The sequence below is a fragment of the Hyalella azteca genome, unplaced genomic scaffold (genome assembly GCF_000764305.2).
Source record: "Hyalella azteca isolate HAZT.00-mixed unplaced genomic scaffold, Hazt_2.0.2 contig12772, whole genome shotgun sequence".
Taxonomy (NCBI): Eukaryota; Metazoa; Arthropoda; class Malacostraca; order Amphipoda; family Hyalellidae; genus Hyalella; species Hyalella azteca.
The window spans coordinates 1-71,900 of record NW_025942719.1 but is presented as its reverse complement, the minus strand read 5'-3'; the positions used below and the strand labels follow the sequence as shown (position 1 = coordinate 71,900).

Below are 71,900 nucleotides of genomic sequence, written 5' to 3'. Positions count from 1 at the left end.
AACAACAGTCTGTGCTACAAGAAGACCTATCAATTTACCAGGAAGAATTTGATGCTATTTTCGAGAGGCAACAGTGGAATCGATGCTTGGGCACTGAAATTATTTTAACAATTTAGCCGCGAATATTGGAGGAGGAAATTGTATCGTGTAATCCTAATTATTTAATTATCTTTGCAGGTAGTATTGCGGGAATACCACACGAAGCACAATACTATCCTCGTAAATTACGAGATAAATCTTCAATTTGCATTCAGAGTTCCATTTAAGCCCCTGAAAATTCCTTTCAAAACATGTAAAGCAGTGGTTCCCAAAGTGGGCGATATCGCCCCCCTAGGGGCGATGGGAAGATTTTATTGGGGGGCGGTAAAGAAGAAGAGGGCGATAGGGGGGCGATAATGGGGGCGGCAGTCCGAGGCCGAAGTCAGAAGTTCGAACGTTTGTTTGACGATTTATACACAACACGTGCAGCACATGACGCCCAGCCATGGTTTTTTCACCCAGATCTGTTTTTAGCGCATTTTCTCATTTATGGAAAAAATGCACTATTGTGTTCGCCATGTCCGTCCGTCTGTCTGTCCGTCCGTGACTTCACCTTTTCGTCGTCGAGAAAATGCGCTCTCTGTCACTCACTGCTGTTAGTACTGAGTTATATTTTTTAACCTCTCCTGGGTTTAGGTCTCCGACAAATTAACGGCCGGACTCGCGGCCGGTCTCACGGTTAATTTCCAAATTCAATGATCAAGGAATATCTCTCGAACTAATGAACGTAACTCGATGAAACTTGGTACACGTATTCATTAGGACCTAACGGTAATTTAAACTTCGTAAAAATTTTTTAATTTTGCCTTCAATTGTTTTTGCCGTAGTTATATGGCAATACGGGCCGTAATTCACAGTGATAGAGGAATTTCTTCCAAACTACTGAACAGATTCAAACGAAATTTTGAATTTATAGTCCTAACTACCGATCGGTGATGTTTAGCTCATGAAAATTTTTTCGATTGTGCCCTCGTTCGCGAGTTTCATTCGTGATTTAAACAGCAATACGTGCTTAAATTCGCAGTAATCAAGAAATTTCTCCAAAGTACTGAACAGATTTGAACGAAATCTAGTATTTTAATACCTAACCTCAGCAACGGTGATGTTTAGCTTGTTACAATTTTTTCGTTTTGCTTTCTTTTGCGAGTTATACGGCTATACGTAAACGGCTCTTGGTTAAACCAGCCGGTAGAAAAGCCGGACGTTCCTCGATCCTATAAGGCTATATCTGTATAACTCGCGAAAGAAAGCAAAATAGAAGAATTGTCACTAGCTAAACATCACCGTTGAGAGGTTAGATATTTATATACAAAGTTTCGTTGAAACCTGTTCAGTAGTTTAGAAGAAATTTCTTGAACGCCGCGAATTTAAGCGACAAATTACCCGGCGATAAGGGCCGAATATAAGGTAGTGTGAAATCAAGAATGACTTTGAAATGAAAAAGTCTCGCAAACGAAGATAAAATCCAAAAATTTTTTTAATCTAAAAAACACCATTTGGTAGTTAGGAATGTATATTCAAAATTTCGATCAAATCTGTTCGGTAGTTCGGAAGAAATTCTTTGATTCCCTGCGAATTTCGGCCTGTATCGCAATATAACTCACGAATGAAGGTGAAATTTAAAAAAATTTCGCAAGCTAAACATCACCGTTAAGTTCTGATGAATACGTGTTCCAAGTTTTATTGAGGTGCGTTCATTAGTTTGGCAGATATTCCTTGATAACTTAATTTGGAGATTGGTCGTGAGACCGGCAACGAGTCCGGCCGTAAATTTGCCCGAGACGCCCTAGGTTTCTAGTGCTGAAACAGTTAAAACAGCTGAAAAACATATTGGTTCACTAAAAGGTGTTCTATTTGTGAAATACACATTTGTGTTTAACCTTTATCTTTTAAAATTGCAGCGTACTAAATTTTATAGAAAGAGGCGCATGATTATATATGTGTCTGTGGGGGGCGATAGAAATTCACTAGGGAGCCAAAGGGGGCGCCAGCCTGAAAAAGTTTGGGAACCACTGATGTAAAGGAATGATCTGTCATTTCTAATACCGTTCAATATATACTGAACTGCATAAGTGCTACCCTGGTCGTCATCCTTGTGGTCTCGGTTAACTGATTGTAGTAAAACGAAAATATGATGGATGAAATGTTAATGAAGCCAATGGCAAGCAAATTAATGCTCCATGTTTGCATTGAAACATGAATGCCATCTCTGAATGGCGTTCAACTGACAAGTATGCATTACAGTCCCGAGCGTAATTTGTTTCTCTCAATTGTTTGTTTCTGAAGAATTGATTTTTATAGTTCCCTAGGGGATGGTCTTTCTGCCGATAACGGCAGCGACGAAACTGAATTTTGTGATAAATGCTGCCGGTTTTGTCTATCTCATAAAAATATCGTAAATTCGACTACGAAACAAATAATTTTTGGGTATCAAGTCAGTGAAATTTTGCAAAATTAAGAGAATAATGAATGCTTGAAATCTTGAGAAATCTTAAAAACCTACGCATGCTTGAAATACCATGAGTGAAATGTATTGAAGATTCGTAATAGACTTTAATGTAAAATATTATACCGTTAGAATACCCCAGTATAGAATTCCAACTTTGGAAAACTGAGTTTTTTTAATTGAACTGCATTGCTATAATGCAATTTCAAACATCGTCAATTAGGAAAACATTTATTTATTGCTGGATGAAATATCTGAATGAAACATGTAATATCAAAAAAAAAACGATCATATATTTCAGCATTCAGCATGGGTCCAATTTCAGCATCGCATTCTATTTATTGGGAAATATATTAAGCCAATCAAGTTGGAACGGCGTGAACGAACAAACTTTAAAAGTTTTATTTGAAAAGTCGTTCCAGTAAGGGAAGTATCAGTTCAAACTGAAGCAAATAATTCTGAATGCATTAATATTATAAGAATTTGTAGCGAGTTCCAAAGCTACAATTAAATAGTCAAATGATAATTGCGTAAATGCTTGGCCCTGTGAACCTACGCGGCTTGAAGAGGCCTTGGCTTCAAGGCCAACATTTCCGATAGGTCACGCGACCGACGCTCCTAGCTCCGTCTCAGCACAGCTCGCTTCTTTCAATTTCTCATAGTAAACATTCAAACAATGTGAGATATTTTTATTATGTTGATGCAAAAATATTATAAAATTTATTTTTACCGGAGGCATTTAATGATATGATATCTGCGTAATGCTCAGTTCTGATGATGGACATTACAGTAGAGCATTCTAATGCGACAGGAATATCGGACTGGATATTTTTATTACGTTGATACAAACAATATAATAATCTTCATTTTTACAAGAGGCATTTAACGATATGGTGATGTCTGCGTACTGCTCAGTCTGATGAAGGACATTACAGTAGAGCATTCTAATTTGACAGGAATATATAGTATATAGGAATGGTTGATCACTTCCACAAGTTGTAATGACAATTTCACGTAGACTCTTCTCGTAATATTCTTGTTTTGACGGACCTTTACTTCAGTCACAAGTTTTCATTATACCGTACCTTACCTGACAGTGTCTTACCTGTAGTTTATGCGTGCCTTTGGAGCGAAATATTTCGCTAAGTTATAGCTACACAACCCCGCATATTTGACCATAACTCATTAGGTGGATTGTATAAAAAATTTCGTGCATTAAAATGTATAAATTCTAATATCTTGTGTTCTCAATTTCAGAAACAACAAGTTGTCAGAAGACATTGAACATACCAAAACCAGTTTGTTTAAATTTCTCCTCAGCCTAGGGTTTACACAAGTCTTTAGAAATTATACGTTATGGCAAGATTATTTTATCACATACTGGGCCTGATTGTTTTGCCCAAAATATCCTGCTGTAACCCAGTCATCCTCCTGTAACATATCAGTGCTGTCATTCAGGTAAATCAATCCACTTTTAGTCACAAGCAAATTATATGTGGTTAAAACACAAAACATAGACGCTAAGTTTGATACTGAAACAGGCTCGACAGTCCATGGTTGAACTAGTATTTATATATATTTCAACCATGAGGCAGCCTGTCCCTCTCGATCACAATCTCATGGGCTCTTGCTGCAAATTACACTTCGGAAGCTCATACTTTTAAAATCAAAATAATTTATTAATTTTGAAATTAAAACAAGACATCTACAGGCGTCAAATTTCTAAACCGCTGTCTCAGTGCCTAGATAATACTAGCTAAAAATTGTGAAATCACGATTCATGAGACATTGATGCTCCGCGTAATCCGACTTAAAAAAGTAAACAAAACCCAGCATGCTGATTGGCTGAGAGCCGGAGTGTTTTTGAAAGTACGCCTTTAGCTAAGTCGGTCGTACGGAAGTTTTGAAGGTGCCAAAATCCGCTGATCGTACGCTCGGCGTATCTTCTTGAGCTTAAGTTCAAGAAGTTACGTCCACTTGGCAATATTTGAAAGTACCTGCCCAGGTCACCAATCATATCACCCACGCAAATGAACAAACTCCAAACAGTCCAGAACGCCGCACTCAGGATAGCTACAGGCTGTACCGCAGACACCAACATCCACCACCTTCAACAAGAAACCAAACTCCTACCCCTAACACAACACCTCAAACTTCACGCCTCACAACTCAGACAGAAAGCACAATACCCAACCCACCCACTACATACCCTCACCCTTCAGCCGCACCCACACCGTCTCATGAAACAAACCATTTTCCACAACTCATGTTTCACCACCAACATAGATACTCCGCCTGCACAAGCTACACAGGACACAATCAAACAAAATCTCAAAACAATCCACACCACAATTACAGAAAACTATCTTGCAACCCTCCCTCACAATAAAATTTTAAACATGCCCGCACCACAGATTCACCCATCTGAAATCAACCTACCTAAACCTGCACGCAGGAACCTTGCCCAACTTCGCACAAATAAATCACCGCTACTTCTCTCATATCTAAATAAAAAAGACCCTGCCACACACCCTTCTCCACTTTGCCCACTCTGTCTGTCTAACACACACGACACCATTCATCTTTTCTCCTGCCCTGAAATGCCCACATCCCTGTCGGTGGGTGACCTTTGGTCGGACCCCGTAAACGCTGTAGGGCTGCTGGCCCGCTGGGGCGACCGACTTGGCTGGCCCCAGAACTGGGTCTAGGCCCCGCCTCGCGCCATGAAGCGAGGCGGGGAGGGTCAACAACAACAACATCTAACTCTACCCAGTGAAAATTTGCAGACGCGTCAGCTTCTGGTTTGGACTACCAGAGGCTGGGGCGACTCTAAATTTTGTTAGGGTAGAGATGCGTCGGAAAATCTTTGAAGATTTCTGGCGCATGGGAAGCTGGATCGCTCAGTCCTCATTTCTTCGGTCTACAACGACGGGGATATTACATGTGACGAAGAAGATTTATTTACATGCAAAATTAACCTACACTTATAAATCCTGCTATAGTTCTAGTTCGTGTCACCCTATTTACTTGGTTGTACTTTTCATTGCTTTGAATAAGGGATGCTAATTTTAGTGGCCATCAAAAATTACTACCCAAGTAGAGAAAATGTTATCATGATCACTAAGAAGATAGTTTGGCAGCATGACGTATTTCGGGACCTTCTCTGAAAAGACGGGTATTGTCAAAACTCCAATTGTTAAATAAATTTACTAGTTATACAATATGCAGTAAATAATTGTTATTGCTAAAATAGTTTTATTGAATTGGGGCCCTATAGTCAAATATGAGCCACTTAAACATTTTCTCTCTAACATTATTATTTATGAATCAATCGATGTTGTTCAAATTCGCTACTAATGTTTACTAGTAGAAATATCATCAGTTATTCTCACTAGGTCGAATAGAAGTAACTTATGTTCATATCAATGCATAGAAATAATTCATGTTCAGGTCAATGCCATTTCATGGGCTTTAATTTTTTTTCACTATATTGTATTTCTACAGGTCAGTGTTAAAGATCACAGACACACGCCAAACACTCAGCAAGTATGCAACGCTCAACTGTAATGAAGTATTCACTGACTAATGGGGTTCGTGTGTGCAAGGTCTTATAGAATAGAATAGAAGTGTCGGCGTTGAAGAAATAGGCCCATGGTCGCTTCTTTAGGCATCAGTCCAATGCGCTTGGCCTATTGGACTATATCCGTACAAAGAAAACCCATGCAACTGGAATAATTTTGCCTGATAAACGAGGGAAGAACCCGACTAACAAGACCAATTCCGGTATCATATATCATGGTGATGGCGCTGAAGAATAGGCCTGATGTAGCCTGTCGCCGATTCCTGCAATTTTCTTGACTCGTTCACAGGAGATCTAAAAACAGGCCTTTTGAATGGATCTTTTCCAAACTGTCGATAGCCTGAAATATCTACTAGACTTCTACATGGTTAGATAAGGTGCTATGCATTTCAAGTCTGAACATATATTTCTCCATAGCTTTATCTAGTCTGTTCTTGCACGCGTTTATACTCGGAGCGTCAACGATGTAATCAGGGAGGCTTTTCCACATGTCGGTGATTCGAAGCGAGGAGAAATTTTGTCGCGTGAAAATGTTTATTTATCCGAGTGTAGAAACTAAAATATTTTTCTCGGTATCATGTAAATTATATTGGAATGAAACAATGGTAGAAAGTTATGCATTATATTATTCAAAAATGCCCACCAACTTCATTTTTGATATAAAAGTACAAAAGATCATAAAAAATTTATGAAAATATATCTAGGACCGTTCTTATTTTCTGAACTAGATTCATTTGGCTATAACAACTAGAAGATACTGGAAGACCAATATTAATAAATGAAAATACATCAAGTTTGAGTCAATACTATGTGAGCATTACACTTATATTTAGAAAATTTTGAGCAGTTCAACAAGAATAAAGAACTAACCAGCAGAGTAGCAGGAAACTGTTTCTGCGACTTATTAACACGTTGACTACGATTGCTTCATCTTGTACTTTTGTTTCATTTTTCTAGTACTATTATGGAACAGGGTTGCCAGACTTTCTTTTTTTACCGGACAAATTCCACGATTTAGTTTTTTCAATTTAGGTTTTCGGCTAAAATTTATGATAGGGGTTGTAAGGGGCGCTTCCTAATTAAATAAAAAATTTAATTTTTACACCGGAACCTACAAATATACTAGTACATATTGAGTTATAGGCCTTTTTGGCCTTTTTGTTCACGGACTTAATTGGCCGTTTTTTAGGCCATCTGGCAACCCTGAATTATGTACCAGGAGAAATACATTTCGTGGTACGCATATGTACCAATACGTAGTCAACGTGTTAAGCACTGTAAAACGGCGTGACTTGGACCATTTTAGCACTAGTACAATTTGTCATAGAATTAGTCACATATTGGACGTATAAAATACATCTTTAATGCATTTGTAGTTCATCTCATGGTACTTCAAGAGCCATCAACACAAATTTTTTAAGGCAAGAACTTTTAACTTATTGGGTTTTATTTTCTTAAATGTCAAAACGGTCCAAGTCACCATGTCAATGGTCCAATTTACCCCATTTTAGGGTAAAGTTTAATAAAAAATGTCTAAAAAATAGCGGAAATATCACATAAAAATATCACATGAACAAGACCCTCAAAGGGTATATAAAAATGACTCGAAAAATTATATAATTATGGAGTACACATACCACCATTTTTTCAGTTTGTACTGTTAATGGTAATATAACAGTTGTTGATGCACGAATGAAATACGAACGGGTCGAACTATAGTGACCCCTGCACAGCAGAGAGATGACGTAGCACTGATACGTCCTTTGCCGGGACAAACCGGGTCGAGATTTTACTCAAGGGTAAAAAATACATCACTGCTTTTACAAAGTTTCACTAATTTCAATGAGAATTTAGTTTGCTGCAAGATATTATGGCATTTCAATGAAGTAAGAAATTGTAAAATTTAATTTTAAAGTGAGAAATTGTAAAATTTAATTGATTAAATCTTTAATGTATACTTGCAATTTAAGTAATTTAAATAAATCTACTTCACTTTAATCAATTTTATATAAAAAGGCAAACAAAGTGAAAAAATATAAGCATAAAAAATAATTTGTGACAATTTTGCTGGTAACTCAATTAAATGTAAGCCAATATGTTTCATTTTCTTCCTATGAAAAATAACGACAAAAGCTTTAAGCAGACAGAAGGTGCCGACATAAAGGAAAAAATTAGAAGTTATTTATAGTTGAATAACAATATATGTTGCTTTAAATTTATGAAATTGCATTTTAAACAGATCAACATACGCAGACTACATACATACATACGCAGATCAACATTCGCAGTCCATTATTAACTAAAGATAGACACCAATTGATACCTACATGATACGTTAACAATGTAAACACTAGCAAGAGTTTCAAATTGTGTTATGAATCATGTGTTCTTATCAAGCTACTAAACGCTAAACTAAAAGTACTTATTTGAAAGTATTAATTATTAATAACTATGTAGGATAAATGAGATAAGTGTAAATATAAGGGAATTTTTCTGCTTGGCAGCTAGTATAGTGACCACATGGTTTGCTAGCACTTCAACTCCTAAACTATCTGGCACAAAAAGCCAAGCCTAAAAATCACCACTATACATACGAAAGTTATCATATTGCTAGCATGCTGACAAAAATTAGGCAGCGTTGTCATCCAAGACGTGTAAGTGAAGGAATAAGGAATAACATGTGAACAGCAATGTAAATAAAGACACTCGTACAAGAGTTTGCTTACACGAGACACTGGCCAACCGCAAAAGAGAAAGGTTAGGAATCCTGCCTACATGATAGCTTAACCCCACAACTGCCCTGCCTACACAACAACTTGACCACACAGCTGAGACCTGCTGTCAGACACCATGTCCTGTGGTGATACAATCAGGAGCAATGCCACTAGGAACACAAAATCTCATAGGACTTTGGGCAAGCATAGACATGGGTCAGAAGTCCCCCTTGATGGCAGGCCGGAAATAGATTCCATACACACACTTGTCTGCTTCCGCTTGTTTAGTATCCTCTATCAAATAAAAATGTGCATCTCTTGGATCTTGAAATTAAAATATAAAAGCCTTACTTCATGAACAGTGCAAAAAACAATGGCATTTCCAAGAATTCACAGTGTGAGGGTGGAAGATCTATTTACGATTACACGAGGCTTGGTACATTCAACGTTTTCTTCTTTTCTTCATGATGTCAACACTACATGATTGTCTGTGATTTTTGTGGTGCCTTGTTCCATCTGACAATAGGTCATGAATTGTAAAGACAACAAAAAGCTACTGAAAATGTAGAAAGTCAACGCAAATCTGGTTCAGACTCTTCGCCATCTGATAAAACGATTGGTGGTAGAACTGCGATGCTTGCGCTGCGAAAAGAGCTGCGGTGGATGCGCTGTGCGGTGATTGCGGTGGTAGAGCTGCGAAAAGGTATAATGATTGTTGCAAGCCCCACGTTTGGGTTTCGTTCCCCTATTGGGCCTTGCGCCCTTGTTGGGTTGTGCTCCCTTGCTGGGTATTGCTCCCTTGCTGGGTCCTGCTCCCTTGCTGGGTCTTGCTCCCTTGCTGGGTATTGCTCCCTTGCTGGGACTTGCTCCCTTGCTGGGTCTTGCTCCCTTGCTGGGTTTGCTCCCTTGCTGGGACTTGCTCCCTTGCTGGGTCTTGCTCCCTTGCTGGGTATTGCTCCCTTGCTGGGTCTTGCTCCCTTGCTGGGTCTTGCTCCCCAGTTGGGTCTTGCCCTTTTTCTATTGGGTCTACTGGGGCGAGTCTGCTGTCGGTGGCCGAACCCACGAAAGTGGATGAACCAATGATGGTGGAGGAACCAAAAACAGTGGATGAACCCACGACGGTGGATGAACCCACGACGGTGGATGACCCCACGACGGTGGATGAACCAATGATGGTGGAGGAACCAAAAACGGTGGATGAACCCACGACGGTGGATGAACCAATGACGGTGGATGAACCCATGACGGTGGATGAACCCATGACGGTGGATGAACCCATGACGGTGGATGAACCCATGACGGTGGATGAACCCATGACGGTGGATGAACCCACGACGGTAGCCGGATCCACGTCTGCCTTCAGCTTCAGATCTGTATCCGACTTGGTGTCTGCAAGGAAGTTCAAAAATACTACATTCACTAGCTTTGAAAAATTCCTGAAAAAATGGTAAAAAACAATATTTTGAAAAGTTACTTCTGCTAAGGTCTGTAGTAAAAAAAATTCACTATATTAAAAAATTTTACTTACATAAAAGTTGAACCCAGGTGTCGGCTTGAAAACGTAATTGACAGATTTTGCCTATCTCATTTAAAAAAAATGGCGGTCATTTCCGCACGGCGAGGCTACTCAGGACACCCCCAAAAGCGCATTTATAGTGGAACCTCAGCAAAGGCTCCAGTTAAGAAAAAAATTGATTAAAATCAAAGAATATTGATTACATTTACTTTGCTGAGCGAAAAAAAGTTCACTCATCAAAAAATTAGTGCATCATCGGTCATCACAAAATTGTGCATAGAATGTCATATATAGAATTGTGCACCAGGCATCATAGAATGAAAAGTAATTGACCTAAACTATGATTTATTTCTCCAAAACATAAATGATGGTTGTCACTAAAACATTCCTTTCTGTTTCAGGTATGTTTTTCATGATCTTTTCAGCGCATTTTCTCATTTATGGAAAAATGCACTATTGTGCTCGTCATGTCCGTCCGTCTGTCCGTGACCTCAAGTTTTCGTCCATGAGAAAATGCGCTCTCTGTCACTCACTGCAGTGAGTACTGAGTTATATTTTCATAGTAAATTCACTTAACCCAATTAAATTGGTGTGAAATTACAAGCCGTCCTGTGAGCTTATAGATACAGAAAAAATGCTATAAGGCTGCTGATATGAAGCTTGCAGTGTACAAGGTTGTTGTAAATGCTCAATGGCATGTTCATGGATATGGTAATATTGCATCATAAATACAGTAATACGTATCACATCAATAATACGGTACCGTCAACTGGGGTGACTTGGGCCACGTTTTTTATTTTGTTTCGCAAACAAAAGCGAAGTCATAAACGATGGCCATAGTCACTCCGGCGTTTATGACCTCATTTATGACCCTGGCTTTTAAGACCCTGCTTTTGTTTGCAAAACAAAATAAAAAACGGGGCCAAAGTCACCCCAGTTGACGGTAATTAATGTTTATGGTAATATCATATCAATAAAGGAAAAACGAGTAAAAATCACAGAAAATTTCATTTATTCTACCTCTACATCATCTACAATGAAAGAGGAGGACTACAGAGTACTGTTAGTAATGGAAGAGTACACTACTACTCAAAATTTCACGGAGCAAAACCAGCACTAACTCGGTTGACTTATTATCAGCCATCATAATTGAACTCTTCTTCAATTCATTATACATCGAATTACATTGCATGCATCCATTGTAATTACTCCTGTATTTCGTGCAAATTAGAAAAAATATTGCTATTGGAAGTGGCAAAAAAATAGTGACTGAGGAGCATTATATGCAATTGCCAAAGTAATCACTAAAAATATTAAACAAATAGGTTATACTAGGGTAAATGTGTGATGAGGACTCACCGACTCTGCTGTGATGAAGAAGTTCAATGGCAGCAGAGTGCCGAGACCAAGGCACAGGAAGCAGCCGTACACCACCGCGGACCTGCGGTGAACAATTTAAAACTTTACTAACTATGCTCCGAATAACAAGGAATATCATAACGGCATTAAAATTGTCGTCGGATTTCATAGGTTCAATTGTACCCGAAATCGGCATTATTATGTTGGAAAATTATGCCATTATACAAGAGTTAAGTCACAAAATAACGCAAATTTCACGACTACGAAGTCTATATTTTTCATTAACATGGGAATGAATTTAGCATTTGAAGTTGTACAAGAAAATATGAAATTGTAAAAGTAAGTTTGAATAAGTCTAAGATGGGATATCAACTTTGAATGCAAATGTGGAATAATTTGATCTTAATTAATTCACCACAACAATAACACATACGTTACAAATAACATAAGTAAAATTGTTTCAATTTTGAAGTTAAGAGAGCTCGTCAAGAGCTACACTTACACGTTAAGCCAAATGGTGACAAAAGCGCGCGCTAAACCCTACCACACGTGGTAAGAGAAGCAACTGTTTGAAAGTCGAACTTCTCGTAAAACGCAACTTCAGACTAACAAACAACGGATACTTCACTAAGGCATCCACTAATGACTAAACATGAGAAGTCACACGTTGAAAATATATTAAAAGTAAATCTTTGTAATAGGACAAAGACCAAATGGTTATGTTCGAGTGTCGCACACTGTGCTGTCGCTAGAACTTCAGGCTCTTGGATGCGTCTGTGGAAGCTTATCTCGCTCAGTGAGATAGCATGAGGCCAACTAGAGTATGTTTTGACTGACCGTCCCGAATTTTGAATAATTGGAGTTATATAGGAACATCAGTTAAGTGCGCAGTACAGCACAATACTTCTATATGAAATTATGAAGAGAGTAAAGTTCCTTACAAAATGAAGGTATGGTTACAATTTAATCGCCCGCTTTCTTAACGACATATTGATCGTGACAATAAATTGACAAATTTTTTCCAGACGTGAAATAACAAAAATCGTGAACAGACAACATTCCACGATCCCACAGCCAACAACAGCACTGAATTACATAATCCAAATAGCTTTGATGAAATAGAGTTTTCCAAGAGGCAGTAAAATCGAGAGTAATGAAGAAAGCTAAATGCACACGCGAGAGAAAACACGCACACACGGCGAATGTAAACTTTGCTATTAGCTGCTCTATGGCCTACAACGAGGGGCAATTGCTTCACAATGGCGAACGCCGACACAAACGCGGGCAAGCAGTGACCCTCTTCACTAAATTGCGGAGTATTGGCTTAAATAGGCTTAGGACCTGCCACCAGAGGCCTACGCAGAGCGCTATTTCAGCATGTGTGTACACAGGCGTACCATTAGTATTTCGTGCACCAAGCAGTAGCAGGAGACGATTTTTACCGTAATGAATTGAACTGATAAGTTACAAAAAACAGTTACGAAACGCTCTCTATATACCACTTACCACTGTCGTATAATTTTTATCTTAACATAGTGAGCCAATTTTTTTATAGTAAATATATAGAGAAGTAGTCAAAGTTTGCGGTCATTCACGCATTAGGCTTATGACACGCCCTCACTTGAAGAAATTCACTTAATACCTTTAGAAAGTCTCTTCATACCTCAGAATTATGCGAGTTCTGTTCACATTCAATATTTGTGAGGATATTCTAATTACTAAAAAATTAATGACTGAACAGCATTAAACAAAGACTCTATACGGAGACAAATAAGCATCAGCATGAACATTAAAACGTTGTTGTAATGAGGTAAATTTGCTGAAACGATGTTTGGCCGCAGGTTATGTAATATGATGTCGCGTCAGAAACTCATCAATTAGAGGAAAAAAATTCCTAGATCCTGCTGCCACTTTTCGCTTAAGTTTAATCAAGAATAAAAATCACAATTTGCACTGAATTCGAATCACGCATTTAATAATTCTCAACCGAAGTTAAATGTCCCAACACAGCTACCAAAAGCTACTGACATGCAGGTTTAATATTTAAAACAACGTCATTGGAATTACAATTTTGAATCAGTTCGTTATATTAAATTTATTTTTAAAGACAAAAAAATGATAATACACGATTTTTTGACAGCACGACACGGTCGATGATTAATATAAGATATTGAAATACCTTGACATAAACTGCCCAGATCCTTCACCCTCAGGCAAGTTGGGGTCATCGCTGGGAGGAGAATCCAACTTTGATTCCAGAACAAGCACATTAGGATCGCCTTTAGCTTTAGGCTCGCTTGAATCTCCGGGAACAAGTGTAATCTCAGCATTTTTCCCCATTTTAAACGTGTTTCAGTACTTCTTATGAATAAATTTCAATCTATACTCATCAATTCACCAACAATAAACACTAGAATATGTTGATTTGAAGTCGGAGCTACTGACACGGTGTTCTCGAAAAGGTTAGCGTCGCAAGAGGGTCGTCCGTGTCGCCGCACTCACTTATCACGCGCCCGGCCGTATTGTGGATACCACCGCGCGAACTACGCAGAGCGTAAAATTCAACCATTTATTTCTAATCAAGAAACATATTTTACAGCTAGCTTGCTACGCACTAAACTGAGATCTCAGTTATATTTCCGCTGTTGTGTATAACAGGGAAATTTGGTCGGATTCAAAAAGTGTTCGATGTAATTTTCGAATAAAATACATGAGAGATACGGCAAAATTTCTGTGTAAAATAAATAAAAAATAAATAAAATTACAGCATAAAACCAGGTATCAATTTTCAAAAAGCACAGTTAACCACTGTCGTATAATTTTTATCAGAGCAAAGTAAGCTCATTCTTTATGGTAAATATATAACGAAGTACTCAAAGAGTGCGCGCGTTCACGCATAATAACTATTCTATGCATTCAAGCTGAGCATGATTCTATGTACAACATGGCAGAAGGGACAGCCGAGGTTGACTGTTCGGGCAATCGACTGCGACGTTCAGGATAGAGGCTGGAAATTGATGATTGATCCTTGTATTGATGCACAACGACCGGGGTCTACAAGATAAAATGCAGACAGAAGTAAACTGAGAAGACATAATCCTGATTATAGTTTGCTACAACAAAACATACCTACATATAATCACTGAAAGCGTAATGATAGCGACACGTCCAAGACAGACATCTGAAACAACAATCACGTCCCCAGCGACAGGACAAAAAAATAATGGTTCAAAAACAGTCGAAAGCTAGCTAGTAAAATATTCATTTGATTGCGCACAGATGGTTGCAGTTATAATACGATAATTCAAGTTGGCGAGCAGATTAAGGAAAAGAAGCTGAGAGGTCATTTACAAAACGAAAGCTACAATGAAAAAATAATGCAAAAAAATTATGCAGTAGGCATTATGGAACTGGAAATCTACTCGCAAACTTGATTAAATCAGTACGTAATTCTCATTATCATTCAGTAGTGTTAGGTTTCGGCATCCAAAAATGCTTTCATATTTTAGCTGCTGCACCAACTGCTGCACCAACTGCTTGTCACCTCCAGGTATATTGACTTGAAGATTGTGAATTTTCTGGTGAAGTTGCCGTTAAATCCGTCCATATCTCGCGTATCCTGTTTGTTATGAGGTCAACGGCGGAAAATTCGGTTATTACTTGATATGTTTAAAGTTTAAATTTTCGAAAAAAATTCACTTTTCAATTCAATTTTTCAACTGTATTTTTTGCTATTCTATCTTTGATTTTTCCTTTAACCAGCAAAACTTTAAATGAAAACGGCGGCTGTTTGTTGCAATATACAGTATATGCAAGAAAAGAATTGGGTTACAATAAAAAGTTACGCTCATCTGTATTCTACAGATTCAGTTCGTTCATTCTTAAATTTTTTTCATTGAAACCAATTCAATTTGTCCACTCACTGATAAAAAGCTTTTTAATAATTATAATATATGATAAGCTTTATATAATTTAGACTTCAATATGTCCTTATTATACACATGCACAACTTTATTTTACGCTAGTTGTCATCAGTACCTAATTAAATATCTTTATTCCCACTACTTTTATTGGTTTCTTAGCTCTCATTCGTACCGACGATGGTTGCTCTGAAACTTCATCTCTGGACATGGAACTGATCCAGAATTGAGCCAGAAAGAAACTCGGCGCCCACCTCTTCGTTAGCTGGTCAAATCAGGCTATTTTGATCCAGCTGAATAAACCTAGCAATTTCGATAATAAATATTCTTCGATCACATTTGCTACATTGCTACATTCAACACTAAGTTTGCTCCCATTTATTTTTTAAAAACTCTTGACTCGTTTTGGAATGTCTCAAATGATAACGAATCTTTAAATACTGTGGCAGTTTAATTGTTTGCAAATAATGACTTTCCTTTTTTCGTACAAATCCAGACATCGTTTCGATTTGGTTAGCTGCTCCTGTAATTGAATAACAAAAATCTCAGAGAATGTTCTAATAACAAATAATTTGGAAACACTTGTCATTTTTTCATTGAAATTGTAAGCATAGGTAAATAATTTGTTTGTATTTCCAGTTCCGAAATGTCATTTGACTTTATGCTAAGAATATTAGAGATTCATTTCAAATTATTGTTGATTTTCAAGCTTAATGTTATGGCTCCGATATGCCATATATATTTGTAGTCCCAGGATCTTGATTTAAACATTTTAGACCATTTGATTGCCTTGATGCATTTGATTGCCTTGATGCATTTGATTGACCATTTGATGCATTCGAAAAAATATTATTTATAGTCAGTATATTCTATTAGTCGATAAAATGTAACCACAGCTTTGGTGCAGAATTTTAAGTCCATAGTATCAAGTACGATCTCTAAAACTCATTTGTAATGCTTGACAAAATGCATTTATCGAAAAATTATTATTTTATTCCTATCATTATTAGTAGAGATCACAGTGACATTTATTGCAACAGAAATTTGACGGTACTTCACGCATTTAGAGAAATATGCACAAGCTGGAAAGTGAGCAAATAATAAAATATAAGGATAAAAAAACCTTTATAGGACAGTCTAAGGTAACATAAAACACGTTCTATTCAAACTTATTCCTTCTCTCATGCTATTGCCAGCGAATTTCGAATTTTGAAGGGGTCATTCATCGCTCATTGTGTTCCCTCAACATATACAAACATATTACGTTGTTCACGAATGTGTAAGAAAATTTTACGTCTCCAAAACCTTACTTTGACATTGCATCTGTAATCATGTCCAAAAAATTAACTGTGTTACTTGTAAGATACTTCACGAATGTTAACCTCCGCATATTATTAAGGGGGTTGTTTGCCTTAAGAGGGGGTTTACCTTATCTTTCGGAAACTTTGTATGCATATGTAAATCACTAAAAGAAAATATCCTTCTATTATTAATTGTTTAAGGAATATGAAAGAAAACGCGAAATGCATAGAAAACGGCGAAACGGTGATCCTTTAAAAACTGCGGTCCTCTCCACCTTCGATTCGCGTGCTACAACCTCGAGAGACATATATCATTCGATTCGTAAAGAGAATGATATGTCTCTAGAAGTCTATCTGATATGTCTATCGACTCTAGAAGCCCTTTATTTGATTTTTTATTTTACTTTTCATGTTTCTTTTCTAATTTTCAACCCCTCATCCCTAGCTTTTTTAATATATAATCCAAACCATATACAAATCAGATAAAAGGGCTTCTAGAGTCTTAGATATGGTCTTTACAATTGGAATGGTCTCTCAATGCTGTTCAATTACATTTTTGTGGTATCTCAATGTTGTAGCTTGGAAATCATAGGAGGATATATATTTTTTAGATTGCGCATTTGCGAATTTTAATTGTTCAGTGCAGCCAAATAAGTATAATTTATTGAAAAAAAAGAATATGATAAATAACATTGATACTGTAGGCCCAGCTTTCCCATTGCCAGTTACTCATATTGAGGGTACTATCCCAGTTAAAATTTTGCTACGCATTCTGCGCCGCTCGTAGCCGGAGAGCAGTTTAGCAGAAGCATTGCAGCAGGAATCTCAGGAAACTGTCCCTTGATAAAATTCGTAACGGAGCAGCCGCATATTGGCAGTAATTTCACTGCGTTGTAAACGTTCCGAGGCAGGTTTAGAGCAGGACATCAAAAGGGCTGAATTGGTTGTTTGGAAAGAAGTGGGGGGAGAATAGGTTGACAACGAGTTTCCGAAAGCGTTTTGTATTGAATTTGAAAGTTTATTGAAATGGCATCGCGAGTATACGTCATAATAATGACGAAGCACATATTGTCTTTCTGACGATCTATACTTCATATTAATACGTTGGCGAATACATTTATTAAAACACTTTCTTACGGAATAATATAGGAGCAATAGATGAGTTATTTGACAATTGTAACGTGGGTAGAAAGAGGTATTCTACTTGTTATAATTAGTATACCCATATGGCATCTACAATGATCAGTCTTCTTTCTGAAAAATTCTGCTTGATTTACTGAAATAAAACAAACAGTTCGTAACAGATTGTAGACTTAAAATATTGTTCAAAACTTTTTTGTCACCGGACAACTAAAATCAATCAGAATAATTTTTTAAACGGTGTTCCGAATTTACTATTCTTCTCCACAAATTTTGTAATTAACAAAAGAATAACGATCTATGGCACAAGTCGTACTCTAATTCTTGGAAGAAATTCGGGTAAAATTTCTAAATGTACCCTATAATTTGAGAAGGCGGGAATATTTTCTGAAAAATTTTTTTGACAATAAATTTACAAAATGTGGTAGGATAATGTCAAATAATTTTTCGGGATTTTAATGCGTTATCTAGTTCAAAATGGAATTTTTGAACGACTGTATTTGAAATTGGAGAAACATCATTTTTCAATTTCAAAATGGAAATACTTTAGAATAGTCGAATGCCAAACCACGTCTTCCATTCTGGGCAGGTTATTTCAAAACATCGCTAAGTTTACGTTACTTCTTGTACTTACGCACAAAAAGATAAGTCTAGCGTACGCGCCGATTTTTTACACCTTCAAACTTTTCGTACGCATGAATTAGCAAAAAGCATACTCTCCGACTATTAGCCAATCGGCGTGCTGGGTTTTGTTTACTTTATGTCGGATTACGTGAAGCATCAATATCTCATGATTTCACAATTTTTAGCTTTGATTGAGGCATTTAGACAGCGGTGCAGAAATTTGGCGCCGGTAAATACCTTTTTTGAATAGGAAATTACTCAAGTTATTGTGATTTTTACATTATGACCTCTCGATGTGTAATCTTCAGTACGAGTCTACGAGTGAGGCAGGCTGTCTGTCCTGTATCAATATCAAACTACGTGTTGTGCCTTGTGAGTTGTAACCACAAATAATTTGTTCATGACTGCGAATGATAATTCATGATAGCTAATTCATGAATTAATCAGATTTGGAAATTACTTGTCATATACCAGAGCAGTTATAACCATTGAAAAATTGTTTTGTTCTGAGAAATAGGTAGTTTATTCACTCTGAGAGTACACTAAGCGGAAGAAGTTTTTATACCCATAAATAAAAAAATGTTTGTATAATTTTTCAAATAATTTGCACAATATTATTCTATGTAGATTAAAAGTAATGTCAGTAAAACAAATAGGCAAATACTTGCTTTATTTCGTTACTATTAAATTAGCTAACTTTGCCAGAACATGTATTATGTCGTGGCATGCAAACAAACAATCTATTTAGTTAATAAAACTATGACAAAACTTTGTTGCATGATTGGAGAAATATATATGTTATATATTGCAATCAAACACTACTTGTGAATCTGACCAGTGATAATAAAAATTAACTGTATTGTATGGTTGATATTAATGAGTAGAGGGTTATGTGCAGTAGCTGTTGTGCTGAGTGGCAACCTACGTGTCATTGATCATAGTTGTATGTGTTATTTTGTTATTTTCAAAATTATTCCTTCATAGTTGATGAAGTTTTTTATTTATTATCATTGAATTTTCGTAAAAATTCCTAACATTAACACTAATTTTCAATTCAATTAACAGTTCATAATATATATTCATGATTCTTATGTCATCTTCTTTCTACATTATTGTTCATTAATTCAATAATCTTAAGCTGTTATCCAGTTGGAGCTCAAACGGTCAGTGATTTGAACGTGAAAACAAAACGCTGAAATCAGTGTCAATTTGGTATGAAAATTGAACAAAACTTTAATTAATAGCTATGAGCTGTGTTAAGTTTAAGGGATAGGTTGTCATGTTTGAAGTTTGAACAATGGAGCAGCAGTGCCGAATACGACCAAATTTAAGTGATGAAGAAGTAATGGCTATGATAAGTGCAGTTCCCGAAAGTAGAGGTTCTCCTAGGAAATTTTGACGAAAATATAACCTCTAAGGTTGAGCTGTTACAGTGGCAAGCTGTGACTGTGTAAATTGTGCCTCCATGGAAAATAGATGTGGCGGAAGTGCGCTGGAAATTTTCTGATTTGAGAACACGTAAAGAAGAAGGTGGCAGCTGACAACCAATACAGTGGAATGACTGGTAAGTGCATTTGGTGCATGATGTAATGCTCATTGTCATTGCCAACTTAATATTTTCAAATATGTATGAACAATTTTAATGAAATTTATCCATTTTGGATTGCCAAAATACTAGAGAAAAATTGCAGGGCTTCAATTTCATTTCTTATTTATAATTTAATTGAAAAGTCCACTTTTTTCATGAAAGACGATTTAATTGAAAACAGGACCCAGTTCAATCACTTTAAATTAGTTAAAAGCCAATAAATCTACATTTCTTTGGCTATTCTATGCGAAAACAGTACTACTGTACTCTACCCAAACTACTGTATATGTACTGTATATCTACCCAAAAAAGAACCTGGAAGATGCCATCCTAGAATGAATTACTGTGCTCAGAATTCAGAAGCTTTCCCAGAATTGCACTTGCACTCATAGCCCCTTGCCTAATTTCGCCCATTAAAATCAAATACCACAATGCAATTTCTCCCAATGATTTCCTAGAACCACCTAATGATATTTTTTCGCCCATGAAAAAAATCCAGCTATTCTAGATTGTTCTCTACTTAGTAGTTAAGTTCAACAGGAAATGATCCCTATAGAACATAGAGAAACTATTTTCTCTAATATACATGTCATTGACACTGCTTCCTTATTTCAGCACCTACAAGTATGCCTTAGTTAAGAGATATTAATTTAATCTTTTCTGTTTTGCCATGACAGGTTTCTTCTAATATTATCATTTAAGTGGAGGCCATGCTATCTCTTCTGTCAAGAACTGTCATGTTTGGATTAAGACTGAAAGTGAAATTGATGTTTCAAATGTAGGTGCGTGCAGTAGGTATTGTAGCGCATGACCGATAAGAATCTTAATTTTTTCATTTATTACTTCTGCCAATCACTAGCTTCATATAGAATTGATGCAGATTCATTTTAGATATTTTTCAGTCATAATAAATTAATGTATTCAAAATCAATTATCAAATTCTTGAGATTAATATAGCAGATTGATATTAGATAATGAATGTATATAACTTTTTATCTATTATGAAATTATTTATAAATAAAATATTAATTAAATATATTATTCAAGTAGTGTGAAATGAATTGCTAAATAATCGTACAATTTCAAAGTTATTCACTTCATTATCAACTTGAATGTTAATACAGAGTGATAATTCATCTAAAAACTATGAGCTCATTGATTATCCTTTTGAATTTGGATGCAGATTCTGTACATGAATTGTAAGATGAAAAAAAGTGCTACATAAGAAGGAATTGGAATTTTCAAAGGATCTTAATATCGGTTGATTTGTTTTTCCAGTTGGAGAAGAACAACCTGAAGAGGCTAACGAACTGGTAATTGTGCATTTGCAAGGAACTATCCAAGATTTACCTTGGGCTGGAAAATTGGCTGAAGATTTTCACGACACTGATGCAGGTTCCACAAGCATTGATGTCACAGCTAATACCAAAGTGATCAATTCTTGTGATTCGTTTTCAATTGGGAAGAGGGTCACACCTAAAGTGCCTCAAGCTTGAAACCATAAAAAGCATTAAAGGGCATTCGACCCTGCAGAACAAGTGACTTCCACCCCTACCAAGCCTGGTATTAGAGGGGCCTGTCATTTGAAACTCGTGAAAGGAAACGGAGCTGGTATGATCAGACCATGGCTCATGAAATGTTGAGTGTGCAAAGGGAAATCCTAGTTAACACAGGATGCATGGCAGCAACAATTTCAGTTGTAGTAGCAGCTGTGGAGAGGATTGTCAATGAGGATTTTGCAGTTACTGAGCCTCTGGAAAATCCATGAATGGACCTACACTTTTTTTAGCCAAAGACCTAATATTTACCAATGATTTTTTAGTTTGTGATTTATTCAGCACAAACTATGTTAAGAATAAAGGCTAAAACCAAAAAAGTTGCATAAAACATTTTACTGGATAGAAGTCCTAGATAAATAAAACAGAACGTTTCGGGCTATGCCCATCATCAGCTAGTAAAATACATCTGGAAATACATGGAAATCAATTTTAGTAATAAAACGTTCTGTTTTATTTATCTAGGACTTCTATCCAGTAAAATGTTTTATGGAACTTTTTTGGTTTTAGCCTTTATTCTTAAACTGAGAAGAACTCCTCGAGATATTGTAAACTATGTTACTTTTAGCTTATTCTAGAAGATTTCATTCAAGACTAGCTCTTATTTCAATTGTGACTTGCAGCCTATTCATCAGCGTGCAGGAGGAACTATGAGTTTGGTTATTTTTACTCTTTTAACTTTCACATTTTTCCTGTAGACACGAAAAATCAACCGCCTGGTTGATATTGCTTGAGTATTCTCACATATAGAATCAGAATATAAATATATCATGTGTGACATAGAGGACCAAAGTCTGATGATACTTTTAATCTCCTTTGCATTATATCACTGCACAGGTTCACTCATATAGTCTACACACGTCACTTCTACAGAAATGCTCTTCAATGCAACCAGTTTGCGTTTAAGGCTGCTTTATTGTGCTCGCCAGTCATCTGCCTATTGTGTCATACATAAACTCACGCTGTGTCATGCTCTATATTAAAATTATCATTTATGGAAAAAAATTTCAGAGAAGTGATCAGCTGGACCATTGAACTGCTTTCACTATTGTCTTGTTCACATAAGGAACAAGAGCTTAATAAATTATAGTATTAAAACTTGACAAGCCTTTAGTCAATACAAATTTAAAAAGTATCTATTTATATAATGATATGTCTGTAATGAAGGGTTATGGATTCAATGCTTTTCATAACCATTTCATTTTCATTTACTATATTTGTTTTGAAGCTTGGCACAGCTCAATGACTCAGAGTGGTATATAACTATCTATATTATTCGATTGTTCTTTGAAATGTGATTTTTTGATTGTACAACTGTTTTTTCGAATATTTTATGAAGCAAAAAGTATCCGGTATTTCAATAAATATTGATATGATTACGTAATTTATTAATTTTCTTGCATCATGATTGAAAATGCATTACATACATTTCCCAATTCATTATCAAATGCGTATGCACTCAAATCTGCTCAGAGGTAATACAGAAAGGAGGTCAATCTAGAGGGTAATTAAAAAAAATATATATGCCCTGTTAGAACGCAAACGGCAAAACAAAAGTTGTTTGTGAATTTTTAACCTATTATTACTTTGTTGATTCTAGTGATAGAAAAATTTTTCAACCGTTGAACTCGTCTGTCAAGACCAGCTGCTTCACCCCGAACTTGCGATAGATGCACTTCAACCAGGTCGTGATGCTCCACATAGTCATCTGCACGTTCATCAGCCAGGTTTGGGATATTTTTCGCGATGTATTGGTTATGAGGTAACAAACTGGGTGCAACAATCTTGGCACATATAAGGGGCTCATATAACGTGTTGAAGGTTTCCTCCTGGTAGGATAAGAAAAAAAAATATTTTTATTAAATGGCTATGATTGTTAGTATATACAAATGATTGCTTTTACAGTTAGGCAGGAGTTTTCATTACTATGCTATGCCTCATTCATATTGCTTGCACTCAAGCTGTTCAGAATTTGAAATTTTTGGGAATTGACAAACCTTCAATTTTACTTGACAAGGAACAATGTTCATTCTAAATGTTGCACCATTTTAATATTTTTAAAAGTATTGAATTCTCACCTGATTTATACAAGAACCTGCATCTTGACTTCAGGACTCCAAAAGTTTGTTCAATGATAGCTCTACTTCTGGTGTGGCATATATGGAACTCTTCCTCTGCTGGCAAGCCAGGGTTGGCAAATGATGTCATCAGGGATGCTCAAGGGGATAACTACCATATCCTGTAAAGAAATTATACAGAGCAGAAAATATAGACCTAATAACTCTTTTTTTTGGTTAAATATTGTTTTGTGAAGTAAAATTTTAAATTCATCAACAGGTAGCATAAATGCATAGGATAACTTGGGGCAGCGGGACCACCCCTTTTTTAAACTAAATTTGTTGTGAAGTTTTAATTGATACGAGGTAGTTCTTTGTTTTGTTGTTTAAAGTACATACAACTAATAAGAAATATATGATGTGAATTAGGAACCCATAGAGTTATTCAATTTTTAATGAAAAGCTATTTATTTTTATTTATTCAAAAATTGTCAAAATGGGCCCATTGCCCCACCCCTGGGGCAATAGGCACATGGGCTTGGGGCAAGGCACCCACCCCAGGTCCTTTACCCTAATTGCATATTTTTTGTTTTAAATATGATAAAACAACACTTTAGAGTTTAAAATAATAAAAATGTAATAAAAATATTACATTCATTCATTTATTAACAACTAAAAAAATCATATCCTTAGCGTGAAAAAATATGTTCTTGGTTAAAAAAACTATCACTGATTTGAAAAAAATATTTCCTTGGCAAAAAGTTCATCCTTGGCCTGAAAAATGTATCCTTGACTAGAAAAAATATATTTACTTGACAAAAAAAAAACTCTGTTCCAGTTTCGTCCATAATCCAGATATTAGGTATGTGCAGGGAATTTGTACTTATCTCGTAATTTCAGCCAGCACCATAAGAATTCATCAACTTTTGGCTCATTTGTGTTGGCTGAAATCAACTTAACTTATGGCAAGGCAAGAGTCAACAACTCGTGCTAAACTTTTTGGTTGAAGAATACGAATAATCACGGTGTGCCGCTCCATAAAATTTTTCAGCAATTGCCAGCCATTTTTTTTGCTTATTAAATAGGCCGTTTTTATTTTGTCGCTCAGCAACACTGATTGAATTTCTCCTCACTAATGTATAAGACTTCTCCTCACTAACGATGCATAACACAAGACTTCACGGAGGGGTATTGAGCCCCCCGTGGGCGCTTTGCTCCGTGACATGCATGGGCCCGTTGCCCCACTAGGTATCATTTAAATTTATATCCTCTTAACATTTTATTTTAATAAGCTAATAGTCTAAACTTGAACTCAAAATTATCATCATAAATAATACTTTCAAAAAAATAACTCACAGCACGTTCAAAAGTTTCATATAGAGTAATCAAAAACAGTTTTATTCAGCAGCAAAAACACTTAATTTTGCTAAAACAGTTATTTGCAAGTAACTTAAAAACACAAACTCTTTGCAAAACTAAGAGCCGCACACTTCAGCCCAGTGAAACTTTCGACCGGAGGTAGAGCGCACGGACCAATATCTGACATGCCTAGTGGGAAACCCGCTAATGGGCCCATGACCCTCAGTGGTCCTTTGCCCCATGCTGCCCTATCAACTTCAAATGTTATAATGTTATTCAAATGTTAGGAAATTATTTTTATAGAAAATACAACACAACATTTTTATTGGATTAGTTTTCTTCTGTTAATTCTCTCAAATTAGCATTTATTGGAACCTCTGTAATTCATAGTTCATCACACAATAAAAAATTACAGTGATTGTTTCCTTATCAGGGAACAAAAATTTTGTAGTATCCGAGAGTAGTTTGTTGATATAAATCATCATGTGTTTACCAGCAAACCTAGTTAGCTATAAGTTCACTGTATCACTGTTAGCTTGCCTCAGACGTTGAATTGACAGCTTATACAGCATATGTGCCACGAGGACTAGAACTTGTGGACGGAAGTAGAAGTCTATAAATGGGCAGGAAACCTTAGTAAAGCCCCCCAGAGGATAACAAGCGCGCCGCGATGTAATTCGCGTTGGAGCTACTCCGACCTAATGGTCGACATATTATACTTTACCTGTATCGCATAGATCACGTATAACCACCCCGTATCAAGATATGGTCTCTAGACAGATGGTGTCTTGCTTATCCCTCACGGACTTGGTCAACGAATCCTTCTACAGTCAGGTGGCGCTTAATTAAAGGGCCTGATAGTAGTAATCCATTAGAAGTCAGTGCCATCAGAAATTGGTATAGAGATCGCTTCAAACAGCGCGACGCCTTATTCAACTTGACCACGGTAGCACGCATTCATTGGAAATTCAAATTAGCTATTACCCTAAGTTTCTACATCACGATTTAATGAAAAGGCACCTATGTGCCTATATTTCTTAAATATCATTTATTTCGGCTATTCTGCAGAGAAGGAACAACTAAACATGTGGAAAGTCTAAAACCACCATTCATCTACCATCAACTCTTGCACTGATCGACGTTGTACGAGGTGTTGGTGTTCAAACATTCCTCGCACCGCCAATTAATACTTGACTTTAGTTGGTATAAGTAGAACTGCTATGTAACTTAGTTTGCTACAAGCACGTACGTCTATGATATAAGCTCCAGGTTAATTTTTTTGGCACGCCTTCTACGTACATTATAAAAAATAATGAATAGGTTATAATTAGCTGTCAATGATCGTGTACGAGACACACCAAGAACACAGACTGTGATTGAACGGCTGTGTGTTTCATTTCCAATGACTTCAAAACTGCTCTGTAATCGCAGCAATAAAAACACCATCGACGAAAACTATAAAACATGTGGATGTCGTACCTGCGTTTAGTCGCTATTGCATGATCTTCACATTGTTATGGTTTCACTATTATAACGTTGATATTTCGGCCAGAAACAATATTATTGGATGCGTTAAATTACAACTTGGTGGCAAATTCAGCATTTATACTTATGTCTTGCAATGACATCATCCGCCAGTTGGCTTCGCCTGAACGAAAGTTTTATCAATATTCGACGAAAATGGCGTACGAACATTTTTGGACTGGTACGAACACTTTTTGGACTGGTTCATTTAGTTACTTTCAGCCATTTAGACCCGTTAGCTGTCTACGCTCAACGCACGAACTACTGTCAGTGTAATTTACACCCATTAATTTGAATCTTTAAATATTCTTATTCAACTCATTGTTTACCTTTTAGCCACTCAGCTGTAAACGGGCAACCCATAATGCTTTGTATACTTTGTATACAAACCCATAACCCAATATACAGGGTGAACCAGAATAAACTGACCCTTTTAATTTGTTAATAAATAAAAAACTAACAACGTTATGAAGTTGAAACTTGTTTTATTTAAAAGAAGAACATTTTTATGGTAATATTGTATCCTAGTTAAAATATTGTATCCTATTACAATATTTTATTATTGTATTAGTTAAAATATTTATTATGTATTAATAATATGTATTAGTTTAAAAATATTGTATGTAATATTGTATCCTAGTTAGTTATTGTATCCTAAAAACTAGGATACAATATTACCATAAAAATGTTCTTCTTCTAAATAAAACAAGTTTCAACTTCATTTCAAGTTTCAACGTTCTTAGTTTTTATTTATTAACAAATTAAAAGGGTCAGTTAATTCTGGTTCACCCTGTACTTTGTATATATCGCCGTTTATCATTTCATCCAACCAATAACTAATTTTACAATACGGTTGCCAGAGAAATGAAGTGAGCTCTTTTGACCCTACCCGTATCCACGGAGCCGGCCACACCATACAGTTATAGTTCGGAAAGACGGAAAAACGTCCAGGGAAATGATACATTCCACTTTGCAACGTCGAAATTTGCAAGCAAATCGGTTTTGATAGTTTGTTGAATGTCAGCGACCTGGTTAGTTCCTATTGTCAGGATTTCTAAATGCACATTTGAAAAGATTTTGCTAATGCATTTTACTTTTATTATCAAGAGTTTGATCAATCGTTCAGAGTAGTCCTGAAGTTTTCTGGGAATATCTTATTAGGAAATGCAAGTCACATAATGATTAAACAGTTTAACGTTCGATTGTTCACGGACGAAGAACATAAAATTTCGGGTATGTTTTTCATAATGATGCATGAAATACTTTCTCTTGGAATGATGCGACATGAGTTTACACCAAAAAGTATTCACAGTAGACGATCATAATATTTTAATATTTATTTAATTTTTTTTATAAATTCTAATTGATTTTCTATAAATTTGGGCTGAAGAGGGGATTGAAAATTAATACCAAGCAAGATTAAGGTCATGAAATTTGAGACCTTGCCAAAATATTATCAGACATCTATAACATTTCACTTTTACTATAATCATTTTCCAATTAACATGAAATGATGACTCATTCCTGTAAAGCGGTGTTTTCTAACACAACCTATCACACTATTTGATGCGCCGACATATCTGTGAGCTGATTTCTGTTATCTGAGTTAAGCTCAGCGTCGCATTCTCCAGCGGTGAGTGGCATTCGCTTTATCAATGTTTACTCGCGTAATCTTTTATTGTTGTTAATTTGGAGTAAGTTTGCTTCTAATATAACCATATTTTCAGATTATAATTCAATATTGCATCTATCATTTTAAATAAATATGAGGTAAGTTGCGGCTTCATGCGTACACAGCCGTATCGAGAATTGATTTAGAATTTTCCAACTAATGTTAATAACCTCTTCAATAATTTGAATGATAGTCCCGTGTGTTTTTCACTCAGTTAGATGACTCAATAAAATATGACTGGAAAAAGGACAACGGGCTGATTCAAATTCCAGAAAAAAATGCTAATGAATTTTTTATAAGATGCAACTGATCATGGTGAAGAGTGAAATTGGACATGTATCCAGTATTCTTTTTATTTTCCATGTCCAAGTAAGCCAATTTTTCAATGGAATACAGCAGGATAATTTCAGCTTTCTCGGCACAGTCAAAATCATTTAAGACGAAACCAGTACAAAACAAATTCAAAATACTTTCAACTTCTACTAATGACATTCGGCATAGCAGGGCTATGGAAATGAATCCTTGAATACACAATATGATAAAAGTCTGCATCAGCATGGAATATCACGACGCTCACTTTCGGGAAATGTCAGATGCGGTTAGCCATTGAGATGCGGCTCTACCTATTTATTCATATGCAAATCGTTTAACTATTATATGAATCATTTTTGAAGGGGGTCTGTCTTGCAAGTTCCTGGACATAGTCGAGCGAAATTTCAGTGATGACATCCTTACAGACAAGAGACATTATTTTATATAATTCGAAAAGTATATCCGAATGGTTCAAACTCAAGCTACTGAGTGCAGCAGTGAGAGAGAGAATTGACACTTCTGATTTTGATGACGTAGCCAGCGCAGACAGCCAAGCATTTTTCAACAGTTCTCCACCTGCCACCATTGAACGAATCCAAAGCAAACTCTTGCTGAAAATAGTTCAGAATTAGTGATTCTGGAGCCAGCAGTCGCCTAATGACCTACATATAAATTATAGCTTTCATTTAATAGCACTACATCTTTCATCTCATATTCCCCGACGCAATAGTACATTCGGTGGGGGAACTTGGGTGTTTCCAATTTGGTTTGCAGCTTATTTTATGGTATGTTTTGATCGGCATTTAGAACCATGATGGATTTTAAACATATTTAAATTTATATAAAATTTTGTTTGTCTATCATATTTTTACGTCTCAAAAAGAACCGATATAATCGTCTCTGTATAAATATAGCGCATCAAAAGTGGCCTTGGGTCAAATATACGTACAATTAAATGCATTGTATTATATTATAGCCAGTAAAAACGAAATTTTGATCAGCAAGGTTAGATCAGCCTTATACCATGGAAGTGTGTTCTTATCTATACTGATACAAGCGTAATCATTTTATCTATGATCTTCTTTGCACGGTGATATAATCTAACGAATAGAGATTAGTGGACAATTTTTGCGCACGCTGCTGTGGCTTTCTATTGAATTATTTCAGAGTGTTTTAGAACGCGCATTTTTTCAATTATGATAATGTTGCATTGTACTTTTTTGGTGAAAAATGAAATAGATATAGAAGAAAAATTTTACTAGCAGTTAAACATCACGAGTAGGTAATGGCAAATCCATTCAATCAAGTGTTAATGGCATTCAAACTTGGATCAAAATTAATGTTATCTTATTTTCAAGGCTAATGTGTCTTAGATACTGGAATAATATCAGTTGACGTGTGGAAGGGCATTAAAATAAGATCAACATGGAAGAGAGCTAAGGGAACAAAGGAAATAGGGTTACATTCAACTAAACGGGAGGATATTGTAAGAATTTATTCGCTGAAACAGTGAACTCTACACGAAATCAATACAAATTACATCATGTTGCATGAAGTAGTGAGTAATTGATGCAATAAATCAAATTTGTTTTTGTGGCCGCTCATAATTATCATTGATTGATAAGATAGAGTGATAAGAGAGATCTGGCAAGTGAAATATGCTGTACAGGGTCTCAATCATTGCATTTTGTTGGTGGCGACTGAATAGTAACGGTCTCTGTGCTAAAGTTTTAATTGATACGGGGTCGTTTTTGTTTTTTATACAGTTTATACCATTGATAAAATATATGATGTGAATTAGACGCCTATAAATTTATTCAATTTTTAATGAAGAAGTATTTTCTAAAATATGTCAAAATATGTCCATAGCCCAACCCCTAGAGGAAGGGGCCCATGGGCTTGGAAAAAGGTGCCCACCCCTAGGCCCTCTATACCAATTACCTTTCTTTTTCATTTTAAAGATAATAAAAGAACATTCAACAGTTCAACATAATGAAAATGTAATAAAAATATTATTTTCAGTTATTTATTAGCAACTTGAAATAATGTATCCTTTATTTGACAAATTTATTCCTGGCTCAAAATATTTAGCAATGACGTGAAAAAATATATCTGTCCCCATAAAATATAATAAAATATATAATATAATATAAATAATATAATATAATATAAATAATATATACTTGATCAGAAGAAATTTCGAGTGTAGAAAATAACTAATTCTGCGAAAAGCATAAAGTTCAGTTCATCCAGTTGCTTGTGAAAAAATATCATTTATCATTAGTCATACTATTCTATATCGCAGTTCTTACAAATATGTCTCCGATCATTATCTTTACACTGTTATTAAGCCCATTTTGAGCCCACAATTCATTGGATTCATTTTTTCCGAGAACGGCTATTTGCAAACGGCCCATACCAAGTAAGGTCATTCATAATTTTCTGAACTCTCTATTCTATTGAACTGGATTAGGCGACTACAGGATGCTAATGCTCTAACCTTATTTTTATTTATTTTTCATTTTTTCCAATCGCGCTCAATTTTCTAAGGCAGCTTTTTACGGTGTTGAAGTAGGGTGTGTTGCCTTTTCTCATTTCCGAGTCCTTGTTCAATTAGTTGACATAGTAAGAGTGGTAACAATCTGTGGCCTTGAGTGTTTTGCCACTCTTAATTTCCGCCAGGGCATTCTAAAGTTCAGTTTGTGAATAGTTGGTTACATTGGTCTTCATGTTATAGCTGCGCATCGTGTTGTAACTGTAAAAGAAAGATAATGGGTCATAAATATTAAGAAAAAAATGCTTCTGTCATAAGAAATAATGAAATTCAAAATATAATTCGTAAATTGATGTTCATTGTTTCTTGGGCCGCATTGTTATTATTAATTAATATTATTGTTAATTAACACGACAATAAGCTCCTTTTTCCATTATTTTCATTTCCAATCTTCCTTACTGTGTGGGAATGACTGGCACTTACCCCACAACCATGCGATTCTGAAGCAAGTGGAATAATGGAGAACTAAATCTGGCGGAAACGAAGAAGCGGAAAAGGAAGATAAACCACGGAAAGTATTTGAGAAAGAGAAAAAAATAATAAAATTTGAACTCTAGAACTCTGAATTTTTCAAAACCTGAACATTGCAACCAGTTTTACTTGCAAGAATATACTCGTCAGTTTCCCAATCAACGCAAAGCGTGAGAAAAAATGCTCAGAAGGAAAGGACTCTCAAAACATAACACATCAATAGAGGTAATTCTGATGAAATTTTTATTACATAGATGATTAGGAACTGTGGTTATCTACACTGTTATAATTGAGGGAAGGACATCTATGTGTTCATCTTGTACCTCCGCAATAATTTGATTTTACCGTCATTTTCATAGAAAGCAAATTGGTTAATGAAGCGAAATTTTTAGAATAATGTGACTATTCATTCTCATCAAAATGGAACACGAACTCAAAAATTATTGTACAGTTAAGGCAAATAGCCAAAAATACAACTTAAAATGAACATTCTTTCGACAAAATTTTTAAATTTTTTTATTAATTACAGCGGAGGACACTCTTGGACAACAAATGGACATTCAGCTTCCTGCTCTTCACCGCTCTGGTAATCGCGTTTTATATATAACTAATAACTGAGTATGGCTGGAGTAATGTTCATATAAACATATACAGTATTATCTTTATTATTATTAATTTGGTCTAGCGTTGAGCACGAGAGAAAATCCCTGAGTTGCCCAGGATGCCGTTCAATATCAAATAACAATACATGAGATAAATAGCTTTTATAGATGCCGAATTCCAAATATTGAGCCCTACCTAGCACAACCATTTTGTGTACTGCCAAATCCAAAGAAAAACCTTGATGATATTGCGATAATCTAGGTAATATTACTGCTAAAACTTGGAAAAAACCTACATTATTTTTCTACATAGATTCAGCCAGAAAACAACTTCATTATTGATTACCAGACAAAAAATATAAGCAGTGATTAAAGAATTGTCCAAATTAGAGAAAACTAATCCAAATTAAATTCAAACCCTATTCAAACCTGTGTTGAAATGTGAATTCAGCATCTGTTTCGTTCATAAAGTCAAACTTACGTGCATCTCAGGTGAGTATTAATTTTTGTTATTTCTTCAATTTTCGTTCGTCGATTGTCTTGCCGGTACTATGCTAGAACCGAACACTGCATTGCAATTATATCTGCGCAAAGGAGACGACGACATCATCAGATGTACAATATACGTACAAATAAAAATAATAAAATTATTGCATTTATTACATATGCATATTTATTACATATTATTGCATATTACATATGCAAATTTTAATAAACGGAGCACTTGAACTTTGTGGCATATCTAACATATTTTCTAATTGATTTATTTCATTAAAATGTGAGATTTTAACTACGGTAGAAGCATGATTATCATGAAATGCCATATTTGTATGGAGCGCCATATAAATGTATTCGAAATTATGCGCAAATATTTGCATGATGTTTCGAAATTGTGTGCAAAGTGCATGAAAGACTAATTGAAAAATACGGTAATGTAGCGAAAATAGAGCCTAATAAATATAACTTACAATTCAAATGTGGCGATATCAGTTTTTCATATTAGAGTTTCACAACAACCACAAGGATCATTTCGTATTCACAATTACCACATATTAGTGTAGTTAGGCAGAAGTTCTTCATTTATACAGGTTTGGTTGAAGACCAGAGCGTACTTTTTATTTACGATTTTCTTATTGTTCTTTTCGATAATCCGAACGAAATTTCTAGCTGGAGCTTGGAGATCAAAAAGTAGATTACCGAATGACATTTTATTGCAGTGCGACGTTTCGAATATATCAATATTCATTATCAAGCAAGTGAACAGTCGGTCATAAGACTGACGAACGAGTCCTTAATTCAATTGTGCAAAATAACATCAGCTGCACAACAGCAACTGACCGAATACAACTTTTGATTTATTACAGAAACAAAAAGATCAAGAATTTGATCATGAAAAACAACCCATGCAAAAAGTCCGGACCGCTACAAGAAACCAATGTCGTTTACAAATTTTCCTGTATGAAAGAAGGTTGTAGACTTCTCCAAAATGTAAGTTACATCGGTTTGACTATCACGACATTGAGCCGCTGACTCACATGCCATCTGCAAGCTGGAGGACCAAAGAATCATATGCGGGAGGCCCACAACGAGACCATCACCCGTGCCATGTTGGAGGCCTGCACCAGCATCGTCATGCGGTGCCCCGACACAACGAGACTGTCGATAGCGGAGGCTCTCATCATTAAGGACGAGTCTCCTGCTATCAATTTGCAAACCGCGGGATTCGTCAGGACGTTGAAATTATTCTCGGATTAATTTGATTTTCGATTTTGAAGCGTATCTACGATATTTTCTGTATGCACTTATGTCATGTCCAAATTTCAATTTTTAGCGTTGTAATAACTGTTCACTTGCTTGATAATGAATATTGATATATTCGAAACGTCGCACTGCAATAAAATGTCATTCGGTAATCTACTTTTTGATCTCCAAGCTCCAGCTAGAAATTTCGTTCGGCTTATCGAAAAGAACAATAAGAAAATCGTAAATAAAAAGTACGCTCTGGTCTTCAACCAAACCTGTATAAATTACCACATAGTACACGTCGGTATAATTTTACTATAGGAGCAATTTGAAAGCTGCAGTATCATGTAACACCTTATTTCACTTATATATCCATAAACGTCATTTTGTTCCCGCCAGCATCCCATTGCTGGTGTAAAGGGCTACAGCAGGGATCCGGGCCCCTTCTCTATTAGCGCCGATGCCTCCCTGATGTCGTGTGGGCCTGAGAAACAAGCAGGTGCGTGGCGTGAATAAGTCGATTTCTTATTAGCATTGCCGGAGAATGATACTCTAATAAGTATTAAATACATGGTTATCATCAGGTTGATGAATAAATTATAACGAATTTGTTTATTCCATTCATTTAGCAAATGACGGAATGTTTAAACTTATGAATACAATAAGATATGGAAACTATACTACGACTATCTACTGAAAAATCATTCAAGATTGTTCGCATTTACTTATGTCATACACCACATACTCCTATTAATTCACAAAGATTACAACAAATTATTCTCTTGACTAATTTTTCACGCCTGACCTAACCTCAACCTTAAATAACTTTAGATTATCTTGTCGAGAAGCGAGAACTTAAATTCCAACTCGATCCTGATGTCGATTCAAAAAAGAAATGATATTCCAAATGGAAATTCTTACTTGATGCGAATTACTTGTTGTCAATGCAGGCTCAAAAATATAAATATAATCATAAACTTTAAAACAAGTAATCAGATAATATTTATTTCTGAAAAAATCTGAAGCTTAATTTAAACGTCTTAATTTACGGCACTTGGTACAGCAAAAACTAATGAGGCCCACAACGGGCTTCATCATCATCGCCTGCGTCATCACTGGAGACTATACGGGATAATAAGACTATCCGACGGTCAAACCTAAATTGATATCTGAAAAAATCAGGCAACTGTTCGCGAAAAAAAATCTGGCAATTTTATCTTTATCCCATGAGACCCAAATAAAATTTATTAGTAGAGGATCGGTGATTATTGGTGGCTTTAGGTGGTAATTATAGGCGGATCAACGATGGCACATCGATGGCGTATCCGGCCTATGTTCCGCATGCAATCTGCCGATGGCGTCTTTTACCGGAAAACTTGAAGTGTCACTCTTTTTCTCCAGCCTAATCAATTATCTTTAGCGAAGGAAATACAAGAAATTTTCCCACAAAAATTAAATTTCACTATTGAAGCAAGTGATAGAAAACCAAATTTCCACTCGTATCCCTCAGCGTGAAGAGAATACTTTTTTAACACATAATGAGAATATTGTGAATGCTTAACACATATATTTTTGACACCTAACGAGCAAATTAACAGGAAATCACGTATTTTAATCTGGACATGGAAAAGATTAGTAGGAAAGAAGCTCAACGCTGACGCGAGCCAACCCATCGACTTTAGAGATGCCGAGATGCCGACATGCACATTAGAGATGCCGAACCGCTGTCGACAATGTCATCGTGGCTTTAGATAAATGCGAAAACTTGAGAAAATTAGAAATACAATGAAACAAACTTAATCGATCCATACAATTTTTGCTTAATTATACAATAAATTAGTTTAAATTGATTCGTAATATTTCAAGCGCAGCAAGTTGATGCATACTCAAAATTTGCAACAAATTTACGCAACATATCGGGTGAACATGAAAAATTGGATTCGCCATCATCTTTTAGAAAACTGCATTCTTTGAAACACATTCTCCCATTGTTATTCTGAGAGTTTATAGCAAGAGCAATCTGGATACATTACCAGTGGTTTCACCTTATAATGACAAAATTGTGAACAAAATAGGTTCGCAATTTTGTTCACATTATTGTGAACAAAATGACAAAAATAGGTTCCCTTAGGTTCCCTGGAAATAACTGCTACAAAATTGGTTCAATATTCTAGTGGGAACCTTATTTCTAACAGTTATTTCCAGGGGAACCCATTTCCACGGAGAACCGTAGAATTAGTTTCTATAAAAAAAGGCTCCCAGTAGAAATACGTGCAATGAAATAGGTTCCCTTAGGTTTCTCTGGAAATAACTGTTAGAAATAAGGTTCCCACTAGAATATTTTCACAGGGAACCAATTTTGTAGCAGTTATTTCCACGGGAACCAATGGGTACACATTTCCGCGGAGAACCGTTGAATTTGTTGCTAGAAAAAAAAGGCTCCCAGTAGTAATACGTGCAATAAAATAGGTTCCCCCTAGGTTTTTATAGGTTCCTGTCGATTTTTGGCAGATGTGGCCACGCACCGTTGCGCCACATATAATCTTCTATTGCCACCTATAATCATCGATACGCCACCCTTCATTTTTATTTGGGGAGCATATTTTATTTCGAACTTATTTTAAGCACCTAATAATTGATCAAATTCTAATTTTCAATAGATCTTATAGTGATTTTAATACCCTACGTGTGATGTTTGCGTTGAAGGTTTCTGCACGGATATTTGACCATACCATTTAATTAACAGCAACAAGAAGCAAGATTTACTAAGGAGGAGATTATTAAGCATCAAACATTTGAACCTGTACAGGCTACAAAAATGATCAATGATTTGTACCAATCAGTCATTGATGATAAATGAAGAATGATTGGTATCAGTCAATAATTGATAAATGTTTTATTGAGCATAAAAAATTATAACTGTCAAAATTTGTATAGCAAAGCAGAGACATTCCATCTGTAATATGGCAATATTTAGTACGTACATTACAAAGTCCGTAAGTAGTGAAGCCTTTTCGGGATGTAATGAAGCCTTATCATTGCCTTACTGTATCTTATCCTTATCGTTTAGAAGGCTTCAAAATTACATTTGAACGCTCGATGTTTTTCAGCGGATTATTAAATGTGTTTGTAATGCCTAAACCCAGGGACTTGTATTTATAATTTAATTAACTTGGTTTATTTACAATCAGGGAAATAATCAGAACCTTATCTGTTGTGCGCAGGATTTTCTTTCAGGTCATGTCTTTAATATATTATGTAAATTGTATGAGTAATTTAATCATTAAGTTAATTAAATACCATCGGTTTGGATCAATTACCGTCAATAAAAGATGAAATCAAAGTTTTCAGCCATTATTATTCGTAGCTCCAGTATGCGTAGCAAGAGAGTAGTGGTTGTTAAAATAATGCTGCAATTAAGAGTTGTTTTTAGTCACTTTTACTTCGCCGGCAGTCATCATTTTCAACCAAAGAAAGGAAAATTCAGAAATGGTTGACTCGCTGAATTGATGATAATGGTATAATAAAGGTGGGCATCTTATAACTACGAAAAAAAAGGAAAAGTAAGTACGAACTGAAATGGATAAATGGTAGAGCGGGACAATTTTTATTAGTACCTAAAATACCAGACTGTTACTTTCTTCAGCCGTCGCAATCCTAAACGAGGGACCCGAAAAGAAGAAATTTTGAATCATCTACTAATGATCTTTATCAAATTCGAGGTTCACGTAGTGGTTCCTTGCGATTTAATCCTCCATAATTTCGTAATAATATAAAATGTTTGACCTGTTAAGGACCAGCTGTTGGACCAATATCTCCTGACTGACGGATTTATTATTCATATTCATTTAAGGGAGTCATTCCAAACGGCGTAAGATGTCTCTATAATTTGCCATATAATTTCGACTTTCTTAGTACCTCAACCTTTATCATTATTTATCTTCAACCTTTAACATTATCTTCGTACCTTATTGCCCGCGGGAGGAAGCCAGACAGGGAACGAAAATTATAATGCTGCATTGCTCTCCCAAAAGAATATCCACTTATACACTCGCGAAAATATCTACTCAAACGACAGTTCCTTTCATCTTTTTTGATTAAATTTAATAAAATATTCGAAGCTAGCAAAATATTTACCTTGTAATATTGAGGTTGATATTTTCCCACCCCAGATGTCCTGTCTAAATGCGCCAACAACTTGTGTGACGTAACACAAGTAGTTACGATATTTCCCAACGGTGAAGAACTTTGTGGCTATTGCATCTTCAACATACTTCCTGAGCCTGAATACCAAGAGGATGAAAGCTTCGTAGCCTTGAAACGCGCGAAGAAGAATCTACCTGCTTGTACCACCTGCAAAACTGAGAAGTATCTGCTCGATTTTGCTGGGAGAATTGTTCGAGGGCCTGAGACTTGTACTGAAACCATCAAAACATCAGGTTAATGGTCGATTATAATAACATAAATGATTAAAGTGTCCTAAAGTAATCGATACATATTGTGCATGCGTTGAAATTGTGCTGGGAAGAGTTGAGGCCGTGCGATGATTTTCTGTGAAGTATGACTAGAACTAACTGCAAAAATTCCTTCCAAATTTACAAATTTACTGAAAAATTTCATAATCCCATTGTGATTACGTCTATTTTCATTTCATGTTTTAAACCAAACCTAGAGCGAGAATTCAGTCAAATAATGATGTACCGAACTAATAGGCGTTAACTGTTTGCTTGTAGATAATTACCCGCACACACATTCCAACGCTCCAAAATTAATCTATTCTTTATGTACCAGCACCTTCCGCAGTCGAGTTTCAAGCAAGTTTCGAAGCTGCTCAGGGCATAGCCATGTCATGGGAGACTCCGCACTCTGCCTGCCCTATTAGTCACTACCAAATTTCTTGCTCAGTTCTTGATCTCAACGACCCTCAGCAGCCCAAGACGGTTCAATCCATTAACTTGGAGAGCAACTATTCAAACTTCATCCAAGACGATGTGAAGCACAACTCGTTGTATGAGGTGTGCATGATTGCAGTCGCAGTCGGCGAAGTCTCAGGCCCGGAAACCTGCAAGTCCATTGTGATTCCAAAATTAGGTAAGCTCAACGTGTTGCGTCGTTGTAAGTTTTCCTTCACGAGTTGCTAATAAAACTGACTCAGCACTTGCGCACTCAAATAATCTTGTTGACTCTATGAAGATTAAATACATATATTTCATAAACTAGTCTCAAATGCTTGAATTAATAACTCAGATGATTATTGACAGGGTAAAACCATGAATCAGTGAAAATATTTTTTCAAGCTTAAACATATTATTAGCCTAATTTGAACACGCTGAAAGTTAATCCGACAAATCATTGGTGCATAACTGACCGACCCTAAGGACATTTGCCAGTTAATTTAACAGCAGCCTCAAGATTATTAATGTTAATTTTTATATACCCCTTAGGAGTCGAGCAGCTAGAAGCGAAGATTGAGGCTGACCAGGGCATTACAGTGTCATGGCATCCTCCAAAAACCCTCAGCGATCTCATTCATTATGAGATTTCCTACACGCAAAAGGTTCTTGACAACAGTGACCAGCTAATGATAGTAAAAATATTCGAAGTGGAGAGCAGTTATTCAACCCACGTGCTGAGTGATGTTCAACCCAACTCGTCGTATGAGATCTGCGTCTTCGCAATGGTTGAGAATTCCTCCGGTGGAAAGAACTGTACATCCATAGAGACTCCAAACGAAAGTAAGAACATTGCATTGGATCAATAAAGCGTTAGCATCAATATAAAATATTAAATATTCACTAGGAATGTCATGGAAAAGTATTGAAGAGATTTAATATTGGCGAGTATCATAAATTGGAGACTAGCCGCGAGTGAATACCCAATTAGTTCGTAAAAAACCAATCAAGAATGGTCAATTCAGGAGCCGCTTTGAGTGATCTCAATCCAGGATATGACAAAGTGAGATCTAAAAAAATTATTTCATAGCGCACAGCAAATTTCTGATGAATTCAGTGAAATTCTACATGAAGGTCAGAAGGAAGTTTTTGATAGGATCGACTAAGGATTTATTTGTAAGCTTTTCTTAGTAGCAAATAACAATACTGTCACATAACTGTCATACAATAATATGGGTGCACACGTGGCAGTCATCAATGATGCCACCTCTTTCTGTTGATTGACAGTTGCGCCAGACGTCGAGAGCCTCGGCCATATAGAGGAGTACGAGCTGACGGAGGCTGAGATCCAACACATCAATGCCCCAGTAAATAACCCTACCATATCTGCTCCCACACAATTACACATCTCGAATAACCTTCATTCCTTCGAATTTCATTTCATAGTATTGTGGTAAAAAAAGCAAAATAAACTTTGAGGCATGTAAGTATTTTTACCAGAAATGCAATTCATATCATACTCTCCGAGGAAGCCAAATTATTTCAAGTGCAATTTTATTATTGAATTCTATTTTAAAAGCAAGCATTTGAGTGATTAATTTCAAATTTTAATTTCGAACACACACAAATAGGAAGCGAGAGACAAAATCTCGTGTTGCTACAAAACTCCTATTCAAATTTACAAAACCTAAACGAAACCATGTCGCAGTCGATTTTGTGGGCCTCAATTCGTGTTGTCAAAACTGAGTTAGAAGCGTGACAATTTACAAACTGTAAACGAGTAGAATAGAAAAAACTATATTAAGTTTGAGACAGCAATTTTAATGACTTGACAGATTACTTCATATCTATCATCAGCTAGCTCATGACATTATAATTTATGAAACAACACCTTATTCATCACAATTGTGCTACAAGAAACTTGTCCTATTCATAGAATATGAATTCTAGTTGGATACCTACACTGGCAGATCGATAGAAGGGCATAGGTGAATGCTTCATTATTTTTAATATCATAATCTGGCGGCGAAGTTTCGTCAGCCCCTGTATTTATCATGAATTTGTTCTTGTCTGTTTTTTGTAGGTCGTTGACGGTTCTTCGTCGGAAATAGAGGCAATCATTGACAATTTCTTGACTGAGAAGGAGAATCCGAATCTTCTGAGTGGATCCAGTTTTGATCAGCTCAAGAGCAACGGCAATAGCGTGAATCTTCTACCTGTTCAGGGCCTGATGACCGCAGCCATTGTACTGTTAACAGGGGTACTACTGTGAGTTGCTTTCAGGGGAGCGCAGCTATGCACCACCAATTTTGTGCACCAATAAACCCTGAATCGAACGCCTTGGATCTCTCCGGACCTACACCAATCAGCCGTGCACCACTCGGCTTTGTCCTCTTCCGGCCTTAACCACCACCTGCCATGCACCACCAGGCCGCGGATCGAATCTGACTTCCGGGCATCGTTAAATTACGCAATTTTACGTTCACCGCATCTGAGGTTAGGTTTCAGATAGCATAGTTCTGTTCCAAAATTTATCGTCCTTCGACAAGTGGCCGTTCGACCGAGGTCTGGTTCGACCCACGGCCTAGATACGGACGGCTTGAAGTGTTGAAGGCTACGTTCCGGTAGGCAGGAATCATGATGGTCCATTACATTCAGGGCAGTTATGGTCTTCGGCAGGCGACCCGCTTTCAGGCTTCACGGATGAGTTCAAAATTGTAAGCCCTCACACGATGTGATATCACACGTGGTATTAATGACGTGGGCGAGTGATAGGGTACGGAACAGAAAATAATTCCGTCCTATAGAAAATGACAAAAAACTAATTCGTTCGAAGCATCGAAGTAGGAAATACCTTGCATTGTTGATTCTTAATATTGAGAGTGCTTGAACGCTCAGCTGTCGCATTTCTTTCAATTCTACTCGTAATGAGAAAAATAAATATGCGAAGAAGATTCATTACATTTCAGAAAATTCAGGAAGATTCAGTATGCAAGCGATTCACTTGTTGACTTTCAATATGACAAATCAAAGAAGTCTAATTTTAATCTAATTTTTTTTCATATAACTTTAAATTTATTAGTATTTAAAGAATTGGATCCCCTCTGGTGCATTGTTTAGGGTGGGGCTGTATAGATTTAAGTTTACCGCTGAGGTTAACCTGCCGCCTACTTCATAAATTATAGAGCTGCTTTTACGATGTCTTCAGTATCTACATGGTGATTCATCAAATTAATTCCTTTAGTGTCAGGGCCTCGGTACAATAGTATCTGTTGCATTCGTTGTTGGGGACCACCTGGTTCACATTAATTGTTTATGTGAATAAAAATCTTAGGTAGTATAAACACTTTAATAGTAAACGCCACGAAAAAGTTTCACACATAAGCCAGCGTGAAAAATCGTTCAGCGTAATATACAGAGGCTTCGAGTCCTCTTCTCCAGTCCAATATCATCATAATCTACAGTCATAATCATGATTATCGAATGTGATTTTCGTTTGGAGTTGCGGGAGAAGAATTAGAAAAGTTAGTGTCGGTGTGAAGCCAGAGTCGAGATACGACCAATTCTAGGTGATGTGATTTATAGCATAGTATAATTATGAGCAGATGTGATTAATTTCATATGAATATATATGATTCAGTATAATGGAATAGTTAGACAGTAGTTCTTCCGTTTTACATGTTCTATTGTAGACCAGATAATACATTTTCTGGTTCATTGTTTCAACGAGTCGGACAATTTTTATATCGTTTGCACTTGTAAATCAAGCATGACTCAATAAATTGTTTTAATACGTGAACAAACATATTAAAACAAACATCATTGAATATTATGTTTGATGAAGATTTAGCAACACTTGAAATCGAGCTGAAAAGTGTTAAGGGCACATTGAGTATTATAGATACAACTCAAAAATATGTATATAGAACGTCAAAATTTATAACTATTTGCTAAGTAGTTTAATTAAGCATTATAATTACCTGAACTACACCAATTTTCGCACTCAATTCCCTGAACCTGCACTTAAGTTACATCAAAATTTAAACGTTGCAAAACCTTCATTTCCCTGTTATGAATAATGTTGATTAACATTATTCAACAGCTAACATTATAACAGCTTTTTGATTTACCAAAATATCATTTGCCAGATTTAAAAAAAGTTAACTAAAAAACCCATTACTGCTTTTTCATGTACATATATGAATAGATTGATATATTACTATTATTATATTTTATATTATACTATACTGTATATAATATATTGTACTATATGTTATTATTACTGAAATAAATTACTGATTACCTGTTGAAGAAAGGTAAGAAGATGGTGTTAGCTATAAGCCCACATCATGTTCGTTATATGTGCGTTTAATTATTAGATCTAACGCACACATCATGTTAGATTTTTTGTGAGAGTCGCACAGAAGCAAAAATTGTGTTTTGTTGGTTACGCTCGTTGCATATGATTTTACCTTTGAAATCATCACGATTTACATATAATATTACTTCGGAATGTCCCTTGAATTATTTTCCGTGTGTATGCAGCCATCATAAAACTTTCTGATTACCTTCAATTGACTCCGCAATAAATAAGCTTTAGCTATTGTTTGGGTCATATTACAAAAACATTAGTTCGTTAATTTCGTGTGACTCATCTTTGATGCATTTATGTCATCAATATTTTTGGATTCAAGGCTCTATTCAAACCTATTTATCTGAAGTCGTTGTTTGTAGGCAGCCACACTGAATACTGAATAAATGACAAGCTTAATGAATGACTTGAATGATGAATAATGAATGAATTCTGCTAAATGAATAACAAGTCGAATTTTTGGCTGCAGTTCATTTTGTTTGTGCTGGACTAGTGAGTTGAGCCATCAACCAATTATCATATTGAATGGTTAAGAAATGGTTAAAATGCCTTGCAGGTGATTAAAAGCACTTGGCTCTTCGGTGGTTGGCAACCGAGGGGTTTGTACTACAGTTAAGTTGAGTTAAAGTTAAAAAAAGTTAAGTTAAAGTTAAGAGATCGTATGTTCATGAACCAATCTTGCCAGTCTTTCAAGCAAAATCCACCAATCACGAACAAGAACATAGAGCGTAAGTACTTACGTTCACTTAGCGAGTTTTGAAAGTATAGCCCCTGATACTAGAGAACTGTGGGGCTTCTGGAAGTACTGAGAGATTTTGGGCTCTGGAGTCAAATGAGGCAATTTGGTAGCTTTAGAATTGAATGGAAGTGTCGGCATTGAAGAAAATAGGCCAATGGCCTATTTTCATCAAGATGAAGGTTAATTAGGAGATTGATGCGCTCAGATCGCTGATTTTACTAATTCATGTGTTCCTTCTTCATGTAACACAAATTAAGACCTGAGAACAAGGAGGAGCACTAGAACATGGACCTGACATTAGTTAATTAAAACACCTTCAGAATAAAATAACATTAAAGAGCTCCACTGCTTCAATACCTTTGCATAGTTCCTATTTAAGGCAAAATTCATATGTAACTATTTAATACCCAATTCATCTTCAAGCTGAAATTAAAATTCATACAATTAAAGTTCAATCATATTCAAATTCAAAATTCCTCTAATTCATCAACAATTAAAGCTTACTCAAAACTCGCTATCAAAACAGTAACAATGATAATCTGATTGATAATGGTGGTGCTCACTGAATCTAGTGCTGCCACACAATGTTTTATGCATCTGTGATTTTATTCATCTCGGCATAATTTACTAATTATATTCCCTCTCATAAGCAATACTCATTGTCACACAGATCTTACTCTAGTTTAAGATATAGTGAACGGATTGAACATTAGATTTTCCAAAAGTTAATGAAATCTCAGTCCACTCAACTGCTCTAGACTGATAATAATAATATGGAAACCGCATTGTATTTCCTATTCACGTGGACCTCAAAAATTTAATAATCAATCAATATGAATTAATTAAAGAATTAACAATCAATCTCGCTTCAACGTCAAAAGAATAATAAATTAATAATGATTAATTAAATAATTAATAATCAATCAATACGACTCAATTAATGAATTAATAATCAATTGATCAAATTAATAATTAATACTAAGTTGAATCATGTGATAAAAGGATAAATCTAGGTTAAATCTTCCTTCAATTGATTTCACTAGGAAGCTGCGCAAGATCGGATCATGGGCGGGCTCAACAAGACTAGCCCCTAGACTATGTAGCATTGACGGAAAACATTTCCTAATTAATCAATAACTCCATGGAGAATACTTGAATGCCAGAATAAACTCCATAGAACATTTACCTACGACTATGTTACACGTTTATTAATTATTAATCACCCAGTAGACACTTCTGATAATAAAACACGAGCGAAAGGAACAACAGCGCGTGGTACGGGATCGAGTGAAGAATGAATGAGTCGATGTTGCCGAAGCGGCTTGGGATGAATTCTCGTTTTGTTCGAGAACTACCTGTAAATCACAAAGTGAAATATTTACAATTACTAAAGCTTAAAACTATTACAAAATTATCCGATCTTATATATATAAAAACTGGTCATGATTATTACATGTGATGATTACTTTTCTTACAATGATGGCTTACAATGATGATTACTTTTCTTTTAATATTAGTCACTTTAATATGGCTATTAAAGTTCACGAGACTCGTACATAATTACGGTATTAAATATTTAACAAAATGCAGTATTATACCTAGTAATCTCATGAGTCACTACAGTCACTGCAGTTCTTTAATCACCTTCCGAAATTAAAAGTACCAAGAAAATTTGTATATATTTTCAGGTCGGATTTATTAAGTCATGATTGACTTCAAATTCTAATTTCACAATTTTTGGAAGCTTAAATATTAATTTTTCAGCTGGTACTAATTCTAACTTCTCGAAAATTTATCCTACTGAACCTGGAAATGAATTTACAACGTAGTGTTAGAAAATATGAAATTGTTATAACTTACTCACTATGGGGACTAGGTCCCTTAGACCTCACGTTCCCGGAGCCTGGGACCCCACGTGCCCGTTGCCTGGGACCTCACGTGCGCGTTACCTGGGACTCCCAAGTGCGCGGTACCTGGGACTCCCTTAAATTACAAACACAGAATTAGCCTATCTTATATCTCCACTGCAACTCACCTACTAGGGACGCTACACAGTCACTAGAGCACAGTGAGAGGAAGGTGCGCTCCGACCAAGTCTCAACGAAATAATGAATGTGTATCCTAACGCGGATTTTAACCTGGTGATGCCACGTCAGCACACGCGACACGGTAGCCAACTTAACCGGTAACATCATACCGTATAACTAGAAATAATTTTGACCACAATAAAGATCTGACAAGGGATGAATTTCCCTTACAGAAGTATGATGGTAGGCAATGAGAATGATTCCCCGACATTTACTATTCATTCATAAAAATATTCTCAAGAAGTTCCTTCAGACGACTGCCCAGTCAAGCAACAGTCAAGCACCATCTACAAAGTGCAGAACCTCCAATTTTAAAACACTAAGACATCTCCTATCAGATCTAAAAAAAGCTCTTCTAGTCACCGACTCGTCGGACTTGAAAACATCACTTGAATCTACCTGCAACGTCCAAGTCTTAACGAATGCTAAGTTTTGATTTTGTGTGTGTTGATTAACCTTGAAAAATTGAATAATTCTCATCATTTCTCCATTTCATGCTCATTGTATTATATCTATGTAGATGTAAGTGTTGAACATTTATTTATGACGCGGCCATTGTCTGTTTTTAAGCAATTCATGTAAGTGTTAAGTATCACTGTAGAGAGTGAAAATGCTTTCAATTAATATGAATTCTCTTTACTATATATCTCCTTTTTCTAATATTACAGTTGCGTTTGTTAGTATGTGTTTTGAATCCTCAAACACGAGACGCAGATTAAGGTAGTGATAGTTTAATCACTGTTTGCAATTTGAGCGGTGAAGGCGGGATAGCCGGCCCTCGTAGGTGACGCTAGGGGGCCAAGACCCTGTTGATAAGTGGTTTCGGTGACTTGGGCGGGCATTTCCTGGTGGAAAGTCCGCTTTTCCTCCTCGTAAGATCCGTCAGGCAGGATGCCATCCTTTAAGAAGAGAGCCACAAGGTGGCCGAATTTGGACCGAAGGGAAGCTTTTATTTGGACCGAGGGGAGCAGAGACGACTGGGAAGGAGAGCCGGAGAGCACTGGCCAGGAACTGCTCACATGCGAGGTCTTGAAGGGCATTTAGGGGAGAACACCCGTCTCTGTGTGGAGTGTAGGTGTTCATTGGGCATCATCTTCAATCAGCCGGTGGCTATCCTAAAGGCCGAGTTCTGGATCGTCTGCGTGCTCGCCACGATGGAGCGGGAGGCAACTGGGTACCAAAGAGGAGCTTCATAGTTGATGATTGGGCTCAAAATAATGATTCTATTATCTCAATTTACCACCCTATACTACTACTTCACCAGGATCCTGTTTAGTATTCCAAATGGCGACCTTAGTAACAATCCATTTTGAAAACGTCTTTCAAGGTATTGCCTCACATGACTGCCGAACCTTCACCTTTTATATGGAGTTTTTTAATTATCTGTATGTTAGAATTGGATGTTAAGATCTTCTTTCCATGCTGAACCATAGAAATACTGTTTATTTCCCACATACGTTGTTGCATTGGCAACAAAGAAAGATACCTAGATGATAACCAAATGGACTACGTGCTAGATTTTCGAAAGAACTGGAATTAGGATCAATTTGATTTTGTGCAAACGCGAATTTCGTCGTAATTAGTCTTGTTTTTATTAGTTATTAGGCAAACAACTCATATAGTCTATAAATCTTTTTAAGAGCACGTTTATTATCTGCCGATTGCATGAAACAGTGTCCGCTGCTAATAAATATTTTGAATAATTGCATCATCTCTAGGGAAATTTGCGTTATCTCAGTTTGATAAATACTGGAATAATAGGTGAAATACGTTTTACAACTTTTTCCGTAATACCTTTCCCTAACTTTCTCCTTTGGTATAAACGAAATGAATAAAAGAGTAAGGGATGAATCAGAGAAACTAACTTTAGAAAAACGCCCAAAAGCTTTTGGGCGTCATATTCTGCCGATTTTGTCTTGATTTTGTCTTCACTGTTGTAGAATACGATTTTTGAATATTTTAAACCGGTATTATTTTTTGTGTGTATTTAAGTTCACGATCCCATTTTAGAAACCGTTGCGCAAGACTTGGACACACCAGCCTTGGCCGTGTAGGCCATGGGTCAGTCGGGAGGCAGAACTTCATACGTCCCTGCGATGACCGCGAGCCAGCGCAAGAACAGACGTCAGCGCGGACCGCCCTACACCAATAGGAAGTACCAAGACGTCACTCCTCCGCAGTTCAAGTACATAACGTGCAAGTTATGTTAGTCAAGTACATAACGACTTCAACGATCTAACTCTACCCAGTGAAAATTTGCAGACGCGTCAGCTTTTGATTTGGACTACCAGAAGCTGGGGCGACTCTAAATTTTGTTAGGGTAGAGATGCGTCGGAAAATCTTTGAAGATTTCTGGCGCATGGGAAGCTGGGTCGCTCGGTCCTCATTTCTTCGGTCTACAATGACGGAGATATTACATGTGACGAAGAAGATTTATTTACATGCAAAATTAACCTACACTTATAAATCCTGCTATAGTTCTAGTACTTGTCTCCCAATTTACTTGGTTGTACTTTTCATTGCTTTGAATAAGGGATGCTAATTTTAGTGGCCATCAAAAATTACTACCCATGTAGAGAAAATGTTATCATAATCACGAAAATATAGTTTGGTAGCATGACGTTCTTCGGAACCTTCTCTGAAAACACGGGTACTGTCGAAACTCCAATTGTTAAATAAATTCACTAGTTATACAATATGCAGTAATAATTGTTATTGCTAAAATAGTTTTATTGAATTGGGGCCCAATAGTCAAATATGAGCCACTTAAACTTTTTCTCTCTAACATTATTATTTATGAATCAATCGATGTTGTTCAAATTCGCTACTAATGTTGACGAGTAGAAATATCATCAGTTATTCTCACCAGGTCGAATAGAAGTAACTTATGTTCATGTCAATGTATAGAAGTAATTCATGTTCAGGTCAATGCCATTTCATGGGCTTTAATTATTTTTCACTATATTGTATTTCTATAGGTCAGTGTTAAAGATAACAGACACACGCCAAACACTCAGCAAGTATGCAACGCTCAACTGTAATGAAGTATTCACTGAATAATGGGGTACGCGTGTGCAAGAAAGTCTTGGCCGCATCTTTAGGCATCAGTCCAATGCGCTTGGACTATATCCGTACAAAGAAAACCCTTGCAACTGGAATCATTTTGCCTGATAAACGAGGCTAGAAGAACCCGACCAACAAGACCAATTCCGGTATCATATATCATGGTGATGGCGCTGAAGAGTAGGCCTGATGTGGCCTGTCGCCGATTCCTGCAATTTTCTTGACTCGTTCACAGGAGATCTAAAAACGCTTTTTGACCGGATCTTTTCCAAACTGTCGTTAGCCTGAAATATCTACTAGATTTCTACCAGGTTAGATATGGTGCTATGCATTTCAAGTCTGAACATATATTTTTCCATAGCTTTATCTAGTCTGTTCTTGCACGCGTTTATACTCGGAGCGTCAACGATGTAATCGGGGAGGCTGTTCCACATGTCGGTGATTCGAAGCGAGAAGAAATTTTGTCGCGTGGATAAGTTACAACGGTTATTTTAGTTTATAATCGTGGCCCCTGGTGTTTAAAATTCTAGTAATCCTTCTGGGACCTTGCATAAACCGTGGGTATATCGTATACTTCAATGAAGTCCCCACGCAGACATCGATAACTTAGGCTTGGAAGCTTCATAATATATCTTTCTTCAAATGACTTGCCCTTCAAGCCTGGAATTATCCTCGTTGCACGTCTTTGAATACTTTCTGAAGAGAGACGCGTTAATTGGTTCCGAACAGCAAAGATATTTCTATTGGTAAATAATTTGCGAGTAAAACTGTCTGGTCGGACATACGCGATTTCTAAATCATGCATATAAATAGTTTTTACTGCATTTTTACTAATGCGAACAATTATCCAATACTATCAATGGTCATATGAATTCCAGCTTTTGAAATGAGCTCCATAATCATTAACACCTTTGCGATAGGCTTCTAAAACATAAACGAACGCAAACTTTATCAATTTCAGCGCGAATGGTAAATACAATGAGAACTCGAAACAGCGGAAAGAGCCTTATTATTGAATGTAGAGATGATTACTTTTATCGCTGAACTCGGACAAGGAATAAGCACGTTTGGAATAATAAAACGCTGCTGAAAACCCAGAAGAAATCTTGAGTGTATATTATTTCTAACGAGTAACCGTGATCCTAATAGAATGATGTGCGATGGCTGTGCAAGGCATCATACCCTGCATTCATTGAATCTGCGATCTGAACGAAATCCCAGAAGATAACAAATGTTCGTCTTTCCTAAATGCATCATCAGGAATTAAGTATCGTGCAGCAACAATTTTCAACAGCGTCAAATGCATGAATAACGAGCGTTGACGAGCTCTTGTGGTGGCACGAGAAACTGCCCATAGGATTATAATTAGGTAATAGAATGGATTGGTATAATTACACAAATAGGAATTTTTATTGGGTAGCATTGGAGCCTTATAAGATTTTATAGAATTTGAGACAAAACTGGCAGCAAAACTTAGCTTTACATAACATAATGATGTCGGCGCTGAAGTGTAGGCCTGATGTGGCCTGTCGCCGATTCTTTTCCTTTTCGTGCCTTGTTCATAGATCTAAACTCGTGTCATTTGACCGTATCTTTTCATGACTGACGATAGTTTGAAATAGCTACTCGACTTCCACCGGGNTGAACATATATTTTTCCATAGCCTTATCTAGTCTGTTCTTGAACGCGTTCATACTTGGAGCGCCAACGATGTCATTGGGGAGGCTGTTCCACATGTCGGTGATTCGAAGCGAGAAGAAATGTTGTCGCGTGGCGATGTTTATTTATCCGAGTGTAGAAACTAAAATCTTGTTCTCGGTATCATGTAAATTATATTGGAATGAAACAATGGTAAAAAGTTATGCATTATATTATTCAAAAATGCCCACCAACTTCATTTATGATATAAAAGTACAAAAGATAATAAAAAATTTATGAAAATATATTTAGGACACTTCTTATTTTATAAACTAGATTCATTTGATTATAACAACTAGAAGATACTGGAAGACCAATATTAATAAATAAAAATACATCAAGTTTGAGTCAATACTATGTGAGCATTACATTTATATATAAAAAATTTTGAGCAGTTCAACAAGAATATGGAACTAACGAGCAGAGTAGCAGGAAACTGTATCTGCGACTTATTAAGCACTGTAAAACGGCGTGACTTGAACCATTTTTTAGCGCTGGTACATTTTGTGATAGAAATAATCACATATTGGACGTATAAAATACATCTTTAATGCATTTGTAGTTCATCTCGTGGTACTTCAAGAGCCAACACAATTTTTCTAAGGCAAGAACTTTCTGAGTTATAGGGTTTTATTTTCTTAAATCTCAAAACGGTCCAAGCCACCATGTCAATGGTCCAATTTACCCATGTTAGGGTAAAGTTTAATAAAAAATGTCTAAAAAAACTGGAAATATCACATAAGAATATCACATGAACAAGACCCTCAAAGGGTATATAAAAATGACTCGAAAAATTACATAATTATGGAGTACACATACCACCTTTTTTCAGTTTATACTGTTAATGGTAATACAACAGTTGTTGATGCACGCATGAAATACGAACGGGTCGAACTATAGTGACCCCTGCACAAGCAGAGAGATGACGTAGCACTGATACGTCCTTTGCCGGGACAAACTGGGTCAGGGTTTTACTCTAGGGTCAAAAACGCGTCACTGCTTTTACAAAGTTTCACTCATTTCAATGAGAATTTAGTTTGCTGCAAGATATTATGGCATTTCAATGAAGTAAGAAATTGTAAAATTTAATTTTAAAGTAAGAAATTGTAAAATTTAATTGATTAAATCTTTAAAGTGCTTGCAATTCAAGTAATTTAAATAAATCTACTTCACTTTAATCAATTTTGGATGAAAAAAACAAACAAAGTGAAAAAAACTATGAGCATAAGAAGTAATTTATGACAATTTTGCTTGCAACTCAACTAAATGTAAGCCAATATGCTTCATTTTCTACCGTTGAAAAATAACGAAAAAAGCTTTATGCGGACGGAAGGTGCCGACATAAAGGAAAAAATTAGTAGGTACTGTATATATTTATAGTTGAATAACAATAGATGTTGCTTTGAAATTTATGAAATCGCATTTTAAACAGATCAACATACGCAGAGAAGTTCATTATTAACTAAAGATAGACAACAATTGATACGTTAACAATGTAAACACTAGCAAGAGTTTCAAATTGTATTATGAATCATGAGTTCTTACCAAGCTACTAAATGCTAAACTAAAAGTACTTATTTGAAAGTATTAATTATTAATAACTAAGTATAAATGAGACAAGTGTAAACATAAGAGAATTTTTCTGCTTGGCAGCTAGTATAGTGACCACATGGTTAGCTAGCACTTTAACTCCTGAACTATCTGGCACAAAAAGCCAAGCCTAAAAATCACCACTATACATACAAAAGTTATCATATTGCTAGTATGCTGACAAAAATTAGGCAGCGTTGTCATCCAAGACGTGTAAGTGAAGGAATAAGGAATAACATGTGAACAGCAATGTAAACAATGTTGTACACTCGTACAAGTGGTTGCTTACACGAGACACTGGCCAACCGCACAAGAGAAAGGTTAGGAATCCTGCCTACATGATAGCTTAACCCCACAACTGCCCTGCCTAGACAACAACTTGACCACACATCTGCCCTGCCTACACAACTTAACCCCACAACTGCCCNAGATACTGCCCTGCCTACACAAAACACAAGAGAAATGTAAGGAATCCTGCATACATGATAGCTTCACCCCACGACTGAGACCCGCAGTCAGACTCCATTTACTGAGGTGATACAATCACTACACATGATTGTCACTGCATGATTGTCAATGATTTTTGTAGTGTCTTAGCAATCTGACGATGGGATATTTGTTGTAATGGAATTGTGAAGGCAACAGAAGTTACTAAAGAATATTGGAAGTTAACACAAGTCTTCATCATCTGGCAAAACTTCTGGTGGTTGCGATGTATTTAAGGGTGGTACATATGCATATTGAGGTAGTAGCAATGAATTTGGGGGTGGCAGCCGTGTGTATGGAGGTGGTGGCGATGCGCTTGGTTGTGGTAGGCATGCATATGGGGGTGGTAGCGATGCGATTGGTAGCAATGTTGGATCTTGCTCCCCTCTTGGATCTTGCTCCCATGTTGGGTCTTGCTCCCCTGTTGGGTCTTGCTCCCCTGTTGGGTCTTGCTCCCCTGTTGGGTCTTGATGCCCTGTTGGGTCTTGATGCCCTATTGGGTCTTGCTCCCCAGTTGGGTCTTGATGCCCTGTTGGGTCTTGCTCCCCAGTTGGGTCTTGCTCTCCTGTTGGATCTTGCTCCCCTGTTGGATCTTGATGCCCTGTTGGGTCTTGCTCCCCAGTTGGGTCTTGCTCCCCTGTTGGATCTTGATGCCCCGTTGGGTCTTGCTCTCTTCCTAATGAATCTCGCCCTCTTTCTATTGGGTCTACTGGGGCGAGCCTGCTGTCGGTGGCCGAACCCACGAAGGTGGATGCACCAAAAACAGTGGATGAACCAATAATGGTGGATGAACCCATGACGGTGGATGAACCCATGACGGTGGAAGAACCCAGGACGGTGGATGAACCCATGACGGTGGATGAACCCACAACAGTGGAGGAACCAACAACAGTGGATGAACCAATGACGGAGGATGAACCCATAATGGTAGCTGAACCCACGACAGTGGATGAACCCACGACAGTGGCCGAACCCACGACGGTGGCCGAACCCACGACGATGGCCGAACCCACGACAGTGGCCGAACCCACGACGGTGGCTGAACCCACGACGGTGGCCGAACCCACGATGGAGGCCGAACCCACGACGGTGGTCGATCCCACAGTGGTGGATGAATCTGCAACGGTGGATGAACCCACGACAGTTGCCGGATCCACAATGGTGGCCGAACCCAAGACGGTGGCCGGATCCACAACAGTGGTCGATCCCACAACGGTGGATGAATCCGCAACGGTGGATGAATCCGCAACGGTGGCCGAACCCAAGACGGTGGCCGGATCCACGACGGTGGCCGGGTCCATGATGGTGGCCGGATCCATGATGGTGGCCGGATCCATGACAGTGGCCGGATCCATGACAGTGGCCGGATCCAAGTCTGTCTTCAGCTTCAGATCAGTATCCGACTCCGTGTCAGTATCGTCTGATGAAACGATTGGTGGTCGTATGATTGTTGCACGCCCGACGACGGTGGGGTTGAACCGACGACGGTGGCCGAACAATATATTTGGCACGAGATTTTCTGTCTCTATCTCCATGTCAGTATCCAACTCAGTGCCTGTCTCCAACTCTGTGCCTGTCTCCAACTCTGTGCCTGTCTCCAACTCTGTGCCTGTCTCCAACTCAGTGCCTGTCTCCAACTCTGTGCCTGTCTCCAACTCTGTGCCTGTCTCCAACTCTGTGCCTGTCTCCAACTCAGTGCCTGTCTCCAACTCTGTGCCTGTCTCCAACTCTGTGTCTGTCTCCAACTCTGTTCCTGTCTCCAAATATGTGTCTGTCTCTGGTTTCATGTCTGTCTCGGTCTCCGTCTGTATGACTGTCTCTGGCTCATAAACTGCAAAAAGCAAATAAAAAGCTGCTGAAACTAAAGCAAATAAAAAGCTGATTGTGAAGAGGCCCATTACTGTCACCTCTTTAGCGGCTGCTAAAAACCCAACAACCGTAGTAGCAAGCACAAATATGGCCAGTTCCTTCACCATGGCCATCATCGATGCCATGGCGACTAATATGACTATGCTCTGCTTCAAGATGGATGCAGCGAACAAATTGATTATCTCCTCCAGATCAGGCAGGGCTTTTTCAGCTGGCAGAAGTCCATCTGTAAAAAAAAACTTTAAGATAGCAGATTTTTTTGGAATCATGTTCAATCTAAGACACTGACTGTTGAAATAAGGGAGAGTTGTAAATAGGACTCCAGGTACATTTTAAATTGTGAATATTTATATTGAAATTCTAAATTTAGAATTAGGTTTCTTGGCACATTCTCAGGCACTGCTTCTCTTATGTGTGAGGAGCAAGGGGAACTAAGCGTTAGGTCACAGATACACATCAAGAGGATATAAAATGATTCAATTTTAGTTTTTGATTTTACTGTTTAGGAACTGCACTTCTACATAGGTACCTAGTATTCATCAATTTACTTTCATTGATGCTACCGATTTTGATGCACTATAGTAGTTTATGGTATATGCTTGGTGTCAGTTAATTCAACTTGAAATTTAAATAATAAAATTTTCACATGAGACTTGGGGAAACCTTACTTGTTCAAGATGCAAGAATTACTTCAGAATGATTGATAGAAAGCATTCAAGCATTGGCAGGTAGACGGTCTGATAATGATTATTCAGCTTATGAGAGGCATATCAGAGTTGTCACAAGAATACAAAGTAAGATAAATTTCAGAAACCAAGTTTTCATCCAAGTGATACATTAGATTTGTTCATTCACTAAGGCAACTTTCAATCTTCCATCATTTAGAGTGATCAAATGTTGATACATTACAGAAAATCCAACTATACTTTTCCAAATTTTATCTTTGGTACCTAGCTCACTCAGAGCACAAACATTTATCAATCAGTTTCCATAAAAAGGTTTTCTGTCCTCACGTTGAAGGGAGGGGCCCAATTCACACGCAGCAAATGGGAATACATGGTAGCAAAATTTATAAAACCAAGCCAGCTGTACACCTTTGCGGAGTAAAGGAGATTTGCTAATAGCAATATTGATAATAAGGTTCAGGGTTGGCAATGATTAAATCAAAATGATTAAATCATGTGATTAAATCACTTGATTTTTTTATAAAAAAATCATGATTTTTTTTTATTTTTTCGATTTTATTGATTTTTTTGATTTTTTCATATATTTAAATATATTGAGTGGCAGTCTTTAATTTATATTGAGGTATTGTTATTCATGGTTTAGTATAAATGTCCTATGAATGACAAATTGGTATATAAACTTGTTGCCTTTAGTGTGTATTAGGTTCCAATAAATTGAATGTTTTTGGTACAGAGGCATTAAGTGTGCAATACATTGTACGTAGCTAGCAGCTTAGCTATTTCTTATAAGGCTATAAGTAGTCTTTAACTATTTGACTATTTGTTATGTATTGATTACAATATACAATTTAAATGTGTTAGCTAGCTTATACAGGGTGAGGCAGAACTGATTGAAAAGTTTTGAGGTGAAATAAAAGAGTAATGGAGGTACATAAAGAAGAAAGTTTATTTTCCTCAAGATTACCATAACATACCATTTAAAATACTTACCTATATTTTGAAAAAAATATCAGGAAGATGGGGTTTGTTAGCTGCATCACACTGTTGGAGTCGTGCTCGGAAGTTTTCTACAGCACGTTCACACATATGGCAAGATATGGCCATAACCTCTGCTGCAATAATCCGTTCCCTTAGCTGTGGTATATAGGGTGTGAAGGCAACTTCTGAACCCCTTTCTTTTAGATGTCCCCAAAGAAAGAAATTGCAAATGCACAAATCAGGTGACCTCGCAGGCCACTGTAAATCACCCCTCAGAGTCTGGGAACATGTGTTTCAAAACATTGAGTGACATTCGTGCTGTGTGAGCTGTAGCCCCATCCTGCTGGAACCACACATCTCCCAATGCTTCATTTTAAACAATGTTTTCCATCATGGGCTGCAAGAAATTTTGCAACATTGCAGCATAGCGATCGGAATTCACGGTCACGGCTACACCCTCCTCTGAGAACGACTCCAACAGTGTGTTGCAGCTAACGGCCCCCATCTTCCAGATATTGTTTTCAAAACATAAGTATTCAAAATGGTATGTTATGCTAACCTCTAGGAAAATAAACTTTCTTCTATATGTACCTCCATTACTCTTTTATTTTACCTCAAAAATGCTCAATCGGTTCTGCCCCACCCTGTATATTGAGAGGTTGAGATTGTATTGACCTTTTAGGCAATTAGAAAGATTTAGCACCCTAATACGAGTATTCTAATCAATATATTTAATTTCAATCTTTAAATATGTGAATTCAATACTAGAAACAAAGCAAGTACAATTATAAGACTATATATAAAATAACTAAATGCAGTCAATGGATATAAAATATTTGAATTGTGCACATGTTTATTTCAAACAGTGTTAGATTTTCTCATAACTTAAGTCTCATTTCAAGTCGTTTGAGGTTTGTTTGATTATCGTTCAGTTTATGTTTGGTATTGATTTATTGGTCTGAATTAAATGGGAACAGTGCAGTCAGTCACTCAGTTACTACTAGTTGGTGTGTAAAGAGGGAAGAGTCTGGTAGATTTATAGGACATAAAACTAGTAGATCTATTGATGGTGTTGTGCACTGTGCTATCAGCTACCTATCTGTTATGTGACTCTTCAATGTTTAGAAGATCTGCATTCCTGAAGTGTTTTTGTATATTGAAGCCAGTTAAATGGTCAACATTTAGCTCATTACCTTGCTCCATCCAAACTTTACAAAGCTAATGAATAGACTAATCAATAATTGTTTACCCAAAAATCCCTAAGTGGTTAACACCACCTTGGCCTGTTGGCCATTATTGAAGGCAATAAGTGTCCTTTTTAGCCATCCATTATGATCCATATACTGTTATTGTTAGTAGGCTAATTGCAACATAAAAAATAACACTTCAAAAAGACAAAAAAGTTGAAAAAATCAAAAAAATCAAATAAATCAAAAAAATCATGAAAAAATCAAAAAAATCATTGATTTTTTTTTTGATTTTTTTTATTTTTTTAAAAAAATCAAAAAAAATCACCAACCCTGATAAGGTTCCTGTGTGCAGATATCAACTTGTAATCCACTTGAATTTTGCAGTGGAAGCCGAATTAGTATATTAATAATGTAAGTAAAGAGTTGCGATCAAAGTTAAGGTTTATTGGGATTTTAAAATACAACTGACATGTCAATAAATTCAAGTAGAGACTATATTGAATACAGTGCTAGAGGACTGTTGTGGTTTATATAGCATTTTAACTAGTGATAGGAGTAGAGAGCACATTAACTGATTCAAACTTTGCATGTAAGACTGATTTATAATGCATACTTTGACTGGCACAAGACAGGTGATGGTGCATAAAGTCCTCAGGCAGCTAGAAGATATAAAAATTACAAATGAATGCTTCTGCACATGATGTGACTTTGATGGTAGACAGGCTATAACCTATCATGCCCAAATGTAGAGATTAAGTTGAAGTGTTCATTCTATAACTGAATAATGAACAAACATTATTGAAATTAGGGACTGGTAATTAGTCTAGTGACTCAAGTTGCAGGAAATTAGTGATGCAACAATTATAATTTACAAACACACGAAGCAAACAACATTGGAAGTGGGTTTGACACAATAATGCAAGTGAAATTGTACAGGTAAGGCAATAACCTTGTTACCATCAACTATCAAGTCTATGAACACTTGTAATAGAAATTTAACTAAATTATAAAAAGTAGGGATGTGCTTAAGTGATTCAAATAAATAATGCAAATGATTCAAGGAGATGTAGAAACAAACAGAATTAAGAATGATATAGATATAAATTATCCAGAAGACCTTCACTTACCCAACAGTACGTATTGCACTATTGCAGAGTTAACTTGATGTATTGAGCTGTCTTGGCAGCGTTTTAGTTACGACTTGAACTTTGCTTGATTGGAATTTATTTATTACATCTGTTCTGAAACAACATGGAACAAAAGGAGGCATCATGCATAAAAATTGAATTACTGACACAGATGGCTTGAGTGGCCAAAAAAGCAGTAATGCCTCACAGCAACAGTAACTCATGTATAGTGCTCAAGCTCTCTACTGCTATAGTTCCTCTTGAGGGAACTCAAAAAAAAGTTTTGGCTCCTCTGTTTTTGGGATCATTTTGTAGCAGGGGAAAATGCGTGTCTAATGCAACAAACTGCATGTACCTATGTGCATTTTCTATTTTTGTGCACTGCCATTTTAAACTTTTATTAAATGACCATTTTATATAAATAATGTATCACAAAAATCAAATTTATAGCTTATTATTTGCAGTAAACAGGTCAAGAATAAGTTTAAAGATGCTTGATAGTACCGTCAACCGGGGCTACTCGGGACGATTTTGAACGCTTTTCATTCATAACTTCTTACCATGAAACATTTCATAAACAAGTTTAGGCTCATTTCAAAGCTCTTTGCAAGGGCTATCACATGGCTTCTCCAAAAAAATTCCTTATGCTATTCGTAAGGTGCCTGAAGCAAAAAAAGAGTGTCCCGAGTAGCCCCGTAGAACGGGGCTACTCGGGACACTTGGAATAAAACTTCATTTTAAAACATTTGAAGCATGCAGAGTGTACTCATCCATTACTAACAGTGCTCTTAAGTCCTCCTCTTTCATTGTGGATGATGTAGAGGTAGAATAAATGAAATTTTCTGTGATTTTTACTTTTTCCTTTATTGATATGATATTACCATACACATTAATTACCTTATTATTGATGCGATATTAGTCATATTACCGTATCCATGAACAGGCCATTGAGCATTTCAACTACCTAGTCCACTGCAAGCTTCATATCAGCAGCCTTATAGCATTTTTTCTGTATCTGTAAGCTTACAGGATGGCTTGTAATTTCACACCATTTTAATTGGGTTAAGTGAATTTACTATAAAAAAGATTGTGAAAAACATACCTGAAACAGAAAGGAATGTTTTACTGACAGCCATCATATGTTTTGGAGAAATAAATCATAGTTTAAATCAATTACTTTTCATTCTATGATGCCTGGTGCACAATTCTATATATGACATTCTATGCAATATTTTGTGATGACCAAAGATGCACTAATTTTTTTATAAGTGAAATTTTTTTGCTGAGCAAGGTAAATGTAATCAAAATTCTTTGTTTTTAATCAATTTTTTTCTTAACTGGAGCCTTTGCTAACTGAGGTTCTACTGTAAATGCATTTTTGGGGGTGACCCAAATAGCCCCGGGGGGTGTCGCGAGTAGCCCCTCCGTGCTGAAATGGCCGCCATTTTTTTGGATTGAGGCATAATTCCGCAAATAAAATTTTTATGCTGAGACTTGTCTGCCACTTTTTTCTAAGCAAAATTTTTTAACACGGCAAATATTTCTTTTACTACAGACCTTAGCAGAAGTAACTTTTCTAACTTTTCAAAATATCATTTTTCACCATTTTTTTCAGAAATTTTTCAAAGCTAGTAAATGTAGAATTTTTGAACTTCCTTTATACTTACCACATAGATAGGAAAAATGTTGATGTTTACGCCACTATATTTAATTTTGCAATATTCCAATTAGTTTTGCTACTAAAACAGTTTTACGCCGTGTCAGAGGACTGTCCCAAGTTACCCCGCCCGTCCCGAGTAGCCCCAGTTGACGGTACCCTCAATACAAGTAATTGGCACTGGGAAAGATGGGGCTAAAATATCTAGTATTTTTTTTGCATTTTCTTCTTTATACAATCAATTTTACTTATTTGTCACCCCTGAACAAATAACACTTCCAAAATATGCCATCTTAAAAATATATCTCCTCCTATGATTTTCAAGCTACAACATTGAGAGATATACCACTAAAATCTTTAAAAAATACCTAGCAATCCACAAGTCCCTTTTTTTTATTTTGTCAGTTTGTATTATAGGTATATAAAAAAATGGAGGGAGCAAAAATTTAAGAACTAAAAAAATCCTCCCCACCAAATAAATAAGGATTTGGAAAAACTGGTTGGACAATTACTATACATGTTCTTTACAAATCAAATTATATGTCTCTTGATGTAGCAAGTTAATTGAATGAGAAGATAGAGTTTTATATCTCCTTTTTTTCTGTTTTCCAATAATTTTGCCTTTTCTTTGATTTTTTTCACAAATATACACAAACAAAAAATGCCCAGATTTCTGTTTTACATACCGTCAACCGGGGCAACTCGGGACTGGCGGGGCAACTCGGGACGCACCTCTGACACGTCGTAAAACAGTCATAGTAGCGAAACTAATTGGAATATTGCTAAACTAAATATAGTGGCCTAAACAACAACATTTTTCCTATCTATGTAGTATAGAGGAAGTCGAAAAATACGACATTTACTAGCTTTGAAAAATTCCTGAAAAAAATGGTGAAAAACGCTATTTTGAAAAGTTACTTCTGCTAAGGTCTGTAGCAAAAAAAATATTTGCCATATTAAAAAATTTTACTTACATAAAAGTTGCACCCAGGTGTCGGCTTGAAAACGTAATTGACAGATTTTGCCTATCTCATTAAAAAAAAATGGCGGCCATTTCCGCACGGCGGGGCTACTCGGGACACCCCCCCGGGGCTATTCGGGACACCCCGGAAAGCACATTTACAGTAGAACCTCAGTTAGCAAAGGCTCCAGTTAAGAAAAAATGGACCATTTGTGGGGGAAGACAGGACCATTTGTGGGGTAAGATAGGACTGCTTGTGGGGTAAAACAGGATCATTTAGTGGTCCCATCTTACCCCATGTCCAGTCCTTTTTTACCCCATTTTTAGAATACATGATGGTAGCAGGTAGGAATGCCTAGTATGTCTCAAAAGTTGCTTATTACTTGAGGTTACCTGCCTACATCCACAAACCTGGCCAAAAAATTTTTTGTCATTAGACAGAGTTCATTTCCCAAACAGGGTTAACTATTTTGTGACCCTTCTTTGCATAGGTTTTCTTTAAAAATTAGCCAGAAATTCATTATTTGCAGAAGAGGGTTGAAACAAACACAAAAATGACAGGCGATGACTGCTCTAACATATTCTTTTATCAAATTAAATTCAGTGCAATTAGAATGCATGCCATGGACTGGTCCTTTCTTACCCCATGAAGGCTGCAATCCTGTCTTACCCCATTTGACTACCTCAAAGTGTAAGTTTGTTACCGTATCAGACTATTTGGGGCCCGACAACATAAAAGAACAAAATAGCGCTAGTTGATTTTAAATGCAGAATAAACAATAAAAAGAGAACTATACCAAATTGAGGAAGCTCTACATCCTAGGAGGAGACAATTGTGGTGTAAATTTCAAGGCAAAAGTTTAGTATAATAGAATACCACCAAACACGGTAATAAGGGACGGTTTTGAGCATTTTTGTAAAAAACTTCTTACCATGATACATTTCATAAACAAGTTTGTGCTCATTTTAAAGCTCTTTGTGAGGGCTATCAAATAGCATTCCCAAAAAAAATCCATATGCTATTCCTAAGGTGCCAAAAGCAAAATAAAAGCGTCCCGAATTACCCCCTGGGAACGGGGTAATCCGGGACACTTAAAATAAAACTCAATTTTAAATGTTTGAAGCATGCAGAGTGTACTCGTCCATTACTAACAGTCCTCTTCCTTTATAGATCATGTACCATCAAACAGGGTAATAAGGGACGGTTTTGAGTGTTTTTTGTTTTTAACTTCTTACCATGAAACATTTCATAAATGAGTTTGGGCTCATTTTAAAGGTCTTTGTGAGGGCTATTGTATGGAAGCACCGAAAAAATTCCATATGCTATTTGTAAGGTGTTAGAGGCAATATAGAACACTCCTGAATTAATCTGGAAATGGGGTAATAAGGGACACTTAAAATAAAACTCAATTTTCAAACGTTTGAAACGTGCAGAGTGTACTCATCTATTACTAACAGTACTCTGAAGTCCTCCTCTTCCTTTGTAGATGACGTATATGTAGAATAAATTACATTTTCTGTGATTTTTACTTGGTTTTTCATAATTGACATAATATTACCTTATCCATCCATTACCATATTATTAATGTGATATTACTGTATCCATGGACATGCCATTGAGCATTAACAAGAACCTTGTCCACTGCAAGCTTCATATCAGCAGCCATGTAGCATTTCTTCTGTATCTGTAAGCTTACAGGATGGTTTGTAATTTTGCACAATTTTAATCGAGTCTAGATATTTCACTATAACAAAAAAGATCATGAAAAACATACCTGAAATAGAAAATAATGTTTCAGTGAGAACCATCATATGTTTTGAAGAAATAAATCATAGTTTAGGTCAATTACTTTTCATTCTAGGATGCCCGGTGCACAATTCTATATATAGCATTCTATGTACAATTTTGTGATGACTGACGATGCACTAATTTTTCGATAAGTGAATTTTTTTGCCAAGCAAGGTAAATGTAATCAAAATTCTTTGTTGTTAATCAATTTTTCTGTTAACTGGAGCTTTTGCTAACTGAGATTCTACTGTAAATGCATTTTTAAGGGTGTCCCTAATTACTCCGGGGGGTGTCCCTTTTTACCCCATCACACGGAAATGGCTGACATTTTTTTTTGGAATGAGATAGGCAAATTCTGTCAATTACGTTTTCAAGCCGACACCTGGGTGCAACTTTTATGTAAGTAAAATTTTTTAAAACGGCAAATATTTTTTTCGCTCCAGACCTTAGCAGAGGTACTTTTCCAAAATCACACTTTTCACACTTTTTTTCAGCAATTTTTTAGAGATAGTAAATGTTTGATTTCTTGACTAGCTTTATACATAATAGATACCGGTAGTAAAAATGTTGAAGTTTACGCCACTCTTTTTAGTTTTGCAATATTTTGATTAGTTTAGCTGCTACAACATTTCTACAAAATGTGGGACACGCGTCCCTATTTACCCAGCCCAGCCCTTTTTACCCAGTTTGATGGTACCTCTGCTAAGGTCTGTAGCAAAAAAATATTTGCTGTATCAAAGAATTTTCCTTACATAAAAGTTTCACACAGGTGTTGGCTTAAAAATGTGATTGACAGAATTTGCATATCTCATTCCAAATTCCAAAAAAATGGCGTCAATTTCCACATGATGGGGTAATAAGGGGCACCCCCCCTCCAGGGTAATAAGGGACACCCTTAAAAACCCATTTACAGTAGAACCTTGATTACATAGCTAAGGCACCAGTTAATGAAAAAGTCAATCAACAACAAAAAATTTTGATTTCATTTACCTCACTCAGCTAAAAAAATTCACATAATGAAAAATTTATGCATCATCAATCGTCACAAAATTGTGCAGAGAATGTAATAGATAGAATTATGCACCAGGCAACATAAAATGAAAAGCAGTTAAGCTAAACTATGATTTATTTCTCAAAAAAGTAAGATGATTGTCACTGGAATATTCCTTTCTTTTCCAGGTTTGTTTATACAATTTTTTTGTTATAGGTAGTGGATTCACTTGACACAATTGAAATAAAATGAAATTACAAGCCATCCTGTAAGCTTATAGATACAGAGAAGCACTATACGGCTGCTGATATGAAGCTTGCAGTGGACAAGGTTGTTGTAAGTGTTCAATGGCATGTTCATGGATACAGTAATATCACATCAATGGTAATACGAATATGGATCTGGGTTAGAGATTTTTTGATTTCTTTTTAAATAAAAAAATCAATTATTTTCTTACAATTTTTTTATCCATTTGATTTTTTTTACTTTTTCAGTTTTTTTTTGTCTTTTTGGAATGTTATTTTTTATATTGCAATTAGCCTAATAACAATAACAGTATATGGATGGCTAAAAAGGGCACTTATTGCCTTCAATAATGGCTAACAGGCCAAGGTGGTGTTTACCACTTTGGGAGTTTTGGGTAAACAATTATTGATAAGTCTATTCATTAGCTTTGTAAATTTTGTATGGAGCAAGGTAACAAGCTATATATAGACCATTTAACTGGCTTCAATATACAGCAACACTTCAGGAATGCAGATTTTCCAAACATTGGAGAGTCACATAACAGATAGGTAGGTGATAGCACAGTCAACAGTGTGCAGCACTATCAATAGATCTACTAGTTTTATGTCCTATAAATCTACCAGACTCCACCCTCTAACACACCGACTAGTAGTGTCTGAGTGACTGACTGCACTGTTCCCATTTGATTCAGCTCAATAAACCAATACTAAACATTAACTGAACGACAACCAAACAAACCTCAAATGATTTGAAATGAGTCTTACGAGAAAAGCTAACACTGTTTGAAATGAATGTGTATACAATTGAAACATTTTCTTTCCATTCACTGCATTTAATTAGTATTTTTATATAGTTTTATATTTGTAATTGTTTTGTTGCTAGATATAAATTTACATATTTAAAGATTGAAATTAAATATTCTAATTAGAATAGGTACTCATCTTAGATGAAAATCTTTCTAAATGCCTAAAAGGTCAATACAACCTCAACCAATCCTTCTTATATAAGCTAGCTAACACATGTAAATTGTCTAATGTAATTAATACCTATAAATATAAAAATAGTCAAATAGTCAAAAAGTTAGTTAAAGACAGCTTTTAGCCTTTTAAGAATTAGCGGTGCAAAATAGCTTGATAGCTGAAGCACTAGTAAACCATTCTACTACTTATGCCTCTGTACCAAAAACATACAATTCATTGGAACATAATACCTACACACTAAAGGAAACAGGTTTATACCTATTCCAATTTGTCATAGTACATTTATACTAAACCATGAATAAAAATAGCTACCTCAAAATAAATTAAAGACTGCCACTTGATATATTTGAATACCGGTATATAAAAAAAAAATAAAATAAATAAAAAATCCAAAAATCATGATTTTTTATAAAAAATCAAATGATTTAATCAGTTTGATTCAATCATTGCCAACCCTGATATAGATATCAAATCAATAAAATGTCTGGATATGGTAATATCATATCAATAGAGCAAAAACAAGTACAGTAAATGTCATTTATTATACATCTACATCCTACAATGGAGAAGGAGGTTCCCAAACTTTTTCAGGCTGGTGCCCCCTTTGGCTCCCTAGTGAGTTTCTAGTGCCCCCCACAGACACCTATAAAAACATATGCCCCTTTTTTGAAATTTAGTACGCTGCAATTTTGAAAGGTAAAGGTTAAACACAAATGTGTATTTCACAAATAGAACCCCATTTAGTGAATCAATATGTTTTAGGCTGTTTTTACCTGTTTCAGCACTAGAAACCTAGGAGGTCTCAGGCAAATTTAGGGCCAGACTCGCGGCCGTGAATTTGACCAATCGATAATTTGATGACCAATTTCCAAATTCATTTATCAAGTAATATCTCCCAAATTATTGAACGCAGCTCAATGAAACTTGGAACGTGTATTCATCAGAACCTAACGGTGATGATTAGCTTGTAAAAATTTTTTAAATTTAACCTCCATTTCTTAGTTATATTGTGATACCGTAAAATGGGGTAACTTTGACCGCTTTTTTATTTTGAAACAATGCCATTTTTTTGCTAAATAAGTTAAACTTAAATTGAAACATGCAAAATACAGGTCTATACTCTAGCTTTACTCACCATAAATTGCTGGCTCCTGCCTCTCATAGTTTTGATGTAATTTCAAAAAAAGTGATGGTCTTTGTTACCCCAGCTCTTGGGGTTTCTTTGACCGGGTGGTAAAATCAATTATATTTTTTGGTAAAATAACTCCAAATAACTCCAGGTTGTGGTGCATTGTAGTAGAACTCTTCTAATTACATATGCAAAAGACAGATTTTAGGAAAGTGTCATAGTTTGCAAATGGGTGGTGCCGCCCCACAATGGGCAAAATGTGACCACCTAATGGCAGCTGTGACAGGGTAACATTGACCGGTTTTGAAATTAAGTTAAAATTAACATATATAAGACTCTGAAGAGTCTGAAACATAAAGAAAAAAGCATTAATAGATGTATCAAACATAAAATATGTTATATAGGTACCTATGGTTATTTTAACTTAATTTCCAAGCCGGTCAATGTTACCCTGTCACGGCTGCCATCGGGTGGTCAAAGTTCCCCCATTGGGAGGCAGCACCCCCCATTTGCAAACTATGACACTTTCCTAAAATTTGTCTTTTGCATATGTAACTAGAAGAGGAAGAGTTCTACTACAATGCATCAAAACCTGGAGTTATTTTACCAAAAAATAAAAAAATTGGAGGGGGTAATCTGACACACTTTAAATAATAGCTCTTTTTAGTGGATCACATTATTAATTTTTAAACCTATTAGATATGCAAACTTTTTGAATCTTTCTATTGTGTTACGTAGCCTCAGTATTAGGCCTTTGATGGCCATTGACAAAATTTTTCTTTGTCAAATCGTTTTAGAGTTTTGGGGGTTTTTGTTAAAAAAACGAAAAGTGGTCAAAGTTACCCCGCCGGTCAAAGTAACCTTATTTTACGGTAGAGGTCAAAATTCGCAGTGATCAAAGAATTTCTTCCTAACAACCCGTACTGAACAGATTTGAACAAAATTTTGAATATACATTCCTAACTACCAAACAGTGGCTTTTTTGCATTAAAAAAAAAATATTTTTCAATTTTACCTTCGTTTGTGAGTTTTTTTTTTCATTTCACCATCACTCTTGATTTAACACTTCCTTATAATCAGCCCGCATTGCCGGTTAATTTGTCACTTACATTTGCGGTGATCAAGAAATTTCTTCTAAACTACGTACTGATTAGATTTCAATGAACTTTTGTATATATATATCTTACCTCCCAATGGTGATGTTTAGCTTGTGACAATTTTTCTATTTTGCTATTGTTTGTGAATTATACAGATATAGGAGGAATAACCGACTTTACTACCGGCCGGTTTAACCAAAAGCCGTTTATGTGTATCTGTATACATATAGCCGTATAACTCGCAAACAAATACAAAACGAAAAAATTTTAATGAGCTAAACATCACTGTTTCTGAGGTTAGGTATTTAAATACTAAGTTTTGTTCAAATCTGTTCAGTAGTTTTGGAATACATTTCTTGATTACTACGAATTTAAGCATGTATTGCTGTTTTAATCATGGATGAAGGTGAAATGAAAAAAAAATTCCACACAAGGCACAATTGAAAAAAAATTCACAAGCTAAACATTACCATTTGGTAGTTAGGACTGTAACTTCAAAATTTTGTTCAAATCTGTTCAATAGTTTGGAAGAAATTCCTTGATCACTGTGAATTTTGGCCCATATTGCCATATAACTATGGTAAAAACAAATGAAGGCAGAATAAAAAAAAATTAATGAGCTAAACATTACCTACTGTTAGATCCTAATGAATACATGTACCAAATTTCATTGAGTTAAGTTCATTAGTTAGAGAGACATTCCTTGATCATTGAATTTGCAAATTGGCCATGAGACTGGCCATTAATTTGTCTGAGACATAAACCCCACAGGTTAAAAAAACAGATCTGGGTGAAGAAACCAACGCTGGGAATCATGATGTGATGCACGTGTTGTGTACAAATCGTCAAACAAATGTTGGAACTTCTGACTTTGACTTCAGACTGCTACCCCCCTACTGCTCCCCTAATGCCCTCTTCTTCCTCTTCTTCCAAAATCTTTCCACCACCTCTAGGGGGTGATATTGCCCACTTTGGGAACCACTGCTCCAAACATTTTAAAATTAAATTTCATTTCAAGTGTCCCGGATTAACTACCACATTCCCAGGGCTAATTCGGGATACTTTTATTTTGCATCAGGCACCTTACAAAAAGCATATGGAATTTTATGTTTCATAATATACCATAAAATGGGGTTACTTTGACCGGCAGGGCAACTTTGACCACTTTTCGTTTTTTTTAACAAAAACCCCCAAAACTCAAAAACGATTTGACATAGACAAATTTTGTCAATAGCCATCAAAGGCCTAATACTGAGGCTACTTAACACAATAGAAAGATTTAAAAAGTTTGCATATCTAATAGGTTAAAAAATTAATAATGTGACCCAGGAAAAAGAGCTATTATTTAAAGTGTGTCAGATTACCCCCTCCAATTTTTTTATTTTTTGGTAAAATAACTCCAGGTTTTGATGCATTGTAGTAGAACTCTTCTAGTTACATATGCAAAAGACAAATTTTAGGAAAGTGTCATAGTTTGCAAATGGGGGGTGCTGCCTCCCAATGGGGGAACTTTGACCACCCGATGGCAGCCGTGACAGGGTAACATTGACCGGCTTGGAAATTAAGTTAAAATTACCATAGGTACCTATATAACATATTTTATGTTTGATACACCTATTAATGTTTCTTTCTTTATGTTTCAGACTCTACAGAGTCTTATATATGGTAATTTTAACTTAATTTCCAAACCGTGTTTCAGACTCTACAGAGTCTTATATATGGTAATTTTAACTTAATTTCCAAACCGGTCAATGTTACCCCATCACGGCTGCCATTAGGTGGACACATTTCGCCCATTGGGGGGGGTGCCCCTCATTTGCAAACTATGATACTTTCCTAAAATCTGTCTTTTGCATATGTAACTAGAAGAGTTCTACTACAATGTACCACAACCTGGAGTTATTTGGAGTTATTTTACCAAAATATGAAATTGATTTTACCACCCGGTCAAAGAAACCCCATGAGCTGGGGTAACGAGGACCATCACTTTTTCTGAAATTACATCAACACTATGAGAGGCAGGAGCCACCAATTTATGGTGAGTAAAGCTAGAGTATAGACCTGTACTTTGCATGTTTCAATTTAAGTTTAACTTATCTAGTTAAAAAATGGCATCATTTTGAAAAAAAGTGTTCAAAGTTACCCCATTTTACGGTACCATTCTATAGTTCTCACAAAGAGCTATAAAATGAGCCCAAACTTGTTTATGGAATCTTTCATGGTAAGTTATTAACAAAAAATGCTCAAAACCATCCCTTATTACCCTGTTTGATGGGAGTATTTTTAAGGGGAACAGATGAGCAATGGCTCATAAGGTTATTGAAAAGCTGTAAGATACAAAAATAAAAACTAACAGAAATAACTTTGTGGAATACAAGGTAGGGCTTTTGATCTTTTATGCTTAACCTCAGAATTAAACTTTGAACTACCAAGCTAAAATTTAGGTTATATATACTGCTAATCAAGGAAATCAGTAGGTATATTAAATGAATTGATGGTAAAAGCAAATGCTTCAAAATGAGCTACTGGAATTTGATTGAAAACACAAGAAAACAATATTGAATGTAAATGAAAACAATGAGCAAGTGAAGTAAAGGTAACATAAGATCAGAATAAATATCACATATATGGGTGCTGTTTGGTAAACTTGCCTGGCATGTGATATAGTGATACAAGGTTGTAATCAAATACCTAATGCAGGTAAGGACTGGAACAAATAAAGCTGCAGAAAAACAAAATTAACTGTTACAAAATTTAATGTCTCACTCATCAAAGAGCATTGCTGTGTGCAACTCTGAACAATACTGGCTATGTTGGCAGCAGATTAGTTGCAAACTAAATGTGATTGAGATTTAGTTTATGTTGGTTCTGCAAAAATATAGAATAAAAAGAGTAATTAAAAATGAAAATTGAAATAATAACACAGATAGTTTGATTAGTTTCATTGTAAAAATCAACAATGTCTTCTGGAAACATCATATCTTCTCTAATACCTGATGCCACTGATTCTCACACCCCTCACTCGTGAGTCACACCCCATCAAGCAGTCTTCCACACCCCCATCACACATTGTTGCCAGGAGACCTATGAGGCTATGTAGATTGTGTAGGACACCCTGCCTGGGCTTATTTGTTCATTTTACCTGCTTCCAGATTTGCCTTCTAACTCATTTTAATGCCCAGTTTTTTCACTTGTTTCAATTTTTGTTTTAGACATACAAAATTTAATTAATCCTATGGCATAGGACTAGGTTATAATTTGATTTTATTACCTGTTATATTTCATTATGTATGTAAATACCTAGGTACTCGTACTAATCTTGTACATGGTATATTGTTTCTAATAAAATAAAAAATTCAAACGCTTTTACATCTTGAAGTGAGAAAAACGCTACTGCATCCCCATTTGTACCATAGGCCTATATTCTCAATCTCACTATTGTGAAAAAATAGCAATAAATCCCAAGTGGGCAATCATTTAGTCTTAGCCATGGAGCAGCAAAATATGCACAATAACACAAAATGCTTCTCATTATGCTTTCATGTACATCCATCCACACTCAGCAGTCAGCACTCCTGTCTCACAGACAAAAGATCAATATTCTATTCCATAATTTTTCCTCATTTCTGTTTTGGGATTAAGAATCATTCAAGATCAATCAAAAACTCCTATGTAAAATGGATGCTTGCAAAAGAAAACTATACAGTATACTTTTCTTTTTGGTAAAGCACCCAAGGAGATATAGCTACCATGACTTACCTATTTATAATACTGATAAATATATGTGAGATACGATTTCGGCCAATATCTAGGTGGACACAAATCTATCTAGTCGATTGTTCTACCGATGCAGTGGCAGCACTATCTCTGCTCGGACTGGAGTTCTACTCCTACCCGACCGTACAGTTAAATACCAATCTCCCTTCTTACAATTACACACCAACATCAACGTCACGCACATACTAGAGCACGAACTGTACTCCTCTTTCTTTCTTTTCTTTCTTATTTATTCTTATAGGAGCACTGTAAACTAGTCCATAAAGCCCCTTGCCTAAACTGGGTTTAATTTGTACCTAACTGCTTTAACAGCTCTGAAAACAAAAACCTGAAACAGAGAGAAAACACACACACGGAAAAAAGAAAAAACAAATAATAATAAAATAATAATAATAATAATAATAATAATATTAATAAAT

At 36.2% G+C, this 71,900-nt stretch overlaps 2 protein-coding genes across 2 annotated transcripts; one reads left to right on the top strand and one right to left on the bottom strand.

Annotated features, from left to right (window-relative positions):
• Window positions 1–31,650: 31,650 nt before the first annotated feature.
• LOC108668407 lies at window positions 31,651–41,316 on the top strand. Its single transcript, XM_018155624.2, has 8 exons — window positions 31,651–31,957; window positions 32,262–32,318; window positions 34,477–34,576; window positions 38,250–38,516; window positions 38,869–39,168; window positions 39,522–39,812; window positions 40,257–40,336; window positions 41,053–41,316. Exons 1-8 carry the CDS (start codon window positions 31,913–31,915, stop codon window positions 41,239–41,241), a joined length of 1,329 nt encoding a protein of 442 aa, XP_018011113.1. The 5' UTR covers window positions 31,651–31,912; the 3' UTR covers window positions 41,242–41,316.
• Window positions 41,317–53,186: 11,870 nt separating this feature from the next.
• On the bottom strand, window positions 53,187–58,943 carry LOC108668406 (pheromone-regulated protein PRM7-like). The gene is made up of 2 exons (XM_018155623.2): window positions 58,855–58,943; window positions 53,187–55,099 (listed from the first exon to the last, which is right to left on the bottom strand). The coding sequence occupies exon 2, from the start codon at window positions 54,996–54,998 to the stop codon at window positions 53,187–53,189; it is 1,812 nt and encodes a 603-aa protein (XP_018011112.1). The 5' UTR covers window positions 54,999–55,099; window positions 58,855–58,943.
• Window positions 58,944–71,900: the final 12,957 nt, after the last annotated feature.

Bases quoted from the DNA above. Each gene is read 5' to 3' on its own strand.
- LOC108668407 (XM_018155624.2), top strand. From the start codon at position 31,913: ATGCTCAGAAGGAAAGGACTCTCAAAACATAACACATCAATAGAG. The intron at 34,577-38,249 runs GTGCGTGGCGTG...TTCCCACCCCAG, and splicing joins TGGGCCTGAGAAACAAGCAG to ATGTCCTGTCTAAATGCGCC. The intron at 39,813-40,256 runs GTAAGAACATTG...GTTGATTGACAG, and splicing joins CATAGAGACTCCAAACGAAA to TTGCGCCAGACGTCGAGAGC.
- LOC108668406 (XM_018155623.2), bottom strand. From the start codon at position 54,998: ATGGCATCGATGATGGCCATGGTGAAGGAACTGGCCATATTTGTGCTT.